This window comes from Furipterus horrens, unplaced genomic scaffold (genome assembly GCF_987537825.1).
Source record: "Furipterus horrens unplaced genomic scaffold, mFurHor1.1.pri manual_scaffold_4, whole genome shotgun sequence".
Lineage (NCBI taxonomy): Eukaryota > Metazoa > Chordata > Mammalia > Chiroptera > Furipteridae > Furipterus > Furipterus horrens.
Genome location: NW_028327174.1, coordinates 193,858,090 through 193,920,338, shown reverse-complemented (window position 1 = coordinate 193,920,338; position 62,249 = coordinate 193,858,090). Strand labels below are relative to the sequence as shown.

At 47.9% G+C, this 62,249-nt stretch overlaps 1 protein-coding gene across 4 annotated transcripts; it reads left to right on the top strand.

Annotated features, from left to right (window-relative positions):
• Positions 1–5,366: 5,366 nt before the first annotated feature.
• GGTA1 (glycoprotein alpha-galactosyltransferase 1 (inactive)) lies at positions 5,367–59,581 on the top strand. 4 transcript variants are annotated; one of them, XM_090274664.1, is made up of 8 exons: positions 5,532–5,593; positions 33,946–34,062; positions 42,294–42,382; positions 45,250–45,285; positions 47,049–47,114; positions 47,604–47,693; positions 54,021–54,158; positions 58,483–59,581. In XM_090274664.1, the coding sequence occupies exons 3-8, from the start codon at positions 42,303–42,305 to the stop codon at positions 59,174–59,176; spliced, it is 1,104 nt and encodes a 367-aa protein (XP_090130790.1). In that variant the 5' UTR covers positions 5,532–5,593; positions 33,946–34,062; positions 42,294–42,302; the 3' UTR covers positions 59,177–59,581. The 4 variants fall into 4 exon arrangements, with proteins under 4 accessions (XP_090130792.1, XP_090130790.1, XP_090130788.1 ...); XM_090274662.1 differs by lacking the exon at positions 5,532–5,593 and adding an exon at positions 33,441–33,504; XM_090274665.1 differs by lacking the exon at positions 5,532–5,593 and adding an exon at positions 33,647–33,677.
• Positions 59,582–62,249: the final 2,668 nt, after the last annotated feature.

Genomic DNA, 62,249 nt, shown 5'->3' with positions numbered 1-62,249 from the left:
CTTCCCAAACCCTGCCTGCCAGACGTCACCTCACCTCAGTGTTTCTGACAGGGAGCATCTGAGGAAGAAAGGGCCATTGGTGAGAGAGAAGGACAGGGGCCGAGGATGGAGGCTAGCTTCAAGGAATCTCACTGTGTGTTCTCCATCCATCTATCTGTGCGTCCATTTCTCCATTCAATCAACACATGTACATTGCATGTCTCTTATGTTCCAGGTATGTGCTGGAGATGTAATGTGACAAGACAGATATGGCGACTGACTTTTAAGGCATGTGGCTAAGCAAAAAAGTTATGTCCAAACAGTTACAATAAGTGTCACGAAGAGAACATCCAGGGACGCTGGCCCAGGAGCCTTTCATGCAGGCCTTGGGTCAGATGTGAAAATTGGAGATCACTTGTCTTCTCCTGTATGCTTGCCGGAGCTTCTTGTATATTCTTGCTATCAGTCCTCTGTTCGTTATCTAGGTTGCGACTATCTTCTCCCAATCGCTGTTTTGTCGATTAATTTGTTGCAATATCTTTCCTATATATTTAGCATTTTTATACAGTTAAAATTTATCCATATTTTTCTTTATGGTCAGGGGTGTGTGTGTGCGTGTTTAAATAAACCTTAATTATCCTGCGGTAATAATGTTTTCCTCTAAAATTTTTAATATTTTCTTTGTCTTTAGGTCATCTACCCACCTATTATATGGTGTGGGGGGGCGGAGAGGATATGTATTAGGAATCTAATTTTATTTTACTTTTTGTATGGATAGTCGATTTCCCAGAAACACCTTTATAAAAATTGTGATAAAGTTCATATAACATAAAATTTACATTTAAAATGATTAAGCCATTTTTGAGTGTACCGTTCAGTGGCAATGCATACATTCACATTGTACAGCCGTCATGTCTGTCCAGTTCCGGAGTGTTGTTCACCACCCCGAAAAGGAAACCCTGCACCTAAGCAGTTGCCCCCACTCTCCCCGCCCCTCCCCACTAGCCCCTGGCAGCTACTTCTCCGCTTTCTGTCTCTATGATTTTGCCTAGTTTGGGTATTTCATGTGAACTGGTCATATAATATGTAGCCTTTGTGTCTGGCATCTTTCAATGAGCATAACGTTTTCAAGGTTCACCCACGTTGTAGCGTGTGTCAAAGTGTCAGTATTTCATGCCTTTTTATGCCAAATAATATTTCATTGTGTGGCTGACCACATTTTGCTTATCCGTTCATCCGTTCATGAATATTTGAGTTGGTCCCATTTTTTGCTATTGTAGATAGTGATCCTATGAACATCTCTGTACAAGTTTCTGTTTGGACAATTCTTTGGGGTCCAGCAACATTTGCTGACCCTGACTTTCCACACAGGCGTGGGGCTCTTTCTAGGCTCTGCATTCTGTTCCATTGGCCTAATAATCCACCCGGCGCCAATGCTGTACTGCAGACTCATTGTTAGAGCATGGTATGTTCTGAGAACAGCGGGGCTAACGCCCGGCCTCCTCTCCCTGCTTTGTCAAAACTGTCATGATTAAATTTGGCCCTCTGCTCTTCCGTATGAATTTTAGGAGCAGCTCATCAAGTTTCACAGACACTCTTTGGGGCTTTGTTTTGAATTTTTAGGTTGATTTGAAGAGAATTGCTATTTTTATGATGTTGAAGCAGCCTAGTTCTCTCTCTCAAACACCCCCCCCCCCCCAAGACTTTTGCACATGGCTCTGCTTGGGTCACTTTTCCCCAACTCTTCACCTAGTGAACAACTCCTTACCATTTCAGGGTCCTCTGCACCCTGTATCCCTTTCTCAAAGCTCTGATCCATTGTTCCAAAATCATTAATTAGGTGGTTCTTGGTTTAATGTCTGGCTGCACACTCCTCCAGGGCTGTGACACTGTCTCTATGTCCTCAGCTTGAAGAACAGGGTTGACAGATAGCAGGATCCCAGTAAATATTTGTTAACAGAATGAAGGAGGTACAGGGAGGAAGGTCTTCTGGCCCAGGAGCACTTTGACCATACCCAGTGAGCCGGTACACCGAGTTACTTACCTGGCGTGCCCCGGCTTTCTTTCCTAGAGAGTAGGGATGAGGTTAGGGTGCGCTGAGAATTAAGTTCAGCTCAGGTATGTGTGGAGCACTTGGAGCAAAGCCTGCCCAGTGGTCAGAGCTACCTGTGCTTCCTGACCTGCCCTTCCCCTCCACGAACATTCAGACTCATGCTGTGCAGGCTCCGAAGTCTCTTCACCATCAGTTATCTCATTTGGATTTTACTTTTCCCACAAACTAGTCACCTTATTCCCGTTTTGCATTAGAGACCAACGAGTCTCAGAAGAGAAGAGTAACTACCTAAGGTATTAAACCTTTGACTCCTAACACCAAACCCAATGTATTTATAATCTTTAAGGTATTTCCTAGTTCATGTCAGTCAATAGAATTGCTAGTTATATTTTGAAAACTACACGGCTCCTCTCAAAACAAAACAAAACAAAACAAAAAAGTCCAGGTGCAATGTTGACTTAAATTATTTTTATTTTAGTGTCACCGAAATAGGTATAAGCCTAAAATTAAGCGTGAAATCTTCACACTCATAGTTCTATAGACCAACCATAAAACCAAAACAAATCTTCTAATACAAACATAACCACAAAATCAATAAAACCCAAATATAAAATCCAAATTAACAACATCAAATTAACGTGACTGATCCTGTGTTGCTGAAATCAAGACCCTAACATCAGGTTTAATGGGTGTAGAGTAATGTTTGTACATGTTTTATGTTTCTGGCATCATTATACTTGACTTGGATATGAGGAGTGACATCACTTGAGCCACCATCAGAGTTATTGTCATTGTTTTCTTAAAAAACAAAAACCTCATTTATAATTCAGTTTGATGTGCTGAACAATTTCAACAATGCATCTCAAATTCGATAATGAAAAGTGGGAAACACTGCACTTACTATGACGTTGCTCAGTGTATATTTACTGCAATACTCACTACCAATGAACTACTACAAGTGTTTTCACCAAAGACAATAAAGGCACAATTTATTCTCTAGCAAAGGACCCATTGTGCTCATTGCTATGGAGTTCCTCATTCCTGAGGCGCTATGTGGGCCTGATAATTCAATTCTCCCACCACTTTACTCCACTGGACCCATCGGGAAACTTCATTCTCCCAAGCCTCATGCATACTTCAAATATCAGATCAGACCTTCACTTTTCTTGTTAGCATGAAACAATTAAAGTTACTCATCAGGCCCGTGCTCTGTCACTTTTCATGGTATCAAATCACATTTCCAATGCACTAAAATATTTAAGAAGCTAATCTCCTAGTCTCTGAAATTGATGTTCAATGGAAATGATCTTGGCAAAGGGAAGTTTTGAGTTTCCACTGGTAAAATAGAGGGTCCTGAGCCCAATGTCAGGACTGAGATGACTGTTGTCCTTACAAGCATTAATGTAAAAAACGTCCAAACCTGTTAAGAATTATGCGTTTATTTGAGCCAAACTGAGGGCAATTGCTGGGAAGCAAAATCTCAACAGATTGAGAAAACACTCCAGAGAATGGCGTTTTGCAGCTAATTTTATACATTGCAATCAAAGGACGATGTGTAAGGGGATTACATGAAATTCGCTGGTGACAAATTAGGGAGGTGGGAGAAAACAAAGCGAGAGGACTCTCTGGGATTGGATAAAAAGTATAAGGAGACACTTCTTTTACATAGGTGGGTAAAGGATAGTCAACAGTTAACAATTAGCATGATAATGACAGTGGGGGGGGGGTTGTGGTCTCTGGTTGTTCTTGAGAGGTCCAAAAAAAAAAAAAAAAGGGAGGAAATTTGATACTCTAAAAGTTACTGTTTTCAGGTATGTTATCCGAGATGCAAAAAAGATGACAGACTCCGTTCAGGTAAAGATTGACCTTTGTTAGGAAAAAATACCTGCCTAGGGCATGACTATCCGCCATGAACTGCTCTTAGTTAGAAAGTTTTTATTTTAGACCATCCTATGTGGTTACTTTAGGTCTGTGAGTTTGTGAAGCCACCGTGTAGGCCAGCACCGAGCTTGTCAAATTTAGTGTGTCCACACAAACCAGGTGAGCCTACATTAACTCACTTTGGTTCCCTCCTAAACAATTTAAAGGAATCACTTATTTATTACTTTTAGAGAGAGAGAGAGGAAGGGAGGACACATCGATTTGTTGTTCCACTTATTTATGCATTCCTTGGTTGACTCTTATATGTGCCCTGCCCAGGGATATAACTTGCAGTCTTGGTGTTAGGGTGGTCGTGGCAAAGGGGGTGCAAGAATTCACAAAGAGAAGAAAGTGTAGAAAAATGAAGTTTTCATTCACTCTTAAAGAAAGGAGAGGGGTGTGGTGTGGAGACAGGCGCCAGCATTGAGGGGAAGGGGATTGGAGCGTTCATTGGGTTATAATTGGACTAAAGGGGGGGGGGGGAGGTGCTGCTGTTGCGTGGCCCCTGGGCCTTGTAACCTGAGGCTGCATCTCTTCCAATGTTATCTGCTGCCTGTGGCTGTAGGGAGCAGTTAGTACCGTTTTGTTGTTGCTTTCCAGTAATTTCCAGTCCTGGGACATAAGCTCAGACGAGTAAAACAGCAGTCATGTTTCACAAGGTCCTAGGCCTGCTCAGCAAATGGTGCCACCATTGCGAATGGCTCTGACTTGACCCTTTCACTTGGCACAGCACAAAGATGCTCCAACCAACTCAGCTAACCGCGGGACGGGGTGGGGTGGGGGGGCTTCTAAACAATTCCAGTAGAGCCCCCCAGAGGGTGTGGAGAGCCCAATGCGAGAAACTCTGGGCGCAAAGATCACTATGTCTGTGAATAAACACCGACAGGACTCGCACTAGGTGCCCGAGGAAAACCCCCTCACTTCCGGAACTCGGACTGGGGCGCTGGGGCTAGAATGGCTAGAGCCCGCCGGCCTGTCGCTGCCTCCATCTGCGCTCTCCCTTCCCCAGGAAACAATGGTGGCCTGGACCTCCCAGGCCCTCCGCTTCCCCACCGTGGCTGTGCGCCAGGGCGCCGAGGCCACTCCTTACAGAGCAGGGTGACAGACCCCACCCCCTCTGACTCCGGGTCCCCCACCCCCACCCCCACCCCACCACGTGCAGGCCCGAGGTGGCAGAGGCCCAGCCAGCCACGTCACCAGGGATTTTCTTTTTTCTTTTCTTGCTGGTTTCAGGCTTTTTTCTGCCTGAGTGAAATGAAACAAACACCCTCTCAGCCTCCCGGCCACCAGACCCGCACGCACCGGTCCCCCAGCCCGGGCGCAGCCAGCCTCTCCGCTGTGTCCTGGGCGGAACCCGTTTTGCATAAATAGCCGCGGGCGGCGCCTAGCCTGGAGTGCACCGCCCGCCGCAGAGCGCTAGCCGCAGAGGAGTCGCTGCTGCTTTGCGCCCCTGCCCGCTGCGCGCTGCCGGCTGCCCGCTGCCTGGGAGGAGCGCCCGGCGCCCGGCCGGAGCGCAGGCGGCACACTCGGCCCGCCTCGGGCGGAGGCGGCGTGGCCGCTGTCCGGACAGCCGAGGGCGCTGCCGAGACCGGGAGCCGAGGTGCGGTCCATTCCCGAGCGCACCCAGCTTCTGAAGATCAGGTGGGTCCCACGGGGCGCCGCCCGAGCCCCCCGAGGCCGCGAGCAGGGCCAGACCCGGGGGCTGTGGGCTGGGGCGCGGGAGAAGTGGGGAGGGGAGAAGGGCTACCGCCCCGGCCCTGCCCGGTTGGTGCCCTATGTCCCTGCTTTTGTTCTCGTCGTTGCCTTCCAAATCGGACCCCATCACTGTCCCTATCCGGTCCCTGTCGCTGCCTCTGCCCAGCCTTCCAGACTGGGGCCTGAGGGGCTGCGGGCCGAGGCCTCCGCACCTGGTCCGCGGCGAGCGGGCGGCAGGGAGGAGGAGGCTCAGGGCGCAGGGGTAGGACCACCGAGGAAGTCTCAAAAGCGGTGAGCAGTCAGCCTGTCCGCGTCTCTGGGGCAGGAAGGAGGCATCGCTGTCGCCCAGGACAGGATGGGAAGAGGCTGCCTCTGGGAAGGGGAGTCTGGGCGTAGTGAGCGAGGGGCGCATGGACTCTTCGAGCGCAGGGGCGAAGGGGAAGAGGCGAGAGAGCTCGCAGAGCCCAGCACCGAGCCAAAACCCGGGCACGCGGAAAGTTTCAGATTTTGTAACTTTTGCAGCAAAAGGCCTGCTTCACTGGGGTGATGCGAGGTGAAAGGGTGCCTTCAAAACTCTGCAAAGAATCGCGTTCTCAACCCGAAAGGGACACCACCCCGCGTTTGAAAACGGCAGAGAAACAGCTAAACGGAATGATGACAAACTCTTGAAAGGCGTCCAAGAAACAGTGGGGAAAAATGTCAGGCGTGGGGAAAGCAGAGCGACTAGAGATTCCCCCACTTTGCCGCTGGCCGGCGGGGAGCGGCGGAGGGCGGCGCAGAGGCGCTCCTCCCAGCAGGAGGAACCCAGACCCAGGCGGCTGCTGTTGTGGCTTCGCTAGTCTTCTGCCCTCCTTCCGGCTCCGGAGCAGGCCTTGTTGCCTCATTCATTCACCTGGACATAGGCGTGTCTCGGGAGGCAGGAGATGCGGGAAGGAACCCTGGCCTTGCCGTCTCCTGGCTGGGAGACGCTTTCCCAGACCCAGCCCGAGTTTCCACAACTCCGGGAGAGAAATACTGCTCTGCGGAAGGACGTGCCCAGTGTGGAGGGGCTCCTGTGTGTGTGTGGGGGGGGGGGCATGGGGGCGAGGATATTGTTATTCTTCTGCACCTCTGTGCTGCTTCGGCTACACTAAGCCCTTGTTTGGAGTTATCTCTGGGTTTAGGTTCCTCCCCTACCAGATGGGGGGCAGGTGCAGGTCCCAGTTATTGTTACAAGTAACAGGTGTCGGTGACTGAGTAAGGCAGGGTGGAAACAGGGAAAGAGTCCCTAGGGTTTACCAGGGCCAGGAGATTTCAAACTGTGCCCCTAGGATGTTGGCTTAAGGGCCAACACGGTGGAGGAGGGGTGCCTAGGGGGCAGGGCCTCTCTGACCTTTTTTTCAGACACAACCAGTTCAGTTCTGCCTTTATCTCTTCTATATGCTGCGAACCCCCAGAGGTGGTGGTGGTGGTTGTTTTTTTAAGTTTTTTGTTTTTTTTTCTTTTATTGATTCCAGAGAGAGGGAAAGGGAGGGAGAGAGGAAGAGAAACATCAATGTGTGAGAGAAACATAGATCTGTTGGAAGTGCCTCTTGCATGCACCCCAATTGGGGACCGAACCCGCCACCCAGGTACATGCCCTGACCAGAATGGGACTCTCAAACTTTTGGTCTGCTGGACCATGCCCAACCAACCGAGCCACACCGGCCAGGGGAATGCCATGTTTGATATCAAATTTTTCAGATCTAGCCTGAAGAAGCTGAGTCAAGAGGTGTGCAAAGTGATTTGGGCAAGATCCTCCAATGCCCTAATTTGTAGGGCCAGGGGTACCTTTCCCTGACCACTGTGGCTCCAAGCTGTCATTTCTACAGCTCTTAGCCTCAGTTCCCATAGACCCTAACTCCAGAACCCCAGGGTCCCGGCCTCCTTACCCTTCTGGGAGAAGCCAGTGAGTCTCATCCTCTGAGCTTTTCCAGGACTTTAGGGGATCTTCTCATGTGAGTTGGTTTCACAGGCTGCGGTCATAAAGGATTAGGTTCTAGCCCTGGCTGGAGTGGCTCAGTGGATTGAGCGCTGGCCTGAAGACCAAGGGGTTGTGGGTTTGATTCCCAGTCAGGGCACATGTCTGGGTTTTGGGCCGGGTCCCCTGTTGGGGGTGTGCAAGAGTCAACCACACATTTATGTTTCTCTCCCTGTCTTTCTCCCTCCCTTCCCCTCGTTCTAAAAATAAATAAATAAAATCTTTTAAAAAAGAAAAGAAAAAGAATTAGGTTCCCCAGGAGCTAGTCAGCACACTGCCATGTCTTAGCCCAGCCCCACAGGGTAGGGTAGGTAATCATGAACGAATTTCACAGTTGAGGAAGTGAAGGTTCGTTCATTGGCTCTTAAATTGTAGCTGGGTTTGAATGAAGCTCTGTCTGGTTCTAAGGTACGTGCTCGTTCTAGGGTACGTGCTCTTTCCATTGAATCATTTCTCATGATGGCTAGAAAATGGCTAATGGACAGATGTCATCAAGATCAGAACCAAGGCAGGGAGAATGGCCAAAAGGGGGGGACAGCATTAGGTGGGAAGACCGGGTACTCATTTAGGTGAATTCATAGCATAAATATAACTTTATTTGAAATGAATGTCTTCTGCCTTGTATTTTCATTTTAGTGTTTATTTTCCAGATACTTTGAAAGTATTTTTCAAAATTTCAAAGTATAATTGATATAAAATAAAATCCACAAATCTTAAGTATTTTAACAGTTTTAACAGTTGTTTTACACCTGTGTAACCACCACCCCAAATAAGATATAAAATATTGCATCATCCTAGAAAGGTTCTGTTTCCAGTTAATTTTCCTTCTGCCCTTGCAGGTAACCACTTGCTGATTTTCTCACCATTGATTAATCCTACTTGCTCTTGGACTTCACATAAATGCCATCATAGTGTATGTCTCTTTCACATCTGGCTCATTTCACAGGCCATAGTGTCTTTCAAATTCATCTGTGTTGCCGCATCTATGAGTAGTAGGTTCCTTTGTATTGCTGAGTACTGTTCCATTGTATGGATGTACCATAATTTGCTTATTTACTCTCTTATTAATGGACATTTGAGTTACTCTCAGTTTTGGCTGTTATTTCTTATAAAATTCTTTTTTAATTTTACTCTTTATTATATTTTTTCCATTACCATTTAGTACCCTCATACCCCTCTCCCCCCAGCAATCACCACACTGTGGTCCATGCCCATGAGTCCTTTTTCCTTTTTGCTCAGTCCCTCCACCCTCTAACATCCCCCCCCCCCGCCCACCTAGCTGTCATTGCTCTCCATCTAGAATTCTTTTGTTGACATTTGTTTTCCCCTAGGATAAAGTTGTTGGGTTGCAGGGTATACTATTTTACATGCCATAGCAATGTGTTAGGCTTGTGATTATCCCATATCCGTGACAAGAACTGGTGTTGTCAGTCTTTTTGATTTTAGCTGTTACAGTGACTGGGCAGCGGTATCTTATACCTTTTGTTTTATGATGGAATTTTAGAAGTTGTTGGTGAAGACAACCCGAGCAGGGTGCAGAATATGAAATAAGATGATGGTGTGGAGGCCACTAGGAGCCGCGACTCAGGAGGGAAGGAATCAAATGATGGTTGGAACTGTGACCTTAGGAACAGGAATTTCTAACTCAGGAGAGCTCTCTGTGAATCACCTGGGATTTGAAGACTGGTATTTGTACTCTGTAAACTAGGCAAGTTCATCCAGACTCATAGCTTTAAATGCTACCTCTCTAACAATCACCTTTATCTCCAGTTCAGGTCTCTGTTTTGGGGCCCCCAACTCATATGTTTAACTGCTATTTGGGCATCTCTCTTTGAATGTCTCAAAGGCACCACAAACTCTGCAAATCTGGAACAGAATTCATTATCTTGTGCTGGATTTCTGCCATGGGTCCCTGGATGAATAATGGTTCCACCAGCTGAGAGGATACGTAAAGAGGAATGTTTGGGGTTGGGCGATAATGAATTTAGTTCCATGCTAAACGGTGTGGAGCAGTCTAGGAAGATAAGGGATGGAAAGGGCACTAGGCAATTTGGAGATTACTGAAAAATATTCTGAAAGCAGTTGTGCTGGAATGTGGGGCAGGCTAGCTAGATTGCTGATAGGTGAAAGAGAGAAAAGTGGAGATGGTGAGTACATTCAACTCTTCCCAAAAGTTTGAGAAGGCCAGTAGGAAGACTGAGCTATATAGAGCTGTAAGAAGATGGGAAGAAGGAAATCATTTTAGGATGGAAAAAACAAGTGAAATATGGGCTCAGGAGAAGGATCCAGTGCAGGAGAGGGAAGGGATGGCCCATAGAGCCAGGTGTTAGAGGAGCAGGAGGAACTGGGGAGCATTGGCTCTGAAAGAAGGATGGATGTCTCCACCTCTGAGACTAGATGTGAGCAAATGAAAGTGAGAAAGTTCATCAACTATAAAATTCTCTGTTGACGTTCCATATGCATAATTCCTAATCATGATGTGTAAGGGTCTTCACCATCTGCTCCCTAATCTCACATATATATAGTGTGTACTGTATCAGTTAGTTCTTGGTGCAGCTATGCTGCATAACAAACAACCCCCCAAGTCTTAACTTATGACCACAAAGGTTTAGTCATTGTTCACATTGCAAGACAGCTCTAGGGCAGTTGCAGCTGCATGGTTTCTGTGCCTCTGCTCCATTTTTTTTCTCATCCCAAGACCCAGACTGAAGGTGCTACTTCTCTCTGGTACATGTTATTTTCGTGGTGAGAGTTGGAGGAAGGAGGTGATGTGATGCCTCTGAAAGCCTCCACTCTGAACTGGAACACTGTCATATTTTTACCCACATTCCATTAGTCAAAGTCAGTCATTTGACCAAGTTCAAAATCAGTGGGGCAGAGGTATATACTATGCCTATTGTCAAAGAATGATACTTGGAAATAATAACCCATTTGACCGCATAGATTTGTTAATAACTCCCTGATACACGTCCCCCCTTATCTCTCTAAACCAATCCCCATCATACAGCCTAGGAGTTAGTACAATTGTTCTTTAATCCAGCATGGCAACGCTCTTTCAAGTCTTGGTATCTTGCCATACATGGTCCCCCTCTCTGGCAGTCATCTGCTTACCCTGCCCTCCTGCATCTAAGTAATCAAATCTATGATCTAGTTCAGTTAATCCTACCCTCTTTATCAACTCTTCAGATAGTTCTTTCACTGCCGTCTCCACCACCCCTGCTTAGTTCAGGTGCACTGCTCCCTCACCTGGGCTCTTGCTCCTTGCCCTCTCCATTCCCGCTCCAGTCTTAGGCCGTCTAGTACATCGAACGGATTGGGTTTTTCAGTCTTTCTAAGCCTCCGGATAAAGCGTATATTCCTTTAGCTGATGGTTAAGGTCCTGAATGAGCTGTTCTCTAAACTTCTCATCAACCTCCTCACCTCACTCCTTAGAATTTCTGCTCCAACCTCAAGGAACTGCTGTAATTCATGAAACCCTCTCCTGGTTTTCTGCCTCTGGGCTTTTTGCCCCAGCTGCTCCCTCTGCTTGGAATGCTTTCCTCCCCTCCTCCCCAAACCACCTGCTGATTCATATTCATCCTTCAAGAGCCAGCTTCATCATCATCTCTGGGAAACCAGCCTCTCATCCTCCCTCCTATGAATTAGGTCCCCCCCCCCACCCCCCCCCGCCCTGGGACCACACTCCAGCACTTGGCCCCAGTTATATTCTCTTTGGGGTTTGGGGCCATCGCTTCTTCCCTCCTCCGCTGTGAGCTGCTGGAGCCAGAGGGCACACTGCTCAGGACCACAGCACTCTACGTGACCCCCTCTGCAGGGTAAGTGTGGCCCTCGGGGCCACTGCCTGAGTTTGCATCCTTAGTGGCTGTCAGACCTGGGGGCAAGGCGCCTTACCTGTAGCCTTGGCTGAAAGGTCTGCTGGCTGGGGCTTTCACTCCCCAGAGAGGGAGTCGGGGTGGGGCAGTCGTGGAAGCCAGAGTGGCGTAGATTTGGTCCATGGGTTGAAAGCGCGGGGGTCGTCCTTTAGTGTACCCAAGCCAGAGTTACTTCTAAAAGTCCTGCAGCCCAGGGTTGTGGGACTGCGTGGAAAAGGTGCAGGGATTAAGCAACAAAGAAAGAGAGGAAACTCAGACACAGACCACAGGACGGTGATGACCAGAGGGGGAGGGGGAGCGGGGGAGGTAAAGAGGGTAAAGGGGGAATAAATGGTGATGGAAGGAAACTTGGGGTGGTAAACACAATATAATATACAGATGACGCATTCTAGTTCATACACCTAAAGCCTACATAATCTTATTAACCAATGTCACCCCAATAAATTCAATAAAGCCCCCCTAAAATAAGGGAAAAAAATTTAAGCCCTTTAGTTCTTAAAAGAGGAAGTAAAAAATATGTCCTCTAAATCTCCAGCCCAAGAGCTGATCTGTTCAGTTTGTCTAATCCCACAGCGGAGGCCACAGAACTCAGCCGCATGCTATCCAGACCCAGCTGTGCGACCTGCCCAGACTGGAGCTCCTGGCGTCATTACACGATCTTGATCACCAAATAGCACCTTATAAAGGAGAGGTGTTGATGGCAGCAGGGTGCCAATCAGAGGCTTAGTGCTCACATTTCTGAGCACCCAGGAAGCCCCGTGCAGGCATTCAGAAGGGAGTTGGGTGGTTTGCGCGTGCTTCCTGTGGTTCTTCTCTGAAGCCATGTGACCTTGGCAGATGTGAACGACAAGGAGAACCATAAAGTTGCCATTTGAGTCAGGTCCTCACTGGAGAGAGAGGGATCTGAGATGGAGGAGGAGAACCCAGAGAAAACCCATCTGGGAAGTGGGAGGAAGGCTTTTGGGCGGATGTAGTCAGGAGGGTTGCCTGGTGTCATGAGGTTGGGTAGGGTGAACAGGTCCCGGGAGATATCAGCTGGTGGCTGTGCGTTGACAGCAAGAACTTGGGGGAAACAGAAAAATAATGATAAAATTATTATTAGAGTTCTCTACACAAGTCAACAGTCTGAAAAGTGAGGTCATAGAGCTGTCTTGCTTGAGTTTCACAAAAACCCCGTAAGATCTGCAAATTGGGAATTATTTTACCTATGGGGAAACCAAGGCTTAGAGTTTTACTGTTTTGGTCAAAGTCTTTCAAGAATGAAGCGGCAGCCCTGGCTGGTGCGGCTCAGTGGATTGAACGCCAGCCTGCGAAGCAAAGGGTCGCCAGTTCGATTCCCAGTCAGGGCACAGGCCTGGGTTGCCGACCAGGTCCCCAGTTGGGAATGTGAGAAAGGCAGCCATGCATTCATGTTTCTCTCCCTTCCCTTCTCTCTAAAAGTGAATAAATTAACAACAACAACAAAAAAATGAAGGGGCAGAACTGAGGCAGGAGAGCCCGTTCTGACTCCAGACATAATGTGGCTTAGGGACTTGGGTGGGGTGCAGGGGGAGGGAGCGTGGTTTTGAAGGTGGGGGCAGCTTCAGAGAAGTCATGGGGGCACAGATACATGCCTAGCCCAGGAGACGGACCCTACTTGTTGCTGTTCAGACAGAAGTCAGCCTGAGAGAGTGAAAAGTCACTGTTAGAAGAGGCTTCAGAGAGAGCGGCCAGGTGTTGTGATGAGTTAATACAGTTAATGTTTTTAATTCCATCCTAGTTTGGGTGTCCTCATCTTCATGCCACTTTAAAAATTTTTTATTTATTTTATTTTTAGCGAGTGGGGAAGGGAGAGACAGAGAGGGAGAGGAACATCGATCAGTTGCCTCTTGAATGCACCCCAATGGGGGACTGAACCCACAACCAAGGCATGTGCCCTGACCAGGAATCGAACCGGCAACCTTTTGCTTTACGGGACAATGCCCAGTTGAGCCACAACAGCCATGATTGTTCCACCTCTTCAGGATGCAAAGCTGCTAACTGGCCAAACCTGGGTCACTCTCCTGCATTCCACGTACATCTGGTTTGCTCTGCTCTGGTGGTGGGAGGGTGCTCCTGCCACTAAGCTCAGTGGTCACAAAGTCCACCAAAGCCACCAGAGATGGGGGAGCCTGTAGTGCCACAGAATCCTGCAGGTGTAAGGAGCCCCAGGGCTGAGTGCAGGAGGGAAAAGTCTTCTGGGGACTGGCTTGGTCTTAGTCAAGTATTGAACCACTGAACCTCAATATTCTCATGTGTAAAATGGGTTGGTGTGAATTTTAGAAATAATGTAACTACCAAGTTCCTGACATGTGGTACTATTAAGTGGCACCACTGTTATCATTATTAGCAGTAGAAATAATAGGAACTTCAGAGAGAAATAATAGTAATCAGCTGCTAGCAGAATAGTTATGTCTTGCAGGAAGGAAACCCAACACATGGCAATCTAGAGGAATTCAGAAGTGACTGTACACATTTATAAAGAGATCCTCTTTAGGGTCCCTTTAAATTTTTAACTCCTGGATACTCACAATAGGATTTAATTTATCAAAAATAAGTACATGAGCCCTGGCTGGTGTGGCTCGGTGGATTGAGCGTCGCCTGCAAACTGAAAGGTTGCCAGTTTGATTCCCAGTCAGGGCACACGCCTGGGTTGCGGGCCAGGTCCTCAGTTGGGGGCGCACGAGAGGCAACCAATCAACGTTTCTCTCACACATCAATGTTTCTCTCCTTCTCTCTTTTCCTTTCCCTCTCTAAAAATAAATAAAAATAAGATCTTAAAATATATATATATATATATATATATATATATATATATACACACACGTGAATGAATCACACTATCTTATAGACCCTTGATAAATAGTGTTGAAGAGAGTTCTTTTGCAGGAAGAGGCAGAGATCTGTTTAGAGAGTCCAGACTTGCTCTCTAACAGTGGAAGCCTTAAAAAAGGAAGAGGAAAGTTCACACCCACGTGACGGGAGGCGCAGTCCCCACACACACCCCCGAGAGAGCTGGGCTGCACCACCACGCCCTTACACCAGAAGAGCACAGACTTCCCCATAAGCACAGAAGGCCTGAATTAGAGCTGGAGTCTGTGGGGCCTGCTCCCCGTTTCATGACCAGCTCTTCAAAAAATGAAAGCCCTGATGGGTGGTAGCTGCCACGTTTTGTAATATAAATATTTCCACCACGTAACCAGCCTCAAGTCACCACTTGAGGAACTGGGAGCATACTGTTTATTTTCCACTCAGTCTAAATACAATAGAGTTTTGTAACCTCAAGAGTTTACCATCTCATAAAACAGTTAGGAACTGATGAGTTTTGATCATTTCCTTTCTTAATAGAATTTATTTAGTTGTAAGTTTATATAATTTAATTTTTAATAATGGCCCTGTAACTCGATATAATTTAATTTTTAATAATGGCTCTGTTTAACAACTTGCTTGCCAAATTCTTGAAAATTTAACAATTGGCTCTTGCAAGCCAGCATGAGCCAACTCCAGCATGCTACTGGCTTGGGAGGTCCTTGGGGACCCCAGAGAGATGCCAGCACAAACAGGCCACCCCCAAACCACAGCACTCCGCCCCCTCACCTCAGTCGCTCTGACATATTGATGTCTTCGATCTGCTTTACAGCCCCTTTCACCATCTAAAATTATTTTCTTATTTAATTATTTGTTAAATTTTAATTCTATTTATTTACCAACTAGGCTGTGTGCTCTGTGATGTTTGGTTCACCACTGAATTCTGGTGCTTAGAACACTCATACACACAGTAGGCCCTCAGTAACCATGGGTTAACAGAATGAATGGAGGTAGAGCTGGGAGCCTTCAAGGGTTCAAACCTGTCTGTGATCTAAGGTGCACTCGCTTTGAGCTTTTCTCTTCATCTGTAAAAGAAAAGGGTTTGAGCAGAGACCTCCAACGTTCCCTTCAGCTATAAGAAGTCTCTATGCCTGATAAAGGCCCACACAGCACGGCTAAACAGATCCTCACCTGAGTCTCTTGGGGGGTCGGAGCTAGTGCACTGGTTCTTAGGTTTTATTCTTTTCCTCTGTGAACAACTTTTCACACTGAATGCAGATGGCTTCCCTGAATGGCCACGCCTTTTCCCTGCCCAGCCTTCTGAGCTGTCCCGAGCAAAAGGCAGGCCCTCCCTGCCTGTTCTGTGGCAGCAGGTATTGCGAAGCCCAATGCTTTTGCCACTGGGTGATATGCTTGAGGGTCAAAGAGGGAGTTCTGCCTGCTGGAGGAGTCATTCTAGCAAGGCAGGAACCCACAACTCCACCTTTGATATAGAGCTCATGGGAGCCAAATGGGGTGGCCCCAGAGGGCAGAACAATGTGTCTTTGTGGTAGAAGACACCCTCCTTTCCCTCCTTCCTTTATTTCTAATCCTCTGTGGACTGATACTTTGGTAAAATACAATAAAAAGGAATTCCTATCAATTCCTGTGCCTCCTCATGGAGGGACAGAAGCATCTGTCTGGCACCTGCAGAGCGGCGTGGCCCTGGGGACATCTTCACGGCTCCTTTCATTCTCACAGGGGCTGGCCCCGCGGAAGCAAGTGCCGGAAGTCCCCTGCCTTCGCAGTCTGGGCAGGGATCCAGAGCCTCCCGCTGAGGACCAAGGGAGGAGGTGCTGCCCACACCTCCAGGTGCCCAGAGGTGAGAGGCCAACAGTCCCTTCAGACAGAATCATCTGTTGGGTCTGAGATGACTAAGTCCAGCCTCCTCTTTACCCATGAGGTTCAGGGCAGAGGTAGTAGCCACAGAAATAAAGAAACCTGGGCCCGCATCTTCTTCTCTGAAAGGGTGTCCCCTGCAGGGCAAGCTGGGCATCGATGGGCTGGTACCGTCCCTGCAGTCCTGGGTCTGAGTGCAGCCAGAGGCTTTGGGGCCCAGCAGCCTGGGGCAGCAGCTGACCCCAAACCCATTTGCTTTGGGGGAGGATCAGGATTTTCTGCCTTCCTTCCAGTTTCCCTTTCCCGCCATGCTTGGCTCAAACTGAGATTCAGGTTTGCTTTCCCAGAGGGATGAGGCCTGGGCATGCTCTGCAGAACCAAGAGTAATTGTAAAACAAAGCAGCTCATGCTTCCTGGGCATTCACTGAACTCCAGACACTATTCCGGGAGCTTTACAGGGGCCCTGCCTTTTCATCATCCGAAACCCCAGTGTTACAAATGAGGATACTGAGGCACAGAATGAGAAATTTCCCAGGCCACATGGTAAGCGAAAGATTTGGGACTCAGACATGGGCGAGGAGACGGTGCCCTTCATCACAGCCCCGTACTGCCTTCAGAGAGAAACATCAGAGTGAGCAGGGGCTGGCACACTCCCAACTTCTTAAGCTTCATAAGGTCACCCAGAAGCCCCGTGCCCCACCTTCGGCTCTCTCTTGGGGTTTTACCACCTGCAGTTAAGCATCAGAGTAAAGTGACAAGGTACCACCCCCAAGACTGTTTACCTGCTGAATCTGTTCTGTGGGGCCTTCTGGGAACACACCGGGGTAGCAATGGCCTGTGAGGCTCAGGAGATACCAACAGTCTCCTCCCCCAACACCGTTTGAGAAAGGTCTTGGGCATGGAGTCCTGGCTTTAGCTGCAAAGTTCAGAAACTCTTCCCCCATCAGCCACCCATGCTGCAGAGAAAGTTGCTGCTAGTATGCTCCTGGATGCCCCATTTCTTCTTTGTGTGCCTGGACTGAGGCCGAGCTCGAGGTGAAGGGCAAGGGGAATTACAATTGTTAGAGGTGGAAAGAACCTAAAAGATTGTCTCTAAGGGTTTTGTTTTGTAGATAGGGAAACTGAGGCCCAGAGGATGTAAGAACCTGTCTTAGCTCACAAGCATGCCAGAATCACAATGGTTTTAGTTTTGGTTTGTTTTGTTAGTTAATTTTTATTTTATTTTTGAGATGATAGACTCATAGACTGTTTGAGGCAGCAGAAATCTAACAGATGCCCCAACGTACCTCCCATGTTTCAGAGATGGGATCCTTAGAGAATGGTGTGGTGGTGAATGGGAGGGGAGGGTACTTTCTTAAGACCACAGAGCTGGCCTTTGAATCAACGTTTATTGAATCAATATACTACAAATACCATGGATTCTGTGACTCAAATGATTACATGTGTGTGTCCAGATAACAGAGCCCTAAAGAACAAGAGTAGGGATTGTTACCCAGAAGAATTAGAATATGGGGTGACTTCCTTAGGAAGTGACTGTGGCTGAAACCGAAAGGACAAGGTGGAGGGTGAGTGGCTGTGAGGAGGTTGGGGAAAGGTGCCCCAGGAAGAGGGCCGAACACGAGCAAAGGTCCCGAGGCAGGAAGAGCCTCATTTTGTAGATGAGATTGGAAACCTATTGTTTTTAAAGGAAAGAGGCAAGAGGTAAAGAACTAACGAAATAAAGGAGTTAGTGGCAGAGCTGGCATTGCTGGGAGATCTCCCTAGCCCACACCATGGGAGTATAGAAAACCCTAAAACTGGATGTTTCCTGTTGACCTTGAATGTAACACTTAACCCCTCTGAGCCCACCTTCCTGCTCTTGGGTCTCACCCAGATTGCCTTTGCAAGGGCCCCGTGCCTGCCAGTCAGTGCGGGAGCCAGAGCCCAGCAATGGGGCTGTTGAGCCCCCTCCCACGCCCCCTCCAGGGCTGTCCCTCAGCCCCAGGTCTGATGGATCCTCTCTCCACCCGTTACACCCTAATCCTGCATTCGGTCACTCAGTGCTAACTACACTTGGTACACGCCAGTGCCCTCCTGCGCCCCACCAAGACATAGGAATCTTGGACAGTGAACTTCTAGGAAATAAAGAAGGAAGTTTCTGCACACCTCCTGTGCATCCCACTTCTCAGCAGACGCTTTTACTCAGGCAGCATCATTTCATCCTCACAACAACCCTGCAAGGACAGCTCTGCACACCCTTCTTCCCATTGGTTCGGCAAGGGCACTGAAGCTCCAAAGGACACTGCCTGAGGTCACATAGGCAACGAGGGGCCACACTTGGGTGTAGCCACAGCATTCTTACCCAGCAGGCTACCTTCCGGTCTATCTGCCCTTGAGCTAGCCCTGAGCAGAGGGCCCAGGAGCCCGGAAAGGTGGAGCTTTGCGGCTGATGACAGAGGGCAGGTACCCTGACAGGCAGACACACTGGCTGCCCTGCAAAACCAATGTTCTTTAAATATTTGCTCCACATTTATCTGGGGTGGGGTGTGTTGGATGAAATGGATTTGCAGTGAATACAAATGGCGGGCCCCTTCTGGATTCTGAAATCACTCTACACAAGAGCATTTTCCAAAAACTGGAGGATAGAAATTCACTGACAAAGTCACTTTCCCGGCTGCAGTGAGTTAATCACCTAAAAAAAATTGGCTCTTCCCAATCTTTTGGTAGTTTTCTCTCTTCTGTTTGTGTTCGAGCTTTTTCAAGCCAGGCAGCTTCTTGAGAGGCTTATTGAAGAGTTTAGTTTGGTTCTGTTTTTATTTGAAATTTATTTAATTATAAACGGGAACAACTCATCTTAGAAAGGAGGACCACTCTGCCTGTCATTTATTTTGACTGAGCAGTTTGGGCCATACTTTTGTTGGCATCCTTGAACTTGGCTCCTTTTATTAATTAAGTACAGAAAGTACAACAATGCATTTTTGGAACATGTCAGAGAACCACCAGATTTATTTCATTAAATAGTTTTGTGTTTGGTTTTAGAAGTAATACAATTCTCACTGTAGAACATGTGGGAAAAGCAGAGAAGTAGAAAGGATAAAATGATCACCCGGCCACAATCTCATTGCACAGAATTCACCGCTATTACCAAGAGTCCAGTTTATTGTGGTCAAGGATACAAAACATAAAATTTACCATTACAAGACTCTTCCGTCTCTGAATTTGTTTACTCCGGGTAACTCATTGAAGTAGAGTCTTTAAGGTTCCTCCATGTTAAAGTGTTTGTCAGAATTTCCTTCCTTTTTAAGGCTGAATAATATTCCACTGTGTGTGTGTGTACGTAGCACATTTTCTTTATCCATTATTCATCGGGGGGCATTTGTGTTGTTTCCCACCTTTTTGGCTATTATGAATAATGCAGGTTGGACATTGGTGTACAAATACCTCTTCGAGTCTCTGCTTTGAGTTCTTTTGGATATATACCCAGAGGTAGGACTGCTAGGTCATATGTTAATTCTATGTCTAGTTTTCCGAGGAACCGCCATCTTGTCCAGTAGCTTTGATGTGGAACATTCATACTCGAGATCAAAATCTGTGTAGTTTTGTATGACTTTCCTACTTAATTTTCCATTTACTAACCATCTTGTTTTTTAAAGGTTGCATCATATTCCATTGCATTGCTATGCCACATTTTCTACCCTCTACTCATTGATTTCTGGACCGCAGCAAAATATTTTAAATTATGATAATAAAATAATTTGCCTCTGGTAAACAGCCTCATGCTCTGTTCATACTTGTTAGAGAAATCCTCAACAAAAATAGGTTCCTGCCTTCAAGGAATTAAAAAATTTCTCCTTAGGGATTCTTAGGGGTCATCCAAGTCAGTGGTTTTAAAAGTTCTTTGTAGCCAGGGAAACTTTACTACAGACAAAATGTCAGATGAAAGCACAGGGTATAATAACAAGCAGATAAAAGGAAAGATCTAAAGAAGGGTGGGTGAGGGCTCAGGGACTTGTTCTCTTGACCTCTCCTTCTCCTCTGTAAGAAGAGTCTGGGGGATCCAGGGAAATTCTGTGCTTCTCTGGAACACAGTTAGAAAACCACCAGGCTGATCCCGCACTTTAAAAACGGGTAGACATCTTGAGAGAGAAAGGGACTTGCGTGAGGTGGGGTTCATTTTGGTACACGCATTCATTTCTTTCCTCGACACAAAGCAGCTACTGCCGGCATGCTGGACTCCCTTATGGGGCTTGTTAAAAATACAGGTTCTCAGAACTCTTCCTTCGGACTTCAAAGCAGCGGAGGGGAGAGACCAGGCTGGACTCTGTGGGGCGCTTGCCCTTCCGGCTCTCTGCACTTACAGGTGCTTGTCTTTCGAACCCGCCCACAGAACTCCTACTCACCCTTTGAGGCCCAGTTCAAAAACAGCCTCTTCCTCTTTGAAACCTGGCTGCACAGCCCCATGCAGGATCGCTGACTCCTTCTTTTGCGGCTGCAGAGCACACCGTGGCGCTTCCAGCTCAACTCTCACTTCTTTCTGTTGTGTGTAACAGCTAACTGCTTCGAGGCCAGGCCCCTCTGCATTCCTCATGGTGCCAGCACACAGTGGGTGCTTTGTGGATGTTTATGGACTGGACTTGGATCTGGTGTAGCCCCACATTTGGAGCATAAGATAGCCAAGGCTCAGCGAGTCAAAACTTACAGAAGGTCGTACAGCCCACTGGGGCACTGCCAAGACTGGCACTGCCCTGAGGCTCAGCTCGTGGCTCTGGCCCCTGGCAAGGAGACCAACTGTCTGGTCTGAGCAGGGAGCACTGGCCCTGGCTACCGTGTCCCTCAGTCCTACAGTTGCCCAGGTTGTCTGAAATCCAGAGAGCTCTGCCTGGTTTGTGATTGCTGTATCTTTTTGGATGCCTGGTATTTACAAAATTTTAACATATACAGTAGGGGGTATTATGTGACTACTGCCTGGACTGAGCCAATGTGCAGATGCTAAGAAAGCAAGTTTAGTTGGGGGATGGTCAGCCAGTCAGTGCTCAGGGATGTAGAGTCTGGGGAGGGGGCCAACCAGCATCATCCAGACGTGACCGCTGTAAACCCTCCTGTCACCCCGATTTGTGATCCACCACTGATGTTTTTCTACTTAGCCTACTGGGGCCTGAGAATTGTTTTTTTTTTTTTTACTGGGGAAACAAGTGCCTTGTGTATTACGATGAATGAGACAAACCCACACTGCTGAAATCAAAATATTCATATTTATGTATTTATGTTGTGTAGATGGGCTAAAATAGCAATTATTCACTCCCACCCAGCATGAAGGTGGGATAGGTTCCCTCACCCCGTACCAGCCTGGAACTCTGGGTTCTGTGGCATAGATGGGGGACAGGATCCTGCCTCTGGAGCCCTGGCACCTGCCTCCACAGGTGTGTCTAACCTTGGTTGTACTTCTGCTGTGGGCTCCTCCTGTGGCATCTGATGAAACCTGCAGACAGATCCCTTCCGAGAATGTTTCAAATGGAAAAAAATAAATGAGATTATAGAGGAAACAAGTCATATTGCACTATAGTTATTATAATACTAATTAATATTGGGAGCAGAATTTCAGCTCAGACTGAGATGCTGCCTCATCTGTAAAATGGGGTTATTATTATTAGGTACAGATTCCTGCTCTTCAGAAGTTTACAGCCTGGAATGGTATATGAAGGTATAAAGGTGGTTCTACCTTTAATTACATATATATATTTATTTCAGCCCGATGAACGGCTAGAGAGAGTGAAATACTTTCTGGCTGAAAGTGTACCATGCAGTGGCTAAGTTTTTGTGCCAGGTGGACTTGGATTAGTTCTGGCTCTGACCTTAGCTGTCTGAGCATGGGCAAGAGATACCACCTCTCTGAGCCTTGGTTTTCTTCTCTGTATAATGGGGATCATAGTAGAATCTATTTGACAGGGATGCTGTGAGCTCCGCCTCCTTCCCGCCCATCAGCCAGTTAAATCAGGTGTCCCTCAAGGACACCTTAACCACTTCCTGCTCCTTGACTTTCTGGCCCACCCCTCACCAGTCAGTCCCTAACTGCCAATGAATCCAGCGAGTTGCCGTCTCTGCTGCTGTCCTTGGGCTGCTGAATGAAACTGTGTAGCTACTCTGTCACAATCTCAGCAGGGTGGTCAGGATCCCGTCTCAGTGCTCATGCCATCTGCTCCTAACATGGTGGCTCTCTAGTTGTTAGTCCCACTTGCTCTCATCATGATGTTGCTTCCTATTTCATAGGAAAGGGAGACCATAGAGAACAACACTCTGAGCTTCCCTACTCATGCCTTTTAAATTTGGCTGAACGTTCACTCATCTTTGTGACTAAGGAGAAAAAACTCTCTGCAGGACATTGGAGAAACATTCTTGCCTCTACTTCCCTTTCCTATATTCCTGCAGGCCTCTCATGATGAGGAAGGTAAAGGTTTTATAGGGAAGTGGGTAGACTACCTATCTAGAGAATATTCTATTCTGTGTGAGATGGGCAGTGTATCAGTCAGGATGGAATCAGTTACGCTGAAGCGACAAACAACCCCTAAATCTTAAGGGCCAAACCCACAAAGGTTTATTTCTTACTGTAATTAATATTAGTATCTTGGGTCAGCTGGGGGCTGTGCTCCTCATTCAAGGAGCCAGGCTGGAAGAGGAGTCACCTATTTGAATGTACTCCGTGGCACAGAGAAAGACCTTAGAGGATCTTGCACTGACAATGAATTGCTTGGGCTCACTGGTATTGGTCCAAATAGTCACATGACTCCCTTCCATGAAGGTGGAGACCCAGCAATGTTTGGTAGAACATTAAGGAGTACCCCAGGTGGGATATGCCCTTCTGTGCCTAGCATGCTGACGTCAACTCAGCAAGCTGCTGCAGTAACCATCCTGGGTTGCACAGACAGAACAGCCTCCAGACTTTCCACGGTGAGTGCCAAGAAACCACACCCAGAGAGGAAAAACTCCAAAGCCACTTCTGAACCCCAAGTGCCAAGCAGAGGAACAGTAAGGCACGTAGAGCTGCCAACGTCTCAGTGACAGATGCAGTAGCCATGAAGAGGGCAGGTGATACCCAGAGCAAAGAGCTCCAGGTGCCAAACCCATGGGGAAGGCAGAGGCAATGGGATCCAATTAGAGATTCCAAACTACATTCCTCATGACAGATCCACGTGATGTTTCCTAAGTGGGGCACATATTTAGGTGTTTTTACTCCATTTATGAGCTATTTTATGTTTATGTTTGAGTGAGGGATGTTCTTTTCTGATTTGAGTGTTTCACATAGCTTCAGCCCACATACAATGGTCACTTATTTTTTTTTAAAGATCTTATTTGTTTACTTTTAGAAAGAGGGGAAGGGAGGGAGAAAGAGAGGGAGAGAAACATCGATGTGGGAGAGATACATCCACTGGACCTGGCCTGCAACCCAGGCATGTGCCCTGAGCGGGAATCGAACCGGTGACCTTTTGGTTCACAGGCCGACACTCAATCCACTGAGCCACACCAGCCAGGGTTGGTCAACATTTTTATGCTGGCATTTCTATGCCTACATCAGAAAGCCCCCGTGGCATCCCCAAATAATTCAAGAGCAGTGGGTAAGGGAAGTCATCCCTGGTAGATGCTTCTGGGGCTTTTTCAGTGGGGCCCAGATAAGGAAACTTGAGGAAGAGATGGTTAACTGCAGCCCCCTAGTCCCTTCCCTGAGCTCCTCAATTTCTTGTGCTGTGGTTAAGAGGCAACTTGTCCTGGAGAGATGTCATACACCTGGGCACCAGATTAACAACTAAAAGAGACAGACAAAGACAGTAGATCCCTGATAGTCTTGAACAGGTTTTCTAGGCCCAGACTGGGACATGATCTGACATCACCAGGGGTAGATCCGAAAGTAAAGAAAGTGCACCTGGGTACCAGCAGTGGGCTCCTCCTGTCATTGCCGAGTGGTCCGGACAGGTCATTTCCCTTCCTTGGTGCCTCAGTTTTCTCATCTGTAACACGAAGTGACCTGGGTAGTGAGGGTGCCTGTCCAGCCACATGGGCAAGATGGCATGTGTGACTGCTCTCTGAGCCGTCCATAAGTCCATGGAGCTCAAGAGTAAGGGAGTGCCTGAATGTTCGTGTGCCCTGTCATTGCCATCACAGGACATTGACCTCAGTTGCAGCCTGTCTTTGGTGGCATGAAAGTCTTATTCTGGGCTTAGCTCCCCACTAGAGGCCATACTGGCTAATCCTTGTAGACCTAGCAGTATGAACAGTGCCTGGCACATGGCACATGCAAATATTGGCACTACATATTTATTGAATGAATGCACAAACAAATGAACACATATCTCCCTTCACCTTTGAATCTGTGACTTGCAGACCTTCTGTGGGGCAGGAGGAGGTTGGAGAGATTCATGGCTCCGATCCCACCTAAGTCACCTTGGGCAAGTCACCCAGACTCATTCCCTGACTCATGGGCAGTGGTAGGTGCTCCAGCTGATGGAAAGATTCAGAAATACTCTGTGTGAAGGAAGGTCTTGTTTTTAGGACACAGGAACATAGTGGACTCTTTGAGGACACGGGTAGTGCCAGAGCCTGTGAGGTGGAGAGTTCTGGAATAATCATTAATGGGAATTGAGTAGCTACCATTTATGGGCCACTTGCTCCAGTGTCAGGCCCTATGCCAAGTACTTTATGTGACCATCTCATTTACGGTACTCTAAGAGGCATTGTTACTCTCATTTTACAGAGCCCGGAAGGCTCAAGTGATTGCCCAAGGTCATGCCTTTCATCAACACCCAGGCCTGTCTCACTCAAATGCGCTCCTGCCTCCTGCCCCTTGATGGGGGGCAGACAGTGCTCATCTCTTAGGCGCCAGTGATAATAATACAAAGTGCCTTTTTCTAAGTACCTACTACGTGCCAGGAACTTTGCAGATGTTCCTGGTCATCCTTTCAACAACTCAAGGAGTAAGGAATTATTATCCCTGGTTCAAAGAGAAGTAAACTGAGGCTCAGAAAGTATGAAGTCACTGCTTCAGGGTCACACAACAGGAAAGTGGGGGGACTAGGATTTGAAGCCAGGCCTGTCCCATTTCAGGAACAGGTGGGGAAAAAAGCTATCTCCATGGTGGACTCAATGAAGAGTTGTTCTGTTTTGTTTTGAGCTCATTGCTAGGGTTCCTGGAACCTTATCGTTCTTGAAAGGCCTTTTCTGTTCAAGTCAGCTTATAACAAGAAACCCGGGAAAATCTAGTAGAGGAAAAAAAACCAAACAAGGCAAAACAACCTCAGGATTTTCCAGTTAATCTTTAGACTTTGACTACCTCTGGGCCTGCACAAGGGAAGCAGAGAGCACTGAGACACTCCCATCACAGGTGTAGGGGGCGCGGAGGGCAGAAATGCCTCAGGGAAGACTGGGTGCCGGAGAGGGTTACCTAAGGGACCAGCAGGAAATAAACCTAAGCCCTGAATCCTAGAATCAGGAAAGGATCCTGAAGAGGACTTCATTAAACCCTCTTTATTTTAAATTTATTTTCTAAAAGATTTTACTTATTTATTTTCAGAGAGAGAGAGAGGAGAAGGGAGGGAGAAAGAGGGGGAGAGAAACCGCGATGTGTGAGAGAAAAGAAACATCGATGGGTTGGCTCTCACACGCTCCCCAACGGGGAGCCTGGCTTGTAACTCAGGCATGTGCCCTGGCCAGGAGTTGAACGGGTTGGTGACCTTTCAGTTCGCAGGCCAGCAAGCACTCAACCCACTGAGCGACACCAGCCAGGGCCGAAGCCTCTTTTATTTTACAGACTGACCCTATGATTCATCCTCCAGATGGGAGTACCTTCGGGAGTGAAAGGGGGCAGTAAGACAGTAACCTACAAAGATGTAACCCAGGGCTGCCCCAGGGAAAGCAGTTTGTATGGTTCCTAGATTTTTATACCAGAAGGGGTTACTATAAAAATGCACAGCACAAATAGCAAAACTAGGAGGCTGGTAAAACAAAAGAACAGGATGCACTGGCTCGTGTGGCTCAGTGGATTGAGCACAGGCTTGCAAACTGAAAGTTTGTAGGTTTAATTCCCAGTCAGGGCACGTGCCTGGGTCGCGGGCCAGGTCCCCAGGTGGGGTCAAGGGAGAGGCAACCAATCGATGTATCTCTCTCTTTCTCCCTCCCTTCCCCTCTCTCTAAAAGTAAATAAATAAAATCCTAAGAAATAACAAAAAACTGGTGAGGTGGGGCCCTGAGGTAGACCTCCCCTGTGGACACCCATGCAGCCCGGCTCTGTGCCAAGTCCTGCCTAGTAGCACACTGGCACGCTGGCAGTAGCTGAGCTCTGCAGGCAGCATTTGGGATTTGTGAGCACATGTGTTTCTCTTATCTGACTTGGACTTTAAAAGTGCAGGGAGTTGGTCTCCTTCATTTCTGTGCCTGTCCCTGTCCCAACACCATTCCAGGTACAGAGTAAATAAATGTCCTTCAAATGTTTATTGATAAATAGATACTGGTGGGAACGGCTTTTCCATCAACCAAAGATGGAGTTTGGTTGGAAAGGAAAGAGTCAGGAGGCCCTATCTCTGAGGAGCTGTTAGGTTCAATGGGAAAGTCAAGGCTACATGGACAGGTAGAGTTTATTGGCTCTGTGATCTTGTCTGTGTTACTTAACCTCTGAGCCTCAGTTTCCCCATCTGGGAAATGGAGATGATTATTACTGATTGTAATACAGGTGGGATGAGATGGTGTATGTAAATGAATGGCAACCCATGTTATTATTAATAATGTTTTGGGAAGCAGAGCTTAGCGCCACACTGGAAAGATGTGTTTTATGATCAAAATAGTCTTGAAATGAAACAGGGTGCCCAGGGAGGTGGTGAGTTCCCCATCACCAGAAGGCTTTCAGCAGAGACTGTCTGGCATGGATGCTGTAAATGGGCTGCCCACCTGTGGGAGGCTGGGTTAGCGGGACCCTGGGAGAGTTGACAGATGACCACTGCTGTAAAAGCCTGAGGGACTTGTTTATTCCCCTCTTGTCACCTAGAAGACTGCCAGTGGCCATCCAGGGAGGTGGACTTCTCCTCCTGTGCGATGCCCCCGGCTGGTCCCAGGGCCTCCCATTTGGGCTGAGGGAGGAGAGGGCTTCTTTAGAACTCAGCTCTCAGCAGTTCTGGCGGTAGCCCCAATACGCCAGAAAAGCCATGGGTTTGGCACTCCTTTTGGCTGGGGTGTCCCTACCCACAGCACCCTCCCCTCCATCCAAAGGCCACTCACGGCTCCTGTGCAGGGGGTCTTCCCCCAGCGTCTGTGGCTGAGCAGGAAAGGTGACATGAACCCCAGAATTGGGAAACAGTGCAGAGTAAGACACACTAGCCCGACTTTTCCATCCAGCAGAGGGGGGCGGGGTGGGAGTCAATCATATGCAGCAAGGGCTGCCTGGAGTTGGTGGCAGAGCTGGAAACAGGACCTCTTTGTGCCACATCTGTTTGCCTGACAGTCCTTGAAGTTCTCAGACAGCTGCATCCTTGCCAGGCACATGTCCAGGCCTTTGCTCTTCCCGAGGCAAATGGGGCCAGAAGTGGTCCGATGGGAGGGCTGCAGCGGGGAGGCAGGCAGGCGCGCTCAGAACCTAGACTGGACTTAAGCGCAGCTTACCCCGTTCTGCCTTGCAGCCCTTGCGCTGTGTCCTGGCAGCCTTTCCCGCCTTCTCCCTTCTGTTCTGGTTCTGCTTCTGAGCGGTGCCCCCACCCCCACCCCCCAACTCAGGTTTCAGGGAGGTGCCCGTTAAGGACGCCACTCCTTGTCCTCATCAGCACACATCAGACCTGCCGGTTCTTGCCTTTGCTCTGGCAACTTCCAAATCAGGCTCCCCCCCTCGGGCCGTTTCTCTAAGACACCTTTGCTGAACTGGCTCCAGCAGGTTCTTTAAACTTGACACATCTAGAAAGGAACTCGACAGCTTTCGCCCACTCTCAACCCCTTCCACTCCATTTTCCCATCAACAGCAACACCATCTCCTCCCCTTACTTCAACCAGGAAACTGAGAAACCATCGCAGGGCAGAGTCTGGCAAACTTGGATGAGCGTTGGGATCATCTGCAGCCCTCGGCAGACACAGATTCCTGGGACCACCCTGGGCATCCTGATTGGCTGGGGCTGGGTGGGCTAACAGGCTCCCAGGTGATGCTTTCGTGGCTCACTCTTTGAGTAGCACTGTCTCGTGTCTGCCTCACTCCCTTGATCCCCTGGCTCACTATTTTTTTTTTTTTTTAAAGATTTTATTTATTTATTTTTAGAGAGAGAGGAAGGGAGGGAGAAAGAGAAGGAGAGAAACTTCAATGTGTGGTTGCCTCTCATGTGCCCCCAACTGGGGACCTGGCTCACAACCCAGGCATGTGCCCTGACCGGGAATCAAACCTACGACCCTTTGGTTCAGAGGCTGGCACTCAATCCACTGAGCCACACCAGCCAGGGCTCACTATTATTGTTGATATTATTATTGCCATTCACTTAAAATAGTTCACAGTATTGGGCAGCTAGGTGCCGAGCACTGTACCAGGCATATGTGTAGCCTACAAAGATGTAGGAATGCCAGGTGCTGTAACAGGTCCTTTCACACGGCACAAAGCACACAAAAGTATCCACCCATACCACTGACATTGCGGTAGAGAAAGAAAGGTAAAAGTTAAATAAGTAAACTACAAAAGGGAAGTCATTTTAAATTCAGGACGGTCTCACCAAGAAGGTGACATTTAAGCCAAGTTTGAAAGAGAATTGATTTCATGTAACCCAAGGTCTCAAGATGCCCCTTCCTTCATTTCTCTCAAATGGCTGCCACGTGGTCTACCAGCTCAATCCAGTGGTTCAGGCTTCCACTCTCCCGCCTGGACACCGGCCAGCAGCACCCTGGTTGGTCTCCCAGCTGGAGATTTCCCTTCTCCCACCTACCTTCAGCCGGCAGCCACATAACCCTTCTAATAAAGCAAACCCTGTAATTCCCTTGGCCTAATGTCACTGAAGGATTGAGTCCCCGGCACCATCAAGGTGAAATGCAGATTCCTCAGCACCGTGGGGATTCAGGGTTCCCTGCGATGATTCTGCATGGCCCTCCAGCTTGTCTGCCGCCCACGCAGCCCACCCACCTTGACCTCCCCGCTTCAGCTGCTCTGGATTAGAACTTGTCAACTACCTATTTCCACCCCCAAACTCACCACCAACCCACCCACCCTGTCTCTTTCCTCTTTTCACAAGGGGAAGCATCTTCTGCCTGTCTTGGGGGCTCCCCTCCATCCTCCCCCACAGGGCTGCTCTCTTGCACCTGTCCTGTCCTCTCTTCGGTTCTGTCTCATCAAGGGACCCCCACCGCTGGCAAGCACCCCGGAGTCATCTTGCTTTCTCTCCAGGGTCTCTCTAGCCGGCACCCTCTCCAGCCCTTCCCATGCTGTAAAGAAAGAGGGCCGTAGGCTCAGTGACATCACTTCCTCAGCTGAGGTTTATTCCGCAACCCACTGCAACCTGGTGCCTGGCTGCAGGTGTAAAAGCAGAGGCAGAGAAAAGTTAAGTTGCCCAGGACTGCATGGCCTAAGGGGCAGAGCCAGGACGCAAACCCAGCCAGCCTAGCCCCAGAGTGTTTGCTTGTAACTACCACACTCCACAACCCCCTTCTCCACCCCAAGTGGTGAGGATGGTGTTTATCCCCCACACAGAGGAGGAAACCAGCCAAATTGTTCTGTCACATGCAAGCATCGGCAAGTGTGTCCTTTGAGAGTGCCCTAAACATATTTAGAATTAAACAAACAGTGACAGCCTGCAACCTGTCGGTCTGTCGTATTCTTTGCCAAGAAATAGCCTCACAGAAGTAAGCCCGGTGTGGGGAGGGCAGAGGCAAGGGGGCTTGACCTTCATTTCTGCCAGCAGGAGGTGATCTGAGTCGAAAAGCCAGGGTTCCCCACACCCAGGCTATAGCCCCCTTGGCTGGAACTCCCAGGCCTTGCACTCCTCTGACTCAGTGTGTGGCAGATGGACAGGTACTGGACGCTGGCTGCTCTCTGACAGACTCTTACCTGGACAGTCTCTGGCCCCCTCTGATTAGCAGAGCTACGTGGCCAAAGCTCATTTGCTATGGTTCTCTGCCTCTCAGTTAAGGAATGGCCACAAGTGTGGGCTCCTTTGTTTTGAGAGTCTGAGCACGAGAGAGTGCTAGCGAAGAGGAAGATCATGTTGGATACTCTAAAGGTTCAATTTTCTGCCTTGCAGTTTGCAGGCTTTGTCAAGCTGTGGTTAAACAGCCTGGAGCCTCTAATTCCATTTACCTGTAAAATGTCCCATGGAAGCAGCCAAGGGGAAGAGCAGTACCAGACCCACAGCTGGTGGCTTTGAGCAAGTCACTGAGGCTCTCAGAGCCTCGACTGTTCCCTGACCAGCTGTGGGTGATCCTGAGGATCGCTGAGATAAAGGAGAGGCTCTTTTGTAAACAGTAAAATGGGAGATCCATCTGACCCATGATCAGTGCTTGCTTGTCAAAAGGACCAGCTTACCTTAGCCCCAGCTCCTTGACGTCCAAACTGTTACCTTTCCCTTCCGATTGACCTTAGGTCCAGATTTTCTGGATTGTTTAATGCAGCAGATCTCCCCTGATCCCCTAGTGAGGTACTTGGTGGTGCTTGGCATTGGGGCAGGGAGCCCAAGGGAAGGAAAAAGCAGGGCTGTGCACGGTCCTGTGACCCTCGAACTAGTGTCAGGGGAAGACAGAATGCCCAAGAGAAGGAAGCTTTCAACATGAAGGTTCCTGTTCATTTTTGTTCTTTACATGTGGAAAAGGTCCACGTGTGATGGATTTTCACAAAGGGGACATACCTGTGTAACCAGCTCAAGAAACAACATGACTACTCCCCCAGTACCTCTGGCACCTCCCCTCCCCAGGCTCTACCACCCCCATCTTGATTTCTAGCACCATAGATAGGGTTGCCTATTTATCAACTTTAAATGAATGGAAACATCCAGGACTTCCTGTACTCAGTGTTGTGTATGTGAGATTCATCCTGTTGATGGCAGTAGCTGTAGTTGGTTCATTCCCAGAGCTGGGTATAGTATCCCAACAAGATCACAATGGATCTGGGTTTTGTTTTGTTTTGTAACTATGTTTAAAGAGCCTTAGGCAATGTTACAAAAACCAAGCATTTAGAGTAATCTTTCACAGTGCAAGCATAATTGATTTTTTGCCTTCTACACATAATCATCTTGAAATGCTAAAAGTGAGTTCCAACTGTGGTTCTTTTGAGACGCTGCAGATGCATGGGGGATGACTTACCTTCTCAGAGGATTCTTTGGAACCAGTTGGATGTGGCTTGAGCATTGGAGCATCCGGGGTCCAGTCTGTTGGGGAGACTTCTCCATGGACTTCCACAAACTGGAGTGCCCTCACCAGGCGGTGGGTCTCTTCTACACTTTGGTCCAGTGGGAGATGACTGATGGGCAAATGCCTGATGTCTCCATTGGGGTCAGTTATGGAGAGACCCCTTGGCCCTGGCTGGGTTTCTCTGCGTGTCATCTGGATACACCAAGGTTGCGTGTTTGATCCCCAGTCAGGGCACAGACAAGAAGCAACCAATGAATGCATAGATAAGTGGAACAAGGAGTGGATGTCTTTCTCCCTGCCCCCTTCCTCTGTCTTTCTAAAATCAATCAATAAATTTAAAAAATAAAAAAGAAAGAGACCACTTAGTGCACGACCATAGCCTTAGGAAGTCTGTTCAGTCAAGTCTGACAACAGCGCTGTGTTCACGGGGCCCAAACCGCCATTCTTCTTCGTGTGCTGACGCACGCAAGATGGCCCAAGCGGGGCCCCTGAAACTGCAATAACTTCACCGTTCACATGGGCTTCGTCACTGAAGGCAGTCATTTCCATGGGACACACAAGGGGGAAAGCCCAAGGATAGGAGGACAGCATCAAATATTTCCCCGTAGAGTCACCGAAGCTCAGTTCTGTGCACTCTCCGTTGATAAGGGCTGTACCCCAACAATGCGTGTGCGCCGGGTGAAGGCGGGGCCGCGGCAGGGGGAACTGGAACTAACGGGCGAATTTCGCTTAATTGGAAGCAGACCGCAGTACATCTGCCAGGCACGCCCTGCCCGCGCGGCAGGCCTAAGCGCTGCAGAGGCACAGATGCTCCCCGAAGTGGCGCTCACATGTTGGGCAACCTAGCCCGGGGCACCTTTCCCGCGTGGCCGCCCGCTTCTGCGCACTCGGCTGGCATGTTGCGCGCGCGCGCGCGCCGGGAGAATTGTGGGGCACGGGGCGGGGCTGGAGAGCGGGGAACGTTCTAGAGGGGCCTGGGATCGTTTCCAGTTTTGGGTGTCCTCGGAATGTTCTAGCCCATGTGCCTTGGCGAGCTTATGTGCATTTTATCTGGGGCAGAGACCTAGAGTGGAATGACTGGGACAGAAGGTGTGAAATTTGTTCAGCTTGGGATGACACCAGCAGGAAAGATTTCAACAAGTTGTTGGGAAGCACTTCCAGACCTTAAAGTTCATGGCCAACCAGTTTACGTCCCCAGAGGAGGAGGCTGTGAAATTTGCTTTGGAGCCCTTGCTGGGTGGCTCGGTTGGTTGGAGCAGCCCCCCGTGCACCCAAAGGTTGCAGGTTTGATCCCCAGTCAGGGCACATATCTAGGTACCTAAGCTATGGGTTCGATCCCTGGTCGGGGCGGATACAGGAGACAACTGACAGATGTTTCTCTGCCTCTCCGTCTTCTTCTCTCTTTAAAATCAGTAGAACGTATCCTTGGGTGGGGATTTAAAATTTTTGCTTTGGAAAACAAGAGGAAGATGCTGACTAGACAGCCCTTGGGCGTGGGGCCAGCCCTTGGCTTCTTTCTGTTGGGTTTGGTCCCCTCTCCTTGGTCTGGGGCTTCCAGACTGTACGTACACCTGCGAGGTGTCTGAGGGACTGGGCGGCGGGGCTCTGCGCCTCCCCTCCCCACGTTAGCCCAAGGGCTCCGCGGCCTCTGTTTCACACAGTGGAGTTCTGAGAATGATTTCATATGTTTTTGAAAGAGTTTTCGTTGGGTGTTTGAAAGTGCACTGCTCTGAGGTCCCTTCCAGCTGGAAAATTCTATTCTGGGAGCAGGAGGTGGGTGTGGGAAGGGTTAAGCATTATTCAGCCAAAGAGCTGGGCTGGGCCTTATGACCTTTTAAAGTTCTTATAGCTTGGTTTGCAGAGCGGGAGATCTTATAACATTCTGTTAAAATAGTGTTCAAACAAAACAACTTCCAAAGGGCTAAGGGCTGTAGAGAACAGGCTTCACTCTGAGGAATGCTTAGGTAGCATTTCAGCAAGCTTTGGGGGCACTGTACTTCACCCACCCCTCTTCATTGAAAAGTTTTGTTTGTTTTTTTTAATTTAATTTTTTTTTTTTACTTCTCCACTGGCTGTTCCTAGTAATAGGGTTGTTTGGGTTCAGAACAGTTCCCATTTTTGCCAAGGAGCGGGTGATGTGAGTGTCTGGTGTGTCCCTCTCTGGGGCAGTGGCCTTCCCTTCTCCAACAGCTGGCCTCATTTGGGCCTGTAGTTTTACTTGCTGAAGAAGGGTGGGCCATTCATGGGCCCAGAGAGAAGCATCTCTGCCTTGGCCTGTAGCTCAGAGTCAGCAGGCCTGATAAACAGCCTGTTTCCCGGGGCCAGCAGCAAGGAACAAAGCCTCTGGCTGCTCTGGGATTTGCCTGCCCCAGTCTTCCTGAAACAGCTGTTTATTCTTTTGACAGGAGTTGGACCACAGCACCTTCCCTTCCTCCGAGCCCTGCCTCCTTCTGCGGAACGAAGCTCAATAGAACTTTGTTTGTTTTGCCTTTTACTCTGAGGGGAGAGAAGCAGACGATGAGGTATGTGAAATGTTGAAATGATTTACCGCTGCCTTGTCGGGGTCACTGGGGGAACTGCGAGCAGGCTGTGGTGTGTGGATCCACCTAGGGGAGGACCCTCGTTCTCCCCTTAACCTCTTGCCAGCCCCCCCTCAGTAGTTCCGGAAGAAGCAAAAGTCGTCATCGTCCCCCCCCCCCCCCCCCGGCATGGGATCTAGAAGTGGGGGCTGGTGGGATGCTGTGGATTTTGCTTCCCCTGGAAGTACCTCATGGGGCTGTGGCTGTGGCCTGGGGTTTTTTCTGCAGAAGTCAGAGTGACCATGCGCGAGCCTGGCTGTGGGGCCGCGTTGTGGGTGGATGGATGTGGAGCCCTCCCGGGACGGTAGCCCCTTTGTTTACCTTACGTTATTTCTCTTGGAAAAACCCTTGCACAATGTCTGGGCTAGGCAGCAAGGCAAAGCTGGCTGGATCCAGGCTTGAGATTTCCTGAAGGGACTCAAGAAAAGGCATGACAAGATTACCTCAGAGAACAGGTTCCGTTCGTGACGGCTGGAGTGACACTTAGCCATGTATTTAGTCTGAGAACTTGTCTATTAGCTTGTTGGTTTCCTCTGTCTGTGTTTACCTGCCCCTCATGATGAAAAACAGAACTGCAAACAGCCTTCCATGCACTTTTTTTTCCCCAGAACTAGTGCTAGGGTTCTTCCCATGGGCAGCATTTCCCTATAATGTCCACCAACTTATTTATTAAATATTTAATTAATTCACTTATATTACAGAGAGTGGGAAAGGGGGAGAGAGACACAGAGAGATGGAAACACTGACTTGTTGTTCCACTCGTTTATGCATTTATTGGTTGAGTCCTGTATGTACCCTGATCAGAGATCAAACCCACAACCTTGGCATATCAGGACGACACTCTTAACCAACTGAGCTACCCGGCCAGGGCCTATGCCCACCAATTCAGAGGCTTCCAGGTAAAGCAGCACTTTCCTTCCTCACCCGCCTGGGAGTCAGAGGGTCTGCTTTTCAAATTGGCATCCCTTTCTAGGTGAGACCTGCCATCTCAGCCTCCTCTGAAGCTCAGTTTCCTCATCAAAAAAGCTGTTACTCTGACCTTGGTGGGTGATTAACAAATAAAAGAGAGGAAGACCTACAGCAGGCATGCAGGAGGCGCCTGGGAATGGCAGAAGAGCCAGTGCTCCCCAGATAGTCAGAGGAGAAGCCAGCCCCTGTGATTGGCCAGCTTTGAGTCAGTCACTATGTGATAATCATGAGAGGCAAAATGAGAGGGTGTCCCAAAGAGACCTGAGCGATTAGTCTGGGTAGGCCTTCATGTTTTCTGAGAAGAGAGTGGTGAAAATGGTGGGCACCAGAAGCTGATGCCTGGGACCTGAATCCCGGCTCCACTACTTTATGCTGTGTGACATCGGGCAAGTTATTTAACCTCTCTGAGCCTCCATTTTCATGTCTTTAAAGTGGGGATAATTCTACAGTGATTTCAGGATTGTTGTGAGGCTTAACTTGAGAGACTGATGGTAAAGTGTTTAGCCCAGGGCCTGGCCTGGTTCATTCAGGGAGCATCCAGCTGTTGTTAGGGCCTAAAGCTTATTCAATTTTCAGGGCCCTCTTTAGAAAATAATGCAAAGTTGCAAATACAATATTAGGCATGGAAATGGATACAGTTGATCCTTGAACAACACAGGTTTGAACTGCACAGGTCCACTTATACGTGGATTTTTTCCAATAAATACTGTATATATATTTTTTCCTTATGATTTTCTTAACATTTTCTTTTCTCTAGCTTACTTCACTGCAAAAATACAGTATATAATACATATAACATAGAAATATGGGTTAATCTGCTATTTGTGTTATCGGTAAGGCTTCCATCAACAGTAGGCTATGAGTGGTTAAGTTTTTGGGGAGTCAAAAGTCATATACAGATTTTCAACTGCAGGGGCATTGGCACCCCTAATCCCTGCATTGCTCAAGGGTCAACTGTATTTAAATATGAGCAGACATATCACAATAAATAACAAAAACTGACATACTCCAAACAGGACAAAATTTAGAAAGCATGATGAGAAAATAATGTAAAAATTATATTACTTAGTTGTCTCATGCACCTGTCATATTTTGGCTGTATACTCTTGGGTTGCCTCTTCATTTGTCAATGAGTTTGTATCATCTTTTTATATTTTAAGATTTTATTTAGTTACTTTTTAGAGAGAGGGGAAGGGAGGGAGAAAGAGGGAGAGAAACATCAGTGTGTAAGAGATATATTGATCGGTTGCCTCTTGCACACCCCCAGCAGGAAAACCTGGCCTGCAACCCAGGCATGTGCCCTGAGTGGGAATCAAACCGGCCACCTTTTGGTTCACAGGCTGACGCTCAACCTATTGAGCCACACCAGCCAGGGCTGTAGTATCATTTTAAATAGAAATGAAAGAAAGACAAATCAGTTTTGCCTCTAGCATGCTTAATTCGTGGTTGCTTTTTATTACTGAGAGTTTAGAGAAGTTCCTTTCAGCTTCATACCTTGTGGGTAAGTCTTCAGCAGTTTCTTGTTCAGGTGGCCCCAGCCAGAGCACCAGAGGGCTCAGCTGCTGACCCTGCATGAGGTGGGGTGGAGGGTGTGGGCACGAGGTGGCAGTGTCCTGATCCCCGTGAGCCCGGAGCAGGGAGCAGAGCAGCATCAAGTTCAGCGCTTTTCTCCTTGGGATCAAAGTGGGAGGCTCCTGGATGCGCAGTAAGGCCCACCTGGGGGCCGCTTGTTACTGGGGCCCAGGCGGGTGTACAGGTAGTGGGGTCAGGTCAGTCCCTCAGACACACCTGCAGCCCCAGCCCAGGCACCAAGGCTGGAGTGACTGGCCCAGGCAGGGGAACACTCCTCACCTCTGGGAAGCTTCAGGCCTTACCCACTCCTGACCCTAGTCCGCAAGGGGGCCTGGCACCCGGCTTTATTCTCTTCTGGGGAAGGGGGCCTCTGCGTTCAACGCGTGTTGGTGGGTGATCTTATCATTTGGTCACCACTCTAAGGAATCTATGGGGCCATTGTTGTAAGACGTGCTCCATGTGGTGTATAATGAGACTTCCAACCAGTGGTTGATATCTCATCCACATCCTGGGTCAGTGAGGAAAGCCTGTCATGGAGAGTTAAGTCTGAATGACTTCTCTCAGTGATGGAGAGAACAAGGCCAGAGACACCCGTGACCCTGGTTTCCAACACCTGCTCCGTGTGGAAGGTGGGGCTGGTCAGTTTCAGCTTCCTTCCCTGCCCAACCCGAGCCGTGGGCAGTGGGGAGGGGAGCGGACTCACAAAGTCACAGTGGGGGTGGGGTGGGGTTCTCCCTGGAGCTTCTGTGTAGTGCTACCCTGGGGGACCCACACGCCTCTCTGAGAGGAAGCCACATCTCTGCCTTCAGAGCCCTCTGTGGAGCATTTACTGACCCTGGGCGCAATGTGCTTCATGCACACGGTCTCCTTTTGAATTTTCAAGATACCCAGAGGAGGGTGCTTGTACCTGTAAACAGAGTACAGAATCAGAGAACGGGCCCCAGGCCTGTGTCCGGGACTGCTGATTTCAGTCAGCACTGGCCTAATTTCTCCCCGGAATGCCTGATCTAAATATTGCAATGGCAGATGTGGAAGACAGAATATAGGAGTTTTGTTCAAGGTCTTTAGTACCCAGTTTGCTCCTGTGGCCTCCCCTGCCCCTTACCTGTTCACAACACTTGTCACTCAAGAGTCTTTGACCCCATCTCAATCGTCCAGGGGTGACTGGGGCTGGAGCAAGCAGGGCAGCTCCAGGGAGCAGGGCACCGGTTCCAGGGGCAAGGGGTGGAACCACAGGCCGAGAGGAAGATTGGGTTTCCTCTGCCACTGCAGATTCCGGCTCTCGGAGATAATGGCTTTTCCAGGGCTTCTGAGTGCTGTTATTCAGCTGAGACGTCCACCTTCCCCTGCCATGAGATAAGAGGAAACAAGGTCCACAGTCCAGTAGAATTCCTTTCAGAGGGGTTTCTGTTTGGAAGGAATACCTTCACTTAGCCCAGACTAAAGGGGTGTGTGTGTGTGTGTGTATTGTTGTTGTTCTTTGTGTGACAGGTGGAAGGAAGTGTTAATTAATGAGCCACTGGAAAAGAAACAGAGCGGAAAAGGAAGAGGAGGAAGGAAAGTGGAGAAATAAAGGGCTTTATAAGGTGACCCTGCCCTTAGAAATGCCCCCAGGTTTTTAGCACGTGTTCCAGGACAGGGGTGTGACATGTAGTTTATTTTGGGTACAGGCGCTGAGTTCTGGGAGGTAGGATGAATTCCCAGGGAAACAATGAGCTCTGGGACAGGAGGGCCTGAGAGGTGGTGGGAAGGCTCTGGTAGGACTAGGGGTGGCTGACTGCACCACGTCCTCTGAGGTGTGGGGGCCAGGTGACCCGGAGTAATAGGCTCCCACATGAGGTAGGGTGTCAATATTCACTAGTCCTAATTAGCAACCCCACATTTTCTAGCTGGTGGTTAAGATCATCAGCCATCCATCTTCAGAATTACAGTTTTGAAAATCCTGAAACAAACATGTAAGAGAAAGACTTTTAGATCACACTGGCTGCCAAATGCCTCATTTTTGTCCAGAGAGAAATATAGAAGTGTTCTCAAAGACTCATTGGCCACCCTGCCAACCCGTTCTTCTCTGGAGGTGTGCATTCCAGATCCCAGGAAGCATGTCTGCACCCATTTCTAGTGCTTTGCTAAAGGATATGACATTGGCTCCCTGGGTAGCTTGCAGTCGGAAGTCTCCCACGAGAGTGACAGCTGGCCACAGCCAAAAGTAAGCTGAGTCAAGCAATCTGTGAAGTCCAGAAGGAACGGGCTTCATGAATAGCCTCTGATGCTAATTTCTGAAATGAAAAATCATAACCCCTTTGCATGGAGAGGGGATTAGGAGATGTGTCTGATGTTGGCTCGTCCTGATGAGAGCCTCAGTGTTTTCTGCCATGAGAATTTGCATGTCTCTCCATTTAACGTTTCTCATCCTGGGGGACAGGTGCATTTGCTCCTCGGTCAGTGGGGCTGGTAAAGCCTGGGACGCACACTGTGCTGGCCTTCTCAGCACAGGCAGGGTGTTGTCGCAGCGCCCCCGCCCTGATCAAAGAAAGTCAGTCTCCTCTCACTTCTGTGAGCTCTTCGAGGTGCTGCAGCATGGAGCAGACGGGTGACCTTCAGAGCCCCTAATCTCCTTCTCCCTGCGCTCAGTTGTTTCCCATGTTCTTGTTCCAGAACCCTCATTTCTTTCCATCAGATATGGTTTGAGCTCTGGCTAAATATCGGGCACTGTGCTCTCTCACTGGTCCTCCCGACAGCCTGTTTTCTGGACAATAATAATAAGAATGAGCATGTTTTGCACCTTTATATGGTGCCAGGCACGATGCTAAGTATTTTATGGACATTATCTCTTACAATCATGGCCATTTTCATCTCCATTTTAGAGACAAGGAAACCAATTTAATAAGATCCATTACACGTCCACAATCCCTTTTCTGAACTCCCAGGGCCTGGAAGGCAGAAGGTGCCGGTTATATATCATATATTATGTAGCACCCCCAGTGCAGTAGCACCAAATAATGAAATGCATCCATATTTATGCAAAGAAACATCTAAACGGTCTCACTAAGTAGGGTAAGGATTATAAACAGCCTCACGTCAGGACCATAATGCCAACTGAATTACAGAAAGGCCTTTTGGTTTTCAGAGCTTTCTGGAGATGTGGATGAGGGACTGCCGCATGTTCAGGGTTCCCCAGTTTTGTGTATATCAGAGCTGGGATGCCAGTCCCCGCCTCATTCCAAAGCCTGTGTGTTTGGTCACTCTCCACACTTCCAGGAGTGAAGGCTTCAGCGTGGAGAGGTGGCCACAGTCTCAGTCCAGATCTGTTTGCTCCCAAACCCAGGACTTTTCTAGCGCTCAATGCTAGTGCTATCGATGTAGATTTCAAGTGGTGTTTTTCCAGCAGGGAGGCGGAGCCACATGCAGTTGCATTTTGTGGCTTTGCCACAGGCCCTAAGCCATATGTGCCAGCCAGCACGAGGTCCTCAAAGGGAAGAAGCTCAAGACTGAGGTTTACATGGTCCCCAACAGGCCCACCTTCTTGTGCCTGTGGAAGAGCACCGATCATAGGGACATCTGAAAGCTGGTTGAGCTATGACCTCGAGTTCAGCACTGGCTTTTCCGTTTCCAAACACAGCGCACTTTCTAAGGAAGGAGGACTAGAGTATCGTGGCTGATACCCATGTTCTTTAATTGAATTTATAATAAAAGTGATGTAGCATATGAGATCCGAGAGTGGAATCCCCTAAGATCCTCTCTGAAAGGACAAATTTCAGTGTCATTTTCATTTTCCTTAATTCACTCACCAAACATTTACAGCGGGCCTCATCTGCTCCACCTGAGGCGCCGGCGGTTCAGGGTTGAAAAGGACATCCCTCTGGCTCTCAGGAGGCTCTGACTGACCAGGGGGAGACAGAGCCACATGTGGATGTTCCCACGTGAGCCACCTCCCAAGGGGGTGTGCACAGCAATGTGAACGGAGTGACAAGGGAGCCAGAGGAGTGAAAGGACACTTCACTGGTGATCGGGGCAGGCGTAGGAAATGGCTTCATAAAGGCCATGACATTTGATGAGCGGCGCAGCTGGCCGCTCTCTCCTCCTGGCTTCTGGGCGTCCACCTTTTGGTTTTTCTCCTGCCCCCCAGGCCTCTTCTTCTCACCTCCTTTTCTGTCCTGTCTCTAAATGCCACTTCAGCCCAGCGACCTCTTCCTTCCTTTTTCTCATCCTCTCTGTAGGTGACAGGTGACGGAATTCCCTTCCTTCCACCTTAAATGCTGCCCATGTGGACGATGCTTCCAGTCGCATGTCCCGCCCACATCTCCCCGATGAACTTCAGACCTGTCATCTCCATTGGGGTGTTCACGCATTCCTAGAACGGAACATGTCCAAACGGGTATTCATGATTCTCGTCCCCAAACCTGGTCCTCCCGAAGCCCACCTGAGGAAATGCTACAACCTACCTGCTTAAACAGAAACCTCGCTTCTTCCCTCTCCCTCATCCCTGATGACTAAATTACCAGCCAAACTCTATCAGTTCTCTCTTTAAAGTATAGGCATTCATTGACTTCTCTCCACCTCCTCTACCTCCTTTTCAGCACAGGCCACCCCTTATTTTTTGGCCATTGGAACAGCCTGCCACCTCATGTCCCTGTGTCTGCCCTTGTCCCCACACTCATTCCCTACCCCCAGTGCTCCCAGCACCCCCTGGGGTCTCTGAACGGAGTCGGGTCATGTGATGTCCCAGCTTTAGATGCTTTTGTGGGTCCCCATCCCCTTTCCATGCCTTCCCAGGCTCCATCTGCCCTGCCCACCCCGTTCTTGTTCCAGCTACTCAGGTGAAAGAACATCACTTTTTTTTCTTGTTCGGGCTTTTTGCATTTGTCTTTTTTTCAAACACCACAAGCTCTTTCTCCTGTCAGCCTGAAATACTCTCATCCCTTCTCACAGCATGCTTTTTACCCCTTGCCATCCCATCTGCATGCCTTGGGAAGCTTCGGTCACCCCCCCAGCAAGGCCTTCCCTGACCACCCTAATTAAAGTACTTCCCACCTGCTGTTCCCCACCCAGCACCCCTTATCTCTCAACCACAGTAAATACAGCAATCAAGAAATGCTATGTGCTTACTGTGCCCCGGTTGTTTGCTTGCTGTGGGTGTGGAGGGGAAAAGCCGGGTGGGTGTGGGAAGTGGGTGAGCCTAGATTGTCAAGGACTTAGTGGCCCCCCCTCTGAGCACGGGGCATGTGGTCACTGTATGAAGGGGAGCAAAGCTAGGAAATGGGTGGTCCCTGCTAGCATTTGCTGAGAGGTGGGCGATCTGAGTTCAGGCAGCGGGCGGCCATGGGAACCATTCACAGTTACTCCCGCACACTTCCCATCCATGGTGGCCCTCACGATCTTCCAGGTACTTCCCGTCTGAGCCCCAAAATGGCCTTAGCACCATTCCCAACACAAGAGTCCTTTCAATTCATCAAACTGGCCTAATTTGCCATTGCAGCCCTATGCAATTTAAGGTAAAGCACACTCCTTAGTTCACGTTAAATATTCATGAACATTTCCTTTTAGAGAGGATATAGGTAGAAGCATTTCTTAAAAACCATATCTGGCTCGGGATTTATTGAGTCTCTTTTCCCCATGTTTTTCTCTTTCCCCAGGAGAAAATAATGAATGTCAAAGGCAGAGTGATTTTGTCAATGCTGGTCGTCTCAACTGTAATTCTTGTGTTTTGGGAATACATCAACAGGTAACTATGAAACACGGTGAAATGATATGGATGAAAGTTAACCTCCTGGTGTTAGCCAAGTCACCACGCTGAATTAGAGGCAGACCTAACTGAAATCATAAAGAGGGAGATCCCACCCGTTCTGTATCCCTGAGCTCTGAACTGTCTTCATTTTTTTTTAATCTTTATTTTTTTCCCATTACCCTTTCGTCCCCTTATACCCTCTTCCCCCCTAGCATTCGCCACCCTGTTGTCCAAGTCCGTGAGTCCTTTTTCCTTTTTGTTCAATACCTCCACCCCCTAACACCCCCCCGCCCCCCACTACCTGTCCTCTGCTCTCCATCTACGAGTCTGTCCCCATTTTCCTTGTTAGTTCAGTTTAGCCCTGAATTGTCTTGAGAAGCATTAGAGCTCCAAGTACCTTCTGGCTAATTATCTTCCTTCCTGACATGTTCCTAATGTCTTGATTTTTGTACTCTTGCAGTTCTGGGCAGGCTAGATCCAGAAATAGTAAGGCCTTATTAAGCCCCAAAATGTAATTTAAAACTATTCGTATGGCCAGATCCAGAAATTACCTTAAGGCATTTCAGACACAAATCCCATGAGAAATCCACCCTGATTTGTGCAATTCTGAGATATTTTCAGTTTAAAGGAGTAACTCAAGTTGTTGACTTTTGCTGCAAAATACACTTGAGTCGCCGGTGATTTATTTGTGCCTGGCTAAAACTTTTCTTTTTTAACTCTGGAAGCAAAGTGAATTAAACATTTCTGAGTGCATTCCCCAAAAGCCGCTTCTGTGCTTTTGGAAACTACAGTGCCTCGCAGGTTCCAGCTGGAGAGGCTTCTGACAGAAAGAAGTCGCCACAAGCAGCTGCAGAAACGCACGATGCCTTTGACTATAAAAGCACTGGTACAGTTCAGCCAGAAAGTCCGCTGTACACCTCCGGGCAGGGAGAGCTGTTCTGGCACCATTAATATTTTCGTGGTGCAGTGTTTAAGTAGTCTCCGAGTTCATAGTGCCGGCCTGAATTAACATTTGAATGTCTTCCAGTTCTTAAATTCTAAGACTGGATGAGCCAACAGGACCATCTTGGCTACTAAAAAAGGAACTGCACCCTGAGGTCCATCAATAGAAGGAGAATCGTTCGAGAATTGGAAGCTGTTTTTCCCCCAGGGTGCTGCATAGATCTAACTGCTTCTGGAGTGTCCTTCTGTTTCATTCTGAACAACTCATTTTTAAGAAAAACAAGACAAGTGTGACAAGTGTGACCAAGTTAGAGGGATCAACAGAGCAGATCTTTCAAATTGAGGAAACTGGGGTACATGGTCAGAAGACACGATGAACCAGAGTTGGGTGAAGGGACCTCGGGCCTCCCTTATGGACTCAAGAGCTGAGGAGATATCCTGGCTGGAGTCTGGGCTGGTCCTATGCCACCATTTACTTCCTCTGTGACGTCAGGCAACTTACCCAGCCACTCTGTTCCTTATGTTCCCTATCTTTAAAAAATGGGATAATAATTTAGTACCTGCCTCATAGGATTGCTGGGAGGATTAAATAAGTTATTGTATGTAAAGCCGTTAGGGCAATGTCTGGAACTTAATAAGCACTCAAGATGCTGGCTGCGGTGTGTATCATCATCTTCATCATCGCCATCACCATCACCCTCTGCTCCGGAGGACAGGCCAGGACAGGGGATTTTGGCAGCTTGAAGGAAGAACTCTAGCAGTTGGAAGAATCTGACAACAGAACAAGTGCCCTTGGGGGTCCTGGCCTGAGTTAGGTTGCTTGTGGGGATAATCTTCGAAGTGTGAGTGCTTGCCTGGATAATTTGGTGTTCTGAATTGCAGTCGGAGCTGTGCTTCCATATCTGGGAGGTTCACAACATTTAAATATGGAGCCAAAGACACAAATGTGCATGTTGGCACTGGCCTTCCATCCAGAAGGTCATTTTGCAGTGCTAGGCGCAGTCTTTGCTCGGTCGCCAGAGCATGTTCTGGCTCCTCATCAGGGCCATGTGGCACCCGGACTGTGGCCACATCATTACTCTGTGGGAAGAATCTGTTTGAACACCTGCAAGGGGCTCAAAAGGCAGCAGACCCCTGGCCGCCTTGTCAACTGGCTGTGTGATGATTTGAGGTGTGCTGAGGGTACTAACCTTAGACAGGTGGGCAGTGCAGGGCGAAAAGGGATTTTAAAATAACCTAACGGAACTCGTCAACTGCTGTTAGCAGAGCACCCTGAAAGAACATCATCCGGGACAGCATTTGGTCTGAGGCTGGATGAAAAAAAGTTCTTAGAATTTCAGAGCTGGAGGAAAGTTATTAGTAAAAGAAGAACGATGGTGATGGCGAGTATGGTGACGGCAGCTAGTCATTATCGAGCGCTGGCGTGTGCCGGGAACTGTGCTATGCCCTCCCTCCAGCTCTTACCATAGCCCTGCAAGGGAGGGAGTAGTCCCAGTTTCTAGGTGAGGAACGCTGCATCTCAGAGGCTCTGATCTGGACGACGTGTTTGGCTCTGCAGTCCTGCATTGTTTTGTTTTCTGGGGGAAGGTAAATCCTGTGTGAAGGATGGCTGGGCCCTAGTGATCTCAGGAGGTTCATGGCAGGGGACCCATGTTAACCTCTTCCTGTTGAAGAGCTGTCGCCTTTTTCACTAAGATTTGAGTCTCCACGGACCTCCTGGTTCTGGGAGGACTGAAGGGACTGCAGTGGAACTTCGCTGCCTCCTGAGGTCCTTGATTATATCTCAAGGAAGGTGGAAACCTAGGAGTAGCTACAACAAGGCTCTCAACTCAGCCCCAGGGCTTCAATGATAATGATTGCAAAATAGCTTTTCTCAGAATGAAAAGTAACACGATATGTTTTTCTTTCTCCTTTGCTTTTAGCCCAGAAGGCTCTTTCTTGTGGATATATCACTCAAAGTAAGTGCTTTGAATTTAGATGCTCTGGGACTGTTCCCAGGACCACTCCTGCATCTCCTACAGCCCATTCTTACCATGGCTGCTGGCGAGAGGTGCAGGTCAAAAGGTGGAGGGCGGGGATGGGTTCCCAGGGGTCTGGACAGCATGCCTCCGGCCTCCAAACAGCTTTATAGAACCAAGGCTGTTTTTGCCCTTGCTTTTTTCTCATGAAGGGTCACTTTAAGTGGTGTCATTTGGAGAACATTCCCACCTTCCCAATAAGAAGAGTCAGGGTAGATAGTGTCCCTTATATACCCAGTATATGTTGTATAAAGATTCGTGCAAGAAATTTCTCTTGGAGACAAAGGATCATAAAAAGCACTTGGGACTCTGATGACCTAGTGGGTGTATTATCATTATTATTATTATTGGCAGTAAAAACTATGTAAGCCTTCGTTTTTCTGTCTTTGGCTCGACTGCCAGGAACCTCAGAGCAAAGTTGTTCTTAACTGCTTGTACTTTCCTCAGCCTTCATTTCTGATACAGTTTATCCCTTGGCATTAAATCTGAGCTTTTATGCCTACAAATGCCACGGGATCTTGGCAGTTTTCCCAAACCCACTCAGCCAATATTTTAGCTACAAATGAAAATAAAGGTAAAACCTTTCTTCTCCCGAGTTGCTGGGATGACCAAGGTCATGTGAAAATACCTACCTGAATGACGAAGGAGATGTTTCTCTGTTCCCTTTTGTTTGTTGTATTCTTGCCTTTCTTTCCTTGCTGATTGTAACCATACTTTCTTAATTGTAAACCATCTGGAACACTTTCTGAAAGTAGATGAGCTTTTGGACAGATTTATCATGCCTGGTCATGTCTCACCGCTCAGCGGGTTGGACCGAAAGGCTTTATCTCTTGGTTTCCCCTCCCTCCCCACCTCCAGAAGTTCCCTACCTCGGGGAGACTCTTACAGTGAGTGTGCAAACTTCCGCATGTGGGTAGGGAAGGTGGTTTCTGATGACAGGTGTCTTGAGTTTCTGGCTCAGAGACCCTCAGATGTCCTGAGGCTGTGACTGCTGACTTTGTAGCAACCTGAATTCTCCAAGGTCAGCAGAAGAGATTATTCTTGCAAAGGCACACTGGTTTCTTTATGAAGACCACAGCTTGTTATAGTTCATTTCAATTTATTAAGCTCTTTTATGTATGCTATTTCATTTAGTTTTCAAAGATTCCTTCATAATAGGATTATTATTGTTATCGTTATATAGGGTTGGGCAAAAGGTTTAAAGTTGTGAGTACATGGAGCACAGTTTATTCTTGTTATTATTTATTAATTATTGTATTACGTTCCATACAAGCAACTGTAAACCTACTTTTGCCCCGCCCCGTGTTAGCAGTAGTATATGACTTTTCAGAGGAGGAAAGTCAAGAATCAGGGAAGGAAAATATCCTATGATAGCCACACAACTAGTAAGTGGCAGAGCCAAGACCCAGGTTTGTGTATCAGTGCCTGTTGTGCCACCGCCATCATTCTCGTCCTACTCAGCTCCCTGGACGATGAGCTGAGTGCCAGGGCCGGGGGTCACCCCAGGGAGGTGAGGTCAAGGCACGGTCAGGCCCATCCCCTCCCATTCTGCCAGAACAGCTTCACTTCTGCCTGTTTTACCAGCTGGCAGTAAAAAAAAAAATTTTTTTTAATGATTTTCTGTCATAAAAAGAGTTCGGAAAATTCCGAGTTTGGGACAGCCTCATTTTCTAAAAATGTTTTTCATCTTTTCTGTTTCTTAGAAACCCAGAAGTTGGCGACAACGGCGGGCAGAAGGGCTGGTGGTTTCCGAGCTGGTTTAACAATGGGTAAGGCAGTCAGACGGGGGCGGTGCTTTCCACCCGCGGAGCCTGTGCGTGGTCACTCATTGTTCTCGTTTACTGAAATCACCCAAGGTGTCTGCTTCGTGGTTGGAACTAGAATGTGGAAGGTGGTTTGTTTTTGTTTTTTTCCATTTAAGTTGGGGGTGAGTGGGGCTTGGTCTGCAGTTCAGATTACAGAAAAGATTGTTGTAAAATAAAATGGTCTCGTGAGGACTGTTTTAGCAAGTCCCCCACCCCCACCCCCAAAATAATCCGAAGGCCGTTGGGTCATGAAACTGCTAACTGTGCTGACTTGGAAGGATAATAACAAAGATGGGTACTGCGTCTTCTCATCCAAAGTAAAGAACCATTTACTATCATGCACCTGCTCCACCAGGCAGGTGTTCCTTGTCTCCAAACACGTGTTCACTGACTGTCCCGATACTGCCGACCGCCCTCCCTGCCTTACTCAGCTTGCTTTCCCTTTGTACGCAGGACCCACAATTACCAAGAGGAAGAAGAAGACATAGACAAGGAAAAGGAAGACGAAGAAGAGCTTCAGCTCTCGGACTGGTTTAACCCACAGTAAGGATGGGCGTCGCCCACGTGCAGTAACTCCCTGGTTTAGCAGGAGGTGGCAGGGGCTGTGTTAGCAACGGTGCCACTGAGAGCATCCCCGGGTGGGGAGACAGTGTTGTAGCCTCTGTTCGACCTCTAACAACAGATTAGATGAGAAACCGAGAGTCTGGATGTTTTGACTCAAAGGCTGGAGCAATAACACGGTGATTCTGACAGCAGGTGGCCCATGACAGCAGATGAATCACAAAATACTCAGGCGGAAGGGGTCTTACAGGCCACGGCATGTTGTGGAAAGCCCCAGGATCCAGTGTCAGAGCAACAAAATTCTCTCTTGAGATTCATTCAGTTAACTCGTCTGCTAAAAGGCAACGATGATGCAAAAATCTCATAGGACTATGTGTGCATCCATTCAGCAAACCTAAAACACGTGTTTATCAAACACCTACAGTAGGCTAGCTGGTGTCTTTCAAAGTACTGGTCATTATCATTAGTATATTCCGATACTAGCTTAATGGCTTAGCACCAGCTTTTTAAAAAACAGAAAATCAGAGGGTATCTCACGAAGTAAGGATAAGTATTGTTTAGTGGAATTTTTATTTCTGTATGTATATGTGCATGTGCTTGGGTGTGGCGTAAAATGTATTTCCCACTGTGAATCATGGTCAGGTAGCCTGTACTAGACATTGTGTTAGGCAAAGGAGATAGAAGAATTCAATCAATGTGGGTATATTCAAGAAGTTCACAGTCTCGTGGTGGCACTTGCGAAGACTGGTAAGAAGGTATGATGGACCTGTCTTAGAAGGATGTGGTTTGGGGAGTAAGGGGGTAGAAGCTTTCCAGGATGACTATGAAGCCTGAAAGACTGTGTGGGGGTGGGAGGGGTGCCATTGATCAGGCAAGGGCCTGGAGGAGAAGACACAGGTCTAGGAACAGGGGGAGGTGATGAGCTCAGCTAAGGATGTATGTGGATTCCGGTACATGGGGGACATCTAGACAGAGATTCACGGGGTGCCTCTCTTAGTCTGTTTGGGCTGCTAAAACAGAATACCATCGACTGGATGGCTTATAAACAACAAGAAATTTGTCACAGTTCTGGAGGTTGGCAAGTGCAAGATCAAGGCACGAGCAGATTTGGTGTTTCTGGTGAAGACCCACTTCCTAATACATACATGGCCGTCTTCTCACTGTGTCCTCACATGGTGGACAGCGTGAGGGAGCTCTCTGGGATCTCCTTTAGAAGGGAACTAATCCTGTTTATTAGGGCTCCACCCTCATGACCTAATGACCCCAAGACCTCACTTCCAAATACCCCCACAATGGAGATTAGGTTTTAACATAAATTGGGGGTGGGGGGGACAGTCCCGTCTGTTGGCAGGGCCCAACCTTGGCAGAATATATGATGATGGAGGATTGGGAGCTGTCAGAATACAAGTGGCAGTGGGATCTGTGAGCCTGGATGAGGCCACCTAGGCAGAGGAAGAGATCAGAGTTCTGCCTGACATCAGCATTTAAAGGGCTGGTGGAAGAAGAGAAGTCAGAGGAACAGCTATAGAAGTGGCGAAAGGGTGGGAGAGAAGAACATCTATTCCAGTGTGAGGGATCTTGGCCTCTGGAAAGACTGAATATGTTCTGGAAAGCTTTTTTAAAATTGTTTTGGGAAACGGGATCCATGCCAGTGTGGAAGGATAGGAATTTGGGGCCCCCATGTGTCATTTGATCAACTGGACAACAGAGTAGCCATCTGTGAGATGTTAAACCATTACTGGAAATGTCAGAATATGGACACATTGTTGCTTTGATAAGTCCCTTAGCTGTGTGTGGGGAGTGGGGTGAGGGGGTTAAGACCTCCCAAGGAGCAGGGTTGATGAGCCAGAGATGGTCATCAGGCTCCTTTCTAAGGAGGGTGGCACACTTTTACTGTGACACTTGTGCTTTGCTGAATGGGACTTGGGTGGCAGGATCAGGGCTGAGTTGCTGGGGGCGGAGAGGAGGGACAGATGAGTGCCCCGGCTGTCACTCTCCACTCTCCCTATACATGGCTCAGCTTCCCTCGAAAGCAATGATGAGCAGATATTTAAAGAGTATTGGTTGGAAGCAACATCAAATTAAGCCTTTTCAGCGCACCAGAGTGTATTTCTTGCACAAATGATTAGATGAACGACTGAATGAACAACTAAATATATTTCTATAAATGTATCCTTTTCTGCAAACTACCTAAAACATTTCGTCATGTGTTGTGTACACATTTCCACATCAAGCTCTCAGCCTTTATGACACCAGATCCTCGGAATTTTCCTCCTGCTTCCCCATTCTCCCTTCTTGGTCTCCTTGACAAGGGCTTCTCCCTCTTTCCAGCCTTCACATGTTACAGCTTCTGTAGGTTAAGCGCAGTATCCTCATCTCTCTTCTTTATGCGCCATCTTCCAATGTGCTCTCACCATTTCCGGGGTGTTAGATACCAGCCGTGTGCAAATGAGCCCCAGATTTAGATCTTAGGCCAGGCCTGTTCTCTGCCTGCTTGGTGTCTCTGCAGGTCTCACACGATCCCACCCCACCTGGTTCTTCTCATGTCCCATGTCAAGCTCCAGAGTCTGGGACACCTCTCCAACTCAGTCTTCTCCTCCATCCGCCCCTCGTGAACATGTTAATTCTTCCTCCGAAATTCTTCCCATTGTCTTCTGTGCATTTCACAGACACCACCCTTGTTCCTGGGGGCAGCTGCTGCTTGGGAGTTTGGTAAACAATGGGTTGTATGCATGCCACATCTTTGTTGACCTGCCCAGTTCATGGAATTTTAACACTTCCTTGACCCAGCCCTTGGAGAGATACCACAATGTTCCCATAAATAAGTACATAAACTTGAAAAGCTACCAATATCCCATGGAGGTGTGGGTTTTGGTTCTGGAGTCTCTTATCTTGTGGGAAGCCTTTGGCCTATACTGGTGGAACCACACAAACAGACGTAACATGGTGGGTGCCCTGCTTGGAAGGAAGGGTTTTTTTTTTCTGTTGGGGGTTAGTTCTGAGTCTTTTCCAACAGCACCTTTTCTTCCTTTTAGAGTCCCATCTTTATGACCTTGAACACCTCTGGCAGTTGAGAGTGGCAAAAGCTAGCTCTTACACACACGTGGCCTGTCATCTATCACTTCTTTTTTGTGGGGGAAGGGAGGCTTGTGAGTTTTGATGACTAAGATGCCTTCACAGAGACCGCTGTTCATCCAGGAAGCTGACCTCATCCTCTGTCCCCACCCCCCAACCCCTTCCCCCGACTGTCTGCATTTTCAGGCTGTCATCTGGCTTTCTGGTCAAAGGCGCTGACATGTTGGAATTGCCAGTGGAATTTAATAGTTAACAGCTGGGAAAGAGAACATTTTAATTTTTAATTTAACATTAATTTTTAATATTGCTTTTTTTTTTTTCCTGCTCGGAGGAATTTCCCCAGCCAAGTAATGAAAATGAAAACTGGTTTTCTGGCTCAGTCTTTCTAGAAGTTGTGGACTGAGTGGTCAGGCAGCTATGGAGTGTGTAGCGGCTGACCACCTGTCGGGATTGGGAAGGGTGAGGGGTTTCCGTGACTTCTCTGATCTCTGTGCTCAGCACTGGGCCTGGTAAGGAGCTGAAATGGATGTTGGGAGATTAAGTCCCCTGGTCTGGCCCTTTGTATAAATTAAAAGGCTAAAGACAAAGTTCCTTTCTCCTATTCTACCCCCACTTTATTTGTAAAATGGGGGTGACAGTAGCATCCATTTCATAAAGTGGTTATGAAGATTAAAGGAGACAAAATCAAGTACTTAGCCCCTGTGCACCCCAATATCCAGTTTATCCTTTCCCCCTCCTCCTCTTTCTCTTCCTTTTAAAAAATGATATTACCTACTTACCAGACACCCAGCTCATACACAGCTGTATGACTCAGCAGGCTGGGTCAGAACCAGTAAAAGGTCCCCGACAAGCTCAAACCAAGGACTGCAGTGAATGAGGTGACAATACACGGGAGAGTTTAAGTTCAGAAAGGTTGGTTATGGAATTATAAGCCGTGTGTGTGTGTTTGTTTGAAATCCTGTCATTCAATAAAGCTGGGGGTTTTATGTGACCAAAAGCATCACATAGGCTCCTAGAAACAAAGGAAAAAACTCACTGCTCATTTCTCATCCTGCAGTACTTAAAACTACTGAAGTAGCTACGTTGAGTGGCAAAAATGACAGACCTGGGCTTTAACCCCAGCTTCATCAGCAACATAAATGTGCCCATAAGAAGTGCTGGAGGGTGGTGGCTCAGAGCGCAGGCTGCAGAATTAGCCTGTTTGGGTTCAAATCCCAGCTCTGCCCCTTACTATCTGTGTGACCGCAGGCAAGTGATTTAACCTCTCTGTGCTACAGTTTCCGCATTGACAGAATGAGAATCAAAAGAGCAACACCCACGTCTGCCTTGGCTGATGTGGGTCAGTGGGTTGAGCGCCCGCCTGCGAACTGAAGGGTCACCAGTTCAGTTCTCAGTCAGGGCACATGCCTGGGTTGCCGGCCACGTCCCTGGTTGGGGGCGTGCGAGAGGCAACCACACGTTGATGTTTCTCTCTCTCTCTTTCTCCTCCCTTCCCTTCTCTCTGAAAATAAATAAATAAAATCTTTAAAAAAGATAGAGCACCCACCTCTGAAGGGTGAAGCCCCTAGCATAGTGCCTGGTCCCACAGGAGGTACACAGTGTGTGTTAGTTACCGTCATCAGTGGCCAGCTGTGTGGCCTTGGACAAGTAAACAATCCTTTCTGAGCATTGATTTTCTTACCTGTACAACGGACATAATATGTGACAGGCGTGTGGCAGGGACCAAAAGGAAAAGTGTATGTGAAGTTGCCTGGCAGAGGTTGGTGCACCTCTGAAGGAGCTGTCCTCCATGTGGTCGGCACGTCTGGGTGTGAGGGCAGAGCTGAATCCCAGCTGGAGATTCCAGACAAGATAGCAAGGGTCAGGAGAGCAACCTGAGAGTGTTGCCCGTCCCTGGTGGCGATTCCATCTGTGCAGGTGGCAGGAGGAAGCAGGCCAGAAGCAGGGCACACAGCTGGGAGGGTGGGCAGAGTTAGCTCAAGAACGAGGGAGGGGCCGGAGGTCTGAGGGCAAGTCTCCTGGGGCTCCTTCTCACCCTGGGGCTGAGGCCGGGCACGGTGGGGTTGACCCAGCTTGCCCTCCACCCGTGTGTGATCGGGGGAAGCTCTCACTGGCCTGACCTGCGTGTCCTGTGTGCTGACACCTCCTCGCCAGCCTCTCCAGGGCCACAGGCGCAGACCCAGCAGGGACCTGACTATGGGGATCACCAGGACCTTGCCCCCAACACTGTCCTCCCTGCAGTGGATAAAGTACAAGCAAATGCCTAGCAGGGACCAGGCCTTTGCGGGCTGGGGTTTAGATCTAAATGACTGTGTTTCAGTCTCTGCTCCCCAACGGGGGAAATGCAGCCACTTCCTGAGCAGAACGGGGTCAGAACTAGTCTCCACTAGCCCGTCTGGGCCAAGTTACACCCTCGTGCTGGGCCCCAGCTGCTGCTCAGCTTTTCTGCCTTACCCTTTACAGTTCGTTGTAGCTCTTACGTTGCTTCCTGTGTTTGTGTTGGCTTTGCCAAGTTCCTTTCAAGTGTTCTGAGTGCAGAAAACATGCTTTCCCCTCTCCCCTTTGTGCTTCTAGTGAAGAGGCCCCGTGGTCTGAGGAGGGGTCGGTGCCAGGGTGTTCCAGCCTCAACTCTGCGGCCTCTGTTGAGTCCCTACTTTTCTGGGGGACTCTATCTCCTTGTTTGTGTAAAGTAAATGAAAACACCAGAATCCCCTCGTCTGGGGCCCTTTTTGGCCTCTAACCAGGTTCTTACTCAGAAATCCTTTCCTGGTAAAAGGCAAATTGAAACGGTTTTCTCTCTTTCAGCTCAGTGTCACTCTCATTCCCGTGTCAAGGACCAGGACCTTCTTAAGCCCTGGGGACACCCACGGGGATAAATAACACTCAGGGTTGCCACTGGCAGTTTAGGAAACAGCCGAGGAGATAGGAGAGGGGATGAAATTGGAAGAAGAGAACAAGGAGAGCAGGACAAAGGAAAGAGGGCATGAGATATACAAGTGGGATCCTGATAAAGGCCCCCAAGACAGCCCCCTGAGGCCCCGAGGCCTCCTGTCCTGCTGCCGGAGCGTGCTGCCCCCGAAATGTCGTATGACCCAGCCAACTGTTTGGCATTAAGCTGCAGTCAGGATTCAGGGACAGTAACTGCAAATCCTAGCTGACCCCAAGTTTTCCACAGGCTCTGCCCCACCTTAGCAAAGCTGTCCCCACTTACAGGGCTCTGTGTTTTGTCACCAGGAAGCGGCCGGAGGTGGTGACAGTGACTGGATGGAAGGCGCCGATTGTGTGGGAAGGCACTTACAACAGAGCCATCTTAGAAAATTACTATGGCAAACAGAAAATTACCGTGGGCTTGACGGTTTTTGCAATCGGAAGGTAAGTGTCATTATTAACATTGACCTTGACCTCTTGTTCCAGCTGTCCGATGTTTGTGAGGGTCCCCCTGGGCTAATGGACGCTGTTCATGACTTGTCTGAATTATGAGATAGGAGAATGTTGTAATGGGACCATTGTAGGCTCACTGTTGCTGAGGCCCCCAAAACATGAAGATAAAATAATAGTCAGTGAGTCCACTCCTTCCCACCTCCAAGGGAGGGCCTCAGCTTACAGGTAAAAATATCTGCTATACCCACGGAGCTCCGGAGACCACCGCTCACCCATAACCACCTCCACCCTGACCCCCCTGGCTTTCTCTGGAAATTTCCAAAAATGCCAGCGGTTAGACAGCCCAAATGTGCATCATTCTTTCTCCTGTACTCTCAAGACCAGGACCAAGGACAGGAGGACTTATAGCACGTCCTCGGGCCAGAGTGACCTAAGTATGGTGGTTTCCATGTCGGAGCATGGCTGACCACTCTTCCATGGGTCCCCAGGTTCCTCCCTCTCTGGCTGGCCAGGACTTCCTCTCCCAGAGGTTGGATAAGTTCCTCTTTCAGCTTCCATTTCCTTGTTTAGCATGTTTCTCCCCGAGCTGCAATCCTTCTTTCTTGAAATCAGTAGTTTGTATATAACACATTTTGCTCTTTTGGAGAATGATGTTTTTCTAAAACAAATGCAAAAGTTCAGTTTTCCATTCCTTCTCCCTGCTTCTTCCCTGCCCTCATCCTGACCTTTCCATCTGTACCTTTTCTGAAAGCCACGTGGAAAGTTGACCTCTTTGCCTTGTACAAAGAAGTTGAAGGCCCAGGTTGATCTGAGCTTGAACTCTGCCCACCGTAGGGCCTAAAGGAGAGCTCTGTCTACACCCAGTAGTTCTGCTAAGTCCTTCCCCACCCCAGAGCTCAGAAGCCATTGCTGGCACCACACTGATTAAGTCCTAAAGTCATGGACTGCGCTGATCCCAGGGACCTAGGTAGCAATTCTTAATAGAAAAGGGTAACCCTGGAGTTTTTGACATTTTTCCTGGGAGAATCTGTATTGTGTTAGGAGTCGGGAGCCAGTGCTCACTCAGCTCATCTAATCCTTTGCTGCGAGAGGGGACAAGCCAGCCACAATGCAGACTGATTTGATCCTGATGTTTCCAAAAAGAATAGAACGTTGCCCATTGTCTGCAATGCCTTCAGTCAGCAATTGTGTCGATGAAAGAAACGTCCAAACCTATAAAGAATTTTTACAGGGATTTATTTGACCCAAACTGGCAACAGTTGCCAGGAAGCAAGACTTCAGATGCTCTGGAGAATGACAGTTTTGCAATTCTTGGATGCATTTGACATTAACCAGGGAACATAAGAAAGTTTACAGGGAGGTGGAAGAAGGCAAGGTACCGGAAAGTTAACAAGATTATGCGCTCTTGAGGGTGGTACTCTTGTATCAAAGTATGTTAACCTAGAAGCACAGAAACAATGGACAGGGCTGGCTTAAGTAACAAAGAAACCTTTTACTAAAGAAGCTATATGCCTGGGGCATGACTACCCACCATGACCTATCCAGTTAGGAATCTATGATCAGATCACCTTGTTTACATGCTGTAGAACCCCCTTTTTTGTCCACACTTGCAACTCTGCAGAACTAAAGGATAAGTGGCATATCGTGGTGAAAGCCCTTTGCTCTGCACTCTTGAGTCAGGAGAGGACTGTATTCATCAGCAATAAATCCTCACAAGAGTGGATTTGGACTTGTAGGAGGTGTAACATTTGGCTTATTTTCAGATAACAATGTAACCTCAGTGCTTTAATCTCTAAACAATGTTAAACCACACAGTGACTCACTTCCCCCCCTAGGATGGTCTCCCAGCTTCAAGGCACTATAGATTTATCTTAAAGGTGCAGCGCACCAAAGAATTTCCTGGCCATCAGCCACAGAGCTATATTGAAGTCCTTCTTTATAGTGCTCAGATATATGCTCTCCATTTAAAGACTCAATACTGTAAACTCTTAGGTTTCCAGAGGCCGCCATTAAAAACACCTTTAATTAGGTAGCAAAGAAAGGGAACCCAAGCAGCAACCGAACTGAAAAGTGCCGGTTATTACTACTCACAAGACATGATGATTGGCCGGTACTATGTTAGCCCATTAAATTCAGTACACATTCACTGATCTTGAATCCGGGGTTTGCATGATTTGGGTTAATCCCTCTTTCTAATCCTTCCTCTTCTCTCTGATCTCCATGGTTTCACAAGAGAGTGTGTAGCTTGGGTTACAAAGGCATCCACATAATATTTTTTTTGAATAAGTAGACAAATAGCTAAAAAACCACTACATACCTATCACTATGGCCAAAATCCCCAAACACTGACAGCACCAAATGCTGGGAAGTAACAGGAATTCTTATTCATTGCCTGTGGGACTGCAAATGGCACAGCAACTTTGGAAGACAGCTTGCAGGTTCTTACAAAACTAAATACACTTTTACCATGTGGACCAGCAATTGTGTTCCTTGGTATTTACCCAAAGGAGTTGAAAACTATGTCCACATAAAAACCTGCATGCAAATATTTATACCAGCTTTATTCATAATTGCCAAAAGTTGGAGGCAGCCAAGATGTCCTTCAGTAGGTGAATGGATAAATAAACTGGTATATCCAGACAGGGAAATAGTATCAGTATTACCAATACTGTAAAAAGGGATGAGCTACCAAGCCATGAAAAGCCATGGAGGAACCTTAAATGCATATACTAAGTGAAAGAAGCCAATCTGAAAAGGCTACTTACTGTATAATTCTATACTGTGACATTCTGGAAAAGGCAAAACTATGGTGACAGTAAAAAGATCAGTAGTTGCCAGGAGCTGGGGTAGGGGAATGGATGAATAGGTGGAACACGTGGTTTGGGGGGGCAATGAAAATATTCTGTATAATACCATATACATAATGATAGATACATTGTTATACGTCTGTCCAAACCCATGGAATGTACAACACCGAGAGTGAACGCTAGTGTAAACTATGGACTTGGGGTGATAATGATGTGTCGATGTAGGTACGTTGATTGCAACATGTGTACATCCTGGTGCTGAATGCTGGAAGTGGAGGAGGATGTGGGAGGGAGGGCGAACCAGGGGAATATATGGGAATTTTGTGCTTTAGGTTCAATTTTTCTGTGAACCTAAAAATGGTGTAAAAAATAAAGAAAATTAGTTAAAGTAAGGCTAAATCAGGGGTGGTTTGCTTTGGTATGTAGATGGGTCTAATAATGGTGGTGCTTGGACAATGGATTGGAGTTTTGGGTGACCAGTGGGAGGCTCACAGTGTGAATCTATAATATAGAAGGATATCCATGTCCCTTAACTCATTCTCTGAGTCCCAGAGTGGCGATGGTTAGGCTTAATGCATCCTCAGAGGACCCAAGAGTGACATCAAGGTTGCATCTGGTTGGGTAGTAGCAACATTGGGGTATCGGTTGGGGTTTTTGAAGGAGGCTCAAGAACTAGTGCCCCCCGATGTTAGTCAAAAGGTATAAACTTCCAGTTATAAGATGAGTGAGTTTTGGGGATCTAATGTATGGCATAGTGATTACAATTAATGATACTGTATTATGTATACTTGAAAGTTGCTAAGAAAGTAGATCTTAAATACTCTCACCACAAAAAGAAATGGTAATTATGTGGCAAGTGAAGGTGTTAGCTAACACCATGGTGGTAATCATTTCACAAAATATGAGTGTAGCAAATCAATACTTTGTATACTTTAAACTTACACAATGTTATACATCGATTATATACCAATAGAGCTGGAGAGAGAAAAGGAACTTGCACCCCCTTTGCCTGCCCAAGGGCTAAGTAAGGCAGATGATAATAAAGATCATCTTCATTACAGTTGAAGCTTGTACTGGAGAACGGGGCTTATATCTGCAGGCCCTAGGCCTCCCTACATTGAACCACAGAGCAAGAAAGGCTGAGGGACCTGGGCAGCTACAGCACTAGTAACTTCAGGGCTCTGGACAAGTGAGTAGGGCCTGTACCACTCAACGTGGTAAGGCCCAGAGCACACATACTATCTCCAATTGGTCAGCTTCTAAGAGCGAGAGCAGGGGAGGAGGGGTCAGGGCTATTCAGGACAGACGCCTTTCCAAAATTGGTAGTCGGATAAGTCACTTGGCCTCCCCAAGGCAGTGTGACTGAACAGTAGAAGGCAGTCAGGAATGTTACATCTGGAATGAGGAAAAACTCCTGAACTTCCAAATACAAGTAAAATGATTAGAATAGCACATGGTCTCTTACAGAGTCCCGGAGATTACATTTGTCCCGTTCTTCTTTGTTTCAGATACATTGAGCATTACTTGGAGGAGTTCTTAACATCTGCTAATAAGCACTTCATGGTTGGCCAGAGAGTCATATTTTACATCATGATGGATGATGTCTCCAGGTTGCCTTTGATACAGCTGGGTCCTCTGCGTTCCTTCAAAGTGTTTGAGGTCAAGTCTGAGAAGAGGTGGCAGGACATCAGCATGATGCGCATGAAGACCATTGCGGAGCACATTGCGGACCACATCCAGCATGAGGTCGACTTCCTCTTCTGCATGGACGTGGACCAGGTCTTCCAAGACACCTTTGGGGTGGAGACCCTCGGCCAGTCAGTGGCTCAGCTACAGGCCTGGTTCTATAAGGCAGATCCTGATGAGTTTACTTATGAGAGGCGGAGAGAGTCCTCAGCATTCATTCCTTACGGCCAGGGGGATTTCTACTATCATGCAGCCATTTTTGGAGGAACGCCCATTCAGGTCCTAAACATCACCCAGGAGTGCTTCAAGGGAATCCTCCACGACAAGAAAAATGACATAGAAGCCAAGTGGCATGATGAAAGCCACCTAAACAAGTATTTTCTTCTCAACAAACCCACTAAAATCTTATCCCCAGAATATTGCTGGGATTATCATATAGGCCTGCCTTCAGATATTAAGACTGTCAAGATATCTTGGCAGACAAAAGAATATAATTTGGTTAGAAATAATATCTGACTTTAAATTGTGTCAGTGGGCTTCTGAATTTGAGAGAGTATTCTGGCTACTTCCTCAGAAAAGTAACACTTAATTTTAACTTAAAAAAAAAAAAAATACTAACAAGACACCAACCCAGCAAGTGTATACCATTCCTCCTTGTAACTTTGAGGCTTGTAATGCAGGAGAATGAACCTGTGGTAATCAGATGTAAATTCCCAATGATTTCTCACCTATTCTGGGTTTGGGGGAAATACTATTAGTTGAACTAAAAAAAATTGTCACAGGCAAAGAAAAAGCCAGAAACACTCTACATGTGCCAGGTAGCGTACTGTAGAAAAGGGTGCTGAGTCTAAAGCGACGTAGGTTGCTTTGCAGCAGGAGAACTCTAAGTGAGGACACTGTCCACGTGGCATTCCTCAGGTGGTTTCATGCCGTTTGTCGTCCGTGTCCTTTTCTCAGAATGTTTGGCTTCTGTGCAAAGGATTGGCCAAGATTCCCAGCGGTTATCATGCCGGTGACTGTTGGGAGTCACAGGGAATCTGAAGGAAGTGAAAACAGAGCCTCAAAGAGAGTTTGCCATAAACTAGCACAGAGGATGGAAAGAGAAGGGGCTGATCACTGTGGGGCGGGGCCCCCTCAGAGGAGCCCCGGACACGGGGTGGGCACCTAAGTGCAGCACTGCATGGAGCCAGGCACTGAGTGGGTGGGGGGCAGTGTGGATGGTCTCCGCCTCCTCGATCCCACGACAACTAGAGCAGAGGGGACTTGCATGGAAGATGCTTCTTGTTTGCCCAAGTCACATATAGTCTGCCGGGTTCTGCAACTTGTGTCTTCAGGTTCTTGGCAAGACGTGGAGGGTGTCAGAGAAGACAAAGGCCCACAGTGGACTGAAGAGGCTTGCAAGGCATTACATTTTTCCAGACTTGGGCTTTATGACAATCAGTCATTAGCAAATCCTGCTGCCACCTGCTGTGCCCTGCAGGGTCCCTCCGCCTATCATGCCCCACTTGGAGGGCTGACATCAGGAGTGGATTGGAGGAGAAGCCCTCTCATCAAGTAACCTCATTTTCCCCTGCGCTGCTGAGGTGTAACAACAACCAGACACGTTTAATAAAATGGTTAATTGCTTTTATATCAAAATCAGAGGGGATGGCAGCAAGAGAGACCCATTCCTCACGATTGAACAGCTTACCATTCAATTCCCTTCTCTAAGAGAAGTTATGAAACCCTACATATTATTTAAAGTTAATTCAATATAAAGGAAGTTAGGAAGCAACGTCTGCATATTTATATTTTGCTTGTGTTCCAGTTTATGTCATTTGTTTCCATTTTTAAGTGACTTATTTTGCATTGGCTTGATGTTCAGCACAGTGGGCTTCTCTGATAAAATGAAACCTACGTTTTGTCTGCCGTGTCACTGTGCCTCCTCCTCTTCACTTCTTGCCAAACATATCACAGGCAACAAAACAAAACAAAAAATCCTGAAGTGGACTTTGTAAAAGAAAAAGGAAATCACACATCAGTTAGGACTTTTGTTTTTCTGTAACTCAAGTTTTCTGGAATACATTCTGAAGGAGGAAATGTTAATAGGTTTAAGTCCTGAACCAAAGAAATTATCCTGAATGATTAAAGAGCTGATGTTTACTTTTGAGGGACTCTTGAATTTTTTTATTCATTTAAATTGAAATCCCAAATGGACAAACTCAAGATCTCACGAATAGCCCTGGCTGGTGTGGGTCAGTTGGTTGGGCATCATCCCGCAAACCGAAAGATCGCCGGTTGAGTTCCCAGTCAGGGCACATGCCTAGGTTGCAGATTTGTCCCTGGTCTGGGCAGGTACAGAAGGCAACCAATGGATGTTTCTCACATCGATGTTTCTCTCCCTCTCTCCCACCCTTCCCCTCTCTCTTAAAAAAAAAGGGGGGGGGATCTCATGAATAATTAAACATTAAAAGAAAATAGAATTCCTGATTTATAATTGAATAAATTATTTTCTCAGTATACTCTGGTCTGGTCATGGGTTGTGCATTTTCTCCCAAAGATGTTTAGAATTGTCAATCACAGAATTTTAGATTCTTAGACTCCAAAAAGCCCTCATGTCCCTCTAAAAATGTGTTTGCTATTGCAAAAATAGAACACGGTTGAGATTTGCAGACTTTTAAAACAAATGCTCATAAAAAACTTTCCAAAGTGACATGCTGAAATAATTAATTAACTGCCAGTGGAAGACCCCGTAGAAAATGGCTTGATTCTGAAACCCAGGATGGGCACGAGGGCAAAGGGAGAAAACAATGCCTTAACTATATCTGGGCTTATTAGTCCTGACCTCTGGGGGATACATCTGGCCAAGGAAGCCTGGGGAAAGGCTGGATTTCCAGCAGTCTGGGCATGTGTGTTTGTAATAAAAAGATTAAGTGTCACCGGCTGATGGAGCATGTATGGTACATTGGATCTACAACAGGTCATTATGCCTTCATAGTAGAGGATTATTCCCCTTTTTACAGATGAGCAGGTGAGGTTCAGAAAGGTTAAGCCACCCAGCTGGGAAGTGTTGAGCTGAAGCTGAAATCAGACTCTGACAAGGATAAATGTGTTGACACCATAAATACACAAAGGACCACAAGATAAATGCAACTTTAAAGAAGACTCCTGTAAAGGGCCATCTCTGCCATAAGTATATTTTAAAAACTAGGTAGGTTACCTGCCTATACCATTTCCCACTCTTTATGCACTAAACCTGCGCCAAATGCATTAAATTAGTTAAAACGGATGTTGCGAACAAAAGGATACATGTTCGCTCCGACCTTTACATAGTGCATGCAGGGCTGATATAAGCCCTTGGGACATATGAGCTGTGCTGCCAAGGCAGCGCCTTAGAGGGTGTGACTGGGCAGAAGGGCGGGTAGAAGGGACAGCCATGCCTCCTCCCACTCCATCTCTGATGTGGGGGTCACAGGCAGCTGGAAGGGGAGAAGCTTCTTTAAGGTTAGAAGGGTTTGACTTCTCTTCCTTCTTGGAATGACTCATCTTTGATATCTCCCAGCCCAAGTCACCATGTGGTTTACTAATGAGGGAACCACGGCTATGGCAA

What these genes read in the sequence shown, in the direction of transcription:
- GGTA1 (XM_090274666.1), top strand. Translation starts at nt 42,303, where the DNA reads ATGAATGTCAAAGGCAGAGTGATTTTGTCAATGCTGGTCGTCTCAACT. An exon ending in CCGAGCTGGTTTAACAATGG is followed by an intron (nt 47,115 to 47,603) that starts GTAAGGCAGTCA and finishes CTTTGTACGCAG; the next exon opens with GACCCACAATTACCAAGAGG. An exon ending in ACGGTTTTTGCAATCGGAAG is followed by an intron (nt 54,159 to 58,482) that starts GTAAGTGTCATT and finishes TCTTTGTTTCAG; the next exon opens with ATACATTGAGCATTACTTGG.